Genomic DNA, 72,089 nt, shown 5'->3' with positions numbered 1-72,089 from the left:
ATACACAAATAATTTGTTTCAGCAGTATGTAAAAGATTGTGGCATTTTGCATCAGTTCACGGTACCCTACACCCCGCAGCAGAATGGTGTAGCTGAACGCTATAACCGGACATTGGTAGAGATGGCACGGAGCATGCTAATTGGTGCGAATTTGAGTGATACATTATGGGCAGAAGCTGTAAATACTGCAGCCTACTTGCGAAATAGGTCACCAACAAAAGCAGTTGATGAAATGACGCCTTATGAGGCATGGTATAAAAGAAAACCAGTTGTGTCACATCTAAGAACATTTGGATCAGTGGCTTACGCCTTAGATAAAAAACCTAAAAGTAAATTTAATGCTAAGGGAAAAGCGTATGTAATGGTTGGTTACGGTAGTGCTACCAAGGGCTATCGCTTGTATGATTCTGCCACAAGAGGAATTATTTTAAGACGTGATGTATCATTTATAGAACCAACTATTCCGAAAGAAAATCTAAACGTTGATTTATATATTTTAAAGTCAAATCAAGATAAGCCAGAAGGTGAATGTGTAAGCACTGAAGACAAGCTAAAGAGTGAGTGGGTTAGCACTGAAGACAAGCCAGAGAGTGATTATAAATCTGCAAAAGAAGAAAGTGATGAAGAGCCTGCTACTAAACAAGTAGGACCTGGTCGGCCTAAGTTGGTGCGGTCAGGGAAACCAGGAAGGCCAAAGAAAGAATACCATTATGCAAATTTTCTCAATGATGTTGATATTCCGAATACAGTGGGTGAAGCCATGTCTAGTGACCATGCAAGTGAGTGGCGTAAAGCAATGTGTGCTGAATATCAAGCTCTTTTAGACAACGATACATGGGAGCTAGTAGATTTACCAAAAAATCAGAAAGCCATAAAGTGCAAATGGGTATTTTCGATCAAGAAAAACAAGAACGGTGAAATTGATCGATTTAAGGCAAGGCTAGTAGCCAAAGGGTGCAGCCAAGTATATGGGGTGAACTATACCGATACGTTTTCACCTGTGGTGCGGTATTCTACGATCCGTACAATTTTCGCGTTAGCTGCAGAGTACCAGCTATACCTACACCATGTTGACGTTTCATCTGCGTTTTTAAATGGTATCATAGATGACGAAATATATATGGTGCAGCCTGAAACATTTACAAACAGCGAGTATCCCAATAAAGTCTTAAAGTTAAAGAAAGCTTTATATGGTTTGAAACAGGCAGGACGTCAATGGAATATGAGGTTGCATGACATTTTAATTAATATTGGTTTTAAACAATGTGTAACAGAGCCTTGCGTATATACGAAGCATCACGACGGGCACATCAATTTGTTAGCAGTGTATGTAGATGATTTGCTAATAGCCAGCTCAAACAAGAAAGAGATGAGCTCTATTAAACACGAAATTTCGAAAAGACTGCAAGTGGTAGATAAGGGTCCTGTTCAATTATTTCTTAGTATGGAAGTCGAAAGGGAAGGTGAAAGGGGCGCAATAGCTATACGACAAAAAGGGCAAATCAAAGAATTGCTGCAACAACATGAAATGTTAGACTGTCGTCCTATAGCAACACCACTCGATCCTAAGCAACAAATATTATGCGCTGATTCTAGTTGCAAGCGCGTTGGCAAACAAGAGTACCAGTCGCTGATAGGCTCGTTGTTGTATCTGGCGTTGTGCACAAGGCCAGATATTATACATACAGTGTGCAAGCTTGCGCAGCATAATAATGAGCCACATAGCGAACACTTGGCAGCGGCAAAAAGGGTGTTAAGATATTTATGTTCTACGATTGATTTATCGCTCACGTACAGTAAGAAGGGAACGCCGATACAATGCTATGCTGATGCTGATTGGGGTGGAGAGTCACTCGAGCGCAAATCGTTCACTGGCTATGTATTTCTTTTAGCCGGTGGTGCGGTGTCTTGGGAGTCGAAGAAGCAATCAACAGTGGCCTTGAGCAGCACCGAAGCGGAATACATATCGTTGTCAACTGCCGCAAAAGAGGTTATGTTCATAAAACAATTTTTGGACGAAATAAATGTACATAGGCCTGACAAAATTGTTGTAAATGGTGATAATTTAAGCTCATTACATCTTATCAAAAATGCTGTATACCATACAAGATGTAAGCACATAGAAATTAAATATCATCATATAAGAGATATGTATCAGAAAAATTTAATTGAATTACAATATTGTTCAAGCTCAGATAATATTGCAGATGTATTTACAAAAAATCTAAGCAAGTTAAATCATAACAAGTTTGTAAAATTGTTAGGTTTAATCTAGTACATGTAAAATAACTTCAAAGTTTTTTTTTTGAGTTAAATTATTAATTTGTGACTGCAAATGAATACCAGATTTGAGGAGGAGTGTTGAAATTCTATTTCATGTGGCAACTCTGTTTTTCATTTGCAACTTGTAATCGCATTTTTGCTTTGCGAATTCTTTCTTTGTATTCGCCATTTTAACTTACGAATAATTTCTTTTCTCTGTGTGTATCTAACCGACGTTGAAGTAAGTCGAAATAAAACATTCTTTATTGTTCAGAAGAGCGGCTGTTTTTATTTTAAATTAGAGGACCTCCAACACAAATATTATTGGAAAGGAATGACGCGCGATATAGCGAAATTTGTTAAAAACTGCGAAAAATGTCTTTTGAATAAGGTTAAGCCAAAAACAAAAGAAAATTTAGTCCTAACCGAAACACCATGTAAGCCATTCGACATTGTTGTCATTGACACTATAGGACCTCTACCTCAATCCGATAATGGTAACAAGTTCGCTGTAACCATTATATGCGATCTCAGCAAATACTTAGTAACGATTGCGATACCTGACAAAAGTGCAAAAACGGTCGCATCAGCTATTTTTGAAAATTTCATACTAATATATGGCATTATGAAAACGATTAAAACTGATTTAGGTACCGAATACAAAAATGAAATTTTTTCAGAGTTAACAAAATTATTAAAAATAGAACATAAATTTTCCACAGCGTACCATCATGAAACTCTTGGCACAGTAGAGCGAAATCACAGAGTTTTCAATGAATATTTAAGATCTTTTCTAAATCCCAATTTTTCCGACTGGGATGTCTACTTGAAATATTTCACTTTTCTTCATAACACAACAACAAACACGGTATTCGATAATAAATTCTCACCATATGAATTAGTCTTTGGCAAAGCAGCTAATTTACCAAAAGAACTGCAAACCGATAAAATAGACCCGAGTTATAACATAGAAAACTATTCGAAAGAAGTTAAATTTCGTTTTCAAAAAACTCACGAATTAGCGAATAAAACAGTTACAGAACACAAATTAAAAAATCAAACCGGATATAACAAAAGTTCACAACCAATATCTGTCAAGGTATTTGACAAGGTATTGCTTGAAAAAGAACCCCGCGACAAGCATAGTAGCATATATATTGGTCCGTATACCGTAATAGGTATTGACGGCGTAAACGTCACGGTAATTGATGACGAAACGAAAAAGAAAAAAATAGTACATAAAAATAGAATAAGAAAAATTAATTAAATTAAATTTTTAAATTCAAGATTATTTAAAGTTAATCTCTATTGTTAAATTAGAAATAAAATGTTTTTCTTCCAAACCTGAAAAAAAAGACAATGAAACCAAATAAATTTAAGCAATCATTAAAAATTAAGAACTGAATGTATACAGTAGAATTAAAACACAAAAAAATTTTTGTTTTCTAATTATAAAAACTAAATTTAAGTTCTACTTTAGAACTAGACTTTACAATTTAATTCTTAATTTAGACCTAAACATAGATGTAGATTTAAACTTAGTTTAACAGTCTTAAACTTTTAAAGGTAATTACATCGCTTTTGGGACAGAAGAATTTGGCCAATTCTTCTTTTCCAAAGGGGAATGATGTAAGGTAACCCTACGGTAAGTGTTGCGTACCATAAGGTCAAGCAATGCGTATGGAACACAACAAGAATTCACAATAGGGGTTGCCTGTCAAAGCAACATTCACAGTGAGGGTTACCTCACAAAACGTCAAATTGAATGACGCCAGATATTGTGCGCGTTTGAAACTAGCCAGACACTTTTGTGAGAGCTCCGCTAAAACGTTTTAATAAAAAATATATAGATATAGTGTGACAATATAGTTTAAATAAATGAACATTAAAAATACAAAAGCGCGTTAGCCGTAATACATTCATTTCCGTGTTCGATAACCTTGCCGTGAGTATACAAGAATATTTAGCAAAGCTATAACGTGAGTGCGCAACAAGTGGAAGTACTCGCTCAATTGCGACAGCAGCACACCGTTTTGGTGAAGGTTCCCGTCCGACACAATGGACATACAGATGACCACGAGGGTCATCTTACATGGCGACCGTGGCCATGCCTGCGGCAAAAACTGGAAATTAAGCATCATAGATGTCTAAACATTTACATTTTTTTTTTGCAACAAATACAGTGCTATTCAAATAGTTAACAATTCCTTCGAAGCATCACACGAATACAGTGTATTCCAAATATTTCAACATATCTTACATTTGCGACTCTTTTCAAACTGTGTATTATATACAGTGTCTTTCAAATATTCCAACAGTTTCTTTTCTCTTGGCATTATTAAACGAATACAGTGCGGTTAAAATATTTCAACATTCACTTGCATTTACAAAATAAGTCTTAAATACAGTGCCTTTCGAATATGCGAATCTTTACCATTTACCAATTAACTCATCGATTTTGAATATTTCGAATATTCTCTGATTTTTAAACAAAAAAAAAATTTTTTTTAAATTACAAACCACAATTACTGAGCGAATGAATAGTTTCAAATTCATTCTTGTATAAACAGTGCCTACAGCTTTAATCTTAACATTTTTCCGAATTTTTTCATGAAACATTTTTTTCTGCCACGGAGGTAAACATTTTCAATAAATGTAATAAAGTTTTCAGATGTCAGTTGTCAAATGTCAGATTTTGATTCCAATTTCAAAAATTTACGCTCTGATTTCACTAAAGTTACTAAACGAGTTTTAAATAACCGATCTATCTCAGCGAAAAAATCAATAGAATATGAAGATGCTTTAATTAAAAGCTATAACCAAATCATAATACAAGTAAATTCATATTTTGAAAATCGAGATAAGCCTAGTTCAATACTCGAAAGGTTGTCAAAGTGCAGAGAACAACTCACTAAATGTTTTTCTAGAATTAACTGCAATATAAAAATACCCAAAGATCTTTCTGAATTAATACAAGAAAGCGAATCAAGTTCTGATTTTGACACTGAGGAAGAATTATCTGACGCATCGACAACTTCAGCATACAAAGCTAGTATTATTAAAAAAAGTCACGTATCTTTTCTTGAGGATTTCCCTGGATTTTCCAATTCACTCCACAATAATAATTTAGACACAATTAGCGAAGAACAACCAACAATGGCGACTTCAGAGCAAAAGAAAACTTTTATTACTATGTGTGCATCCATAATTAGAGAAAACTACAGCGGCGATCCGCTTTCACTTGCATCCTTTATAGATAAAATAGTTTTGATAGAAGATTTGATGGAAGAAAATTTGACAAATACTTTCATCTCGTTTATAAAATCCAAGTTAGAAGGGAAAGCGCGTGAGGCAATTCCAAATGAAGTAACAACAATTCAACAAATAAAAGATGCATTAAAAGGTAGAATAAAACCTGACAACTCAAAAGTTGTTGCAGGAAAAATTGCATCGTTAAAAGTTTTTAATAATAATCATACTGAATTCGCCAAACGTGTTGAGGAACTCTCCGATGCTTTAGAACGATCATTAGTTATAGAAGGAATGACTCAGGAAAAAGCGCACGAAATGGCAGTCGAACAAACCGTCAACGTTTGTCGGCTTAACACTCGCTCAGATCTTGTAAAATCAATTTTAGCGTCAACTACGTTTACTGATTCTAAGGATGTAGTTGCGAAAATGATCGTAGAACAAAATAACCAAACAAGGCAGGTACTAGCGTTTAGATCACGTTATAACAGGCAAAATAATAGTTTTCGAGGTAACTTCAGGTCAAATCAATATAATAGGAACAACTTTTCGAGGTACAACAACAATTTTAACAGAAACAACAATAGCAATTATAGGCATAATAACAACAATAATTATGGCTCGCGAAATAATGGTAATTTTCGAAATAACAATATCAGGCCCGTAAACAGAAACAACAGCAATAACAACAGTAACAACAACAATCGACGTTCAAATACTACAAATAACGCTAGTGTACGCACTTTAAACGCCAACGGCCCTCAGGAGCGAACACTGGGGGACCAGAATCTGAATTAAATAACGTTTTTCAAAATAAATCAATTTATTGTTTAAACCTGAACTACTCAGATTTTATCGAACTGAATTGCAATGACTCTTTTAAAACATGCACTTTCTTAGTAGATACACAGGCTGATATATCAATTATAAAACTTTCAAGTTTAAAACAAAATGTTTCTATAAATAACAACAATATTATAAATATAACGGGTGTTACGACAGATACAGTTTCAACATTGGGTACCATTAAAACAGAACTTTTTTATTCAAATTTTTCAATTCCACATACTCTAAATGTAGTAGATGACAAATTCAACATACAGTCAGATGGTATTTTAGGCAAAGACTTTTTGAAAAAATACAATTGCATCATAGACTATGCAAACGAGAGCATGACAATTGGCATTGGCAAAAATATTCATAAAATTTCAATTTTACATAATACAACCGATAATACATTGATAATTCCTCCTAGATGCGAAGTTTATCGCTTATTTAAGCTGAAAAAATCTAAACATCCAGTTTTTATAGACGCACAGGAAATTTGTAGTGGTGTGTTCACCGCAAAGTGTATTGTTGACACTAACAATCCGATAATAAAGGTATTAAACGTCACCGACGAGGTAAAATACGTAAGAAATTGTAACATACTTACGGATGAAATCACCAACTATAACGTGTATAAAATCAATGATCTTTCAAAAGATTCGAAAAGGTCAGAGGAATTAAAATCAATTTTAGAAAAACAAATGCCAAACTATGCCAAACCAAAACTTCTCGATTTATGTCTAAAATATGATGACGTGTTTGCACTAAAGACCGATCGAATGACGCTTAACAACTTTTATGAACAGAAATTACGATTGATAGATACAAATCCTGTTTACATAAAAAACTACCGTTTACCATATTGTCAGAGAGAGGAAATTAATAAACAAGTTGATAATTTATTGCAAAACGATCTTATAGAACACAGCTATTCCAACTATAATAGTCCATTGATACTTGTGCCAAAGAAAAATCCAAATGGACAGAAATCCTACAGGATGTGTGTTGACTTTAGAGCCGTAAACAAAAAATTGATAGCAGACAAATTCCCACTTGCACGAATAGACGATATTCTTGATAATCTAGGCAGAGCCAAATATTTTTCTACATTGGATCTGTATTCAGGTTTTCACCAAATCCCATTAAATAAAGATTCTAGAGACATCACTTCATTCAGCACTGATCGTGGTGCTTTTCGATGGAAAGTTTTACCATTCGGTTTAAACGTAGCTCCGAATTCATTCTCAAGAATGATGTCAATTGCCTTTTCAGGAATTTCTCCAAACCAAGCCTTTTTATATGTCGATGATCTTATAGTCATTGGGTGTAGCGAAGCTCACCATCTTAAAAATTTAGAACAAGTCTTTCAAACATGCAAAAAATTTAATTTGCGTCTCAATCCCGAAAAATGCAACTTCATGCGTTCAGAAGTCACTTTCCTAGGACACAAATGTTCGTCAAAAGGTCTACTTCCAGACGATTCCAAAATAATTGCAATAAAGAAATATCCGAAACCTTGCGATAAAGATGCAGTAAGACGATTCGTGGCATTCGCCAATTATTACAGAAGGTTTATACCAAATTTTGCTTCCATAGCAGCACCTTTAAATAAACTTAGCAGGAAAAGAGTAGAATTTAAATGGGATCAATCGTGTGATATAGCATTTGAAAAACTCCGAAAATCTTTAATTTCTCCTCAAATTCTCCAATACCCAGACTTCAAAAAGGAATTTATAATTACTGTCGACGCTTCAAAAATTGGTTGTGGTGCCATTTTAAGTCAAAATAAAGATGGCATTGACTTACCAATTTGTTTCGCGTCCAAATCATTTAATAATTCAGAACAAAAGAAATCAATAATTGAGTTAGAGCTTTTAGCTATATTTTTTGCAATAAAACAGTTCAGACCATACATATATGGCACACACTTTACAGTCAAGTCCGATCATCGTCCATTAGTTTACTTGTTTAATATGAAAGATCCCTCTTCAAAACTTTCACGTATCAGACTTGAACTGGCAGAGTACAACTTCACTATTGAATACATAAAAGGTAAAACGAACGTAGGAGCAGATGCACTCTCTCGCATCACAATAGAAGAAATAAAAAATTCAGGAACATCAATTTTAGCAGTACAGACAAGATCACAGACAAAACAAGAACAATTAATGCAACAAGAAATACTCAAAGAAGAAAAAGCAAAAGAAAACATAAAATTACAAGTTTATGATAATTTTTCAAACAAATTTTCAAAGAAAATACCCAGAGTAAAATCCCAAATACGTTATAATAAAAGTGGTAAAATTACGAATTTTGAATTAAATGCGCATCTAAAACACAAAAAGATTGAGTTAATTAAGGTTGCGTGTGCTAACAAAATAATACTATTAGATGAATTACTTTTGAAGCTACAAAAAGAAGCTGGCAAGCGCAATATTAATATAATTGAATTGCAAAAAAATGATAATCTTTTTAAATATTTTTCGATATCAGATCTGAAAACCACTGGGAATAAAATTTTAAAACATTTAGAAATCGTCCTAACCGAACCCGTAGAAACTGTGACAGACGAAGACAAAAAACAACAATTAATAACAATTTACCATACCGACCCAATTTTAGGAGGACATTTCGGTAGCAAAAAAGTTTATGCAAAACTCAGAACCAAATATTATTGGAAAGGCATGACGCGCGATATAGCGAAATTTGTTAAAAACTGCGAAAAATGTCTTTTGAATAAGGTTAAGCCAAAAACAAAAGAAAATTTAGTCCTAACCGAAACACCATGTAAGCCATTCGACATTGTTGTCATTGACACTATAGGACCTCTACCTCAATCCGATAATGGTAACAAGTTCGCTGTCACCATTATATGCGATCTCAGCAAATACTTAGTAACGATTGCGATACCTGACAAAAGTGCAAAAACGGTCGCATCAGCTATTTTCGAAAATTTCATACTAATATATGGCATTATGAAAACAATTAAAACTGATTTAGGTACCGAATACAAAAATGAAATTTTTTCAGAGTTAACAAAATTATTAAAAATAGAACATAAATTTTCCACAGCGTACCATCATGAAACTCTTGGCACAGTAGAGCGAAATCACAGAGTTTTCAATGAATATTTAAGATCTTTTCTAAATCCCAATTTTTCCGACTGGGATGTTTACTTGAAATATTTCACTTTTCTTCATAACACAACAACAAACACGGTATTCGATAATAAATTCTCACCATATGAATTAGTCTTTGGCAAAGCAGCTAATTTACCAAAAGAACTGGAAACCGATAAAATAGACCCGATTTATAACATAGAAAACTATTCGAAAGAAGTTAAATTTCGTTTTCAAAAAACTCACGAATTAGCGAATAAAACAGTTACAGAACACAAATTAAAAAATCAAACCGGTTGTCAAGGTATTTGACAAGGTATTGCTTGAAAAAGAACCCCGCGACAAGCATAGTAGTATCTATATTGGTCCGTATACCGTAATAGGTATTGACGGCGTAAACGTCACGTTAATTGATGACGAAACGAAAAAGAAAAAAATAGTACATAAAAATAGAATTAGAAAAATTAATTAAATTAAGTTTTTAAATTCAAGATTATTTAAAGTTAATCTCTATTGTTAAATTAGAAATAAAATGTTTTTCTTCCAAACCTGAAAAAAAAAACAATGAAATCAAATAAATTTAAGCAATCATTAAAAATTAAGAACTGAATGTATACAGTAGAATTAAAACACAAAAAAAATTTTGTTTTCTAATTATAAAAACTAAATTTAAGTTCTACTTTAGAACTAGACTTTACAATTTAATTCTTAATTTAGACCTAAACATAGATGTAGATTTAAACTTAGTTTAACAGTCTTAAACTTTTAAAGGTAATTACATCGCTTTTGGGACAGAAGAATTTGGCCAATTCTTCTTTTCCAAAGGGGAATGATGTAAGGTAACCCTACGGTAAGTGTTGCGTGACCATAAGGTCAAGCAATGCGTATGGAACACAACAAGAATTCACAATAGGGGTTGCCTGTCAAAGCAACATTCACAGTGAGGGTTACCTCACAAAACGTCAAATTGAATGACGCCAGATATTGTGCGCGTTTGAAACTAACCAGACACTTTTGTGAGAGCTCCGCTAAAACATTTTTATAATAAAATATATATATATAGTGTGACAATATAGTTTAAATAAATGAACATCAAAAATACAAAAGCGTGTTGGCCATAATACATTCATTTCCGTGTTCGATAACCTTGCCGTGAGTATACAAGAATATAGCAAAGCTATAACGTGAGTGCGCAACAAGTGGAAGTACTCGCTCAATTGCGACAGCAGCACACCGTTTGGGTGAAGGTTCCCGTCCGACACAATGGACATACAGATGACCACGAGGGTCATCTTACAAAAGTAGGAAATGGAAACAGCACCTTTTCGACCCACAAATATTTGACATTATCTGGAAGGACGCCATAGTACGAGAATCGCATGCGGAAGACCAGTCGGCTCAAATCACTAAGTTGCTCTGTATGGCATGTGATGCTGCCATGCCCAGAAGTCGCGGAAAAGCACAGCGCACTCCGGTATATTGGTGGACTGACGAAATTGCGGAAGAGCGTAGAAAATGCCACAAAGCACGAAGAATAGCGCAGAGGGCACGCTCATCACCACGATATGCACCCAGCACCTATGTCGCACAAAGAAAGGCGCTTAAAAATGCCATAAAAAAGAGCAAGAAGTTATGCTTTAGGAAACTGCTGGATAATGTCGACCTAGATCCTTGGGGATCAGCCTACAGAACTGTGATGGCCAAAGTTAAAGGACCGATATCACAGCAACCTACGTGCCCGATACTGATGAATATTATTGTTGAAACACTTTTCCCGGCGCAAGATCGCTGGACTTATCCAAGCGAGGATCTAGAAAGTACGGAAATTCCGCAAATTACAGAGCAAGAGGTGCTGGACGCTGCAAAAAGAGTTGCTGATAACAAATCCCCAGGACCCGACGAAGTACCAAACATAGCCCTTAAAGCCGCGATTACAACTAGGGCTACATTATTTACTGATCTTTTTAATGCCTGTATGCAAGAAGGCGTGTTCCCTCGCCCGTGGAAACTACAAAGACTTGTCCTATTGCTGAAACGTGGTAAACAGCCGGACCAACCATCCTCATATAGGCCACTTTGTATGCTGGATTCCCTAGGGAAGATTTTCGAGCGTATAATTAGTGAGCGCCTACAGCTGACTCTAGAAAGACCAGGTGGCTTATCGAATAGTCAATAGGGATTTCGCAAATCAAGATCCACCGTAGATGCAATACAAACAGTCGTCAATATAGCTAGAGAAGCTATCTCTGGAGGCCAAAATAAAAGGAAGTTATGTGCACTGATTATGTTCGACATCAAGAATGCTTTTAACACTGCGAACTGGATGCAGATAATGGCAGCGCTGCAAAGCTTCGGCACTCCAGCTTACTTACGCAGAATTATAGGTAGCTATCTTAAAGACAGAGTACTTCTTTTTGACACGGATCAAGGAGCAAAAGAGTACAAAATCACAGGAGGCGTCCCACAGGGATCTGTTCTCGGTCCAACGCTTTGGAATGTAATGTATGACGGGGTGCTAAAGATTGATCTACCAGAAAACACGCAAATTGTGGGATATGCTGATGATATTGCAGTGGTAGTAGTGGCCAAGAAACTGGACCTGCTTCAAGCATTATGTAATGACGCCGTAGCAAGAATAAAGGAATGGTTGACCAATACAGGACTGGAGTTGGCTAGCCAAAAGACGGAAGTGGTATTAGTAAGCTCCAAACGGTCGGCGAACGAGTTAGTCTTAACTGTCGGGGATCATCAAATCACCTCAAAGGATTCCTTAAAATACTTAGGAGTGCACATTGACTCTAAGTTAACTTTCAAAGAGCACTTCAGAGCGGTGGGGGAGAAAATTACCAAAGTTAATGGATCACTTATGCGAATAATGCCTAACATTGGTGGTCCGAGCGAAGCTATACGTCAGCTATTGTCCACAGTAAGCAGTTCAATAATACTATACGCAGCACCAGTGTGGTATGGATCTAAACAGACCCATCAAAAATATATATTAGCAGCGTACCGACTTGCTTCTTTAAGAATAGCAAGTGCTTATCGGACGGTGTCCGACGACGCGATCCTGGTTCTAACCCGGAAAATCCCAGTGGACTTACTGGCAAGCGAAATGGCCGATCTGTATGACACTAATATCGAGCGACCATCTGAAGAAGACAAGAAAAGAGCAAGAACACAAACAATAGCTAAGTGGCAAGAACGGTGGGAGGCCTCGAGTAAAGGGCGTTGGACTTTCACACTAGTTTGGAACGTAGCTCAATGGAATGAGCGGAAGCACGGCGAACCGAACTACCATCTCACGCAGATAATGAGTGGACATGGCGGTTTCAAAGAGTATTTATGAAAGCGTAGGATAGAGGAAGATCCTCATTGCCCAATGTGTACCACAGAGTTAGAAAACGCATAACACGTCATGTTCTACTGCCCCCGTTTCCACGAAGAAAGACTCACCTTGCATGGAGTCTTTGGGGAGGAACCTACCACGAGAAATTTAGTTTCACATATGTGCAACAGGAAAGAATGCTGGACTGCAGTGAGGAAAATGGCATTTATAGTAATGACACGCCTGATGGATGCTGAGAGGGAGCGCAGAGAAATGCGCATGCGAAGCAGTGGCGATTAAATGGACACTCAGAGCAAATAGCGGGAACCTGGACGCAGGGACAACAGTAGGCTCTTAAAAAATGAGAAATATGGAACGCCACCCTGAAGTAATGCGAAAGTGGTGCCGGGGTGGGCGACGGTTCCAGAACGGGGCTGTGTTTCAGTCGACGAACACACGGTTGCTGCGAAGGCAGCAATTATGGTGCATTAGGCATTTTTCAGCTTCCCCGCAAAAAAAAAAAAAAAAAAAGGTTACACTGGTTCACATTCTTATACTTTTTTTTGCCTATAACCATGGCGGGCTCAAGCAAAAACTACAACTACGTACAAAATTTCATTTAATGCGGTCCAGAAAAAAAAACGGCCTCCATCTTCGTGGAATTTATATACCAAATTTCAGGAATAGGACGTATGTAAATAGATATGTGGGTATTATAAATTCATGTCTCTATTTCGCCTTCGCATGCATATTTATCAGTTTTGCCAGGTTGATGCGACTAAATCGAATATCACAATGAAAATTACTTTAGAGCTCTCAGCAACAGCTTTCATTTGATATCTATTGTTACGAATATTAGCAAAACTAAGGAGTGCTGCCATATCCAGGCCGATGCTAAGCAGTGACGTGAATTCACATCAATAATTCAATCATTATGTATCTACATAAACGAATCAATAATTGCGTCTACACATATGTACACATTCCGACGAGCAACATTTACATACAAGGCAGCGAGAGATGAGATGTCACACACAGATGAATTTACTTATACGCTTATGTGTGTGCGGGAGACTGTAAACTACAAACTCACATATGTACATCTGAGAAGCGCTAAAAAGTAGACAATTGTAAACAAGTAGAAACTATATGAGAACTATACACACACGAATATAGTTGGTAAGTTCTGGAAATGGAAGAGCCCAGTAGTAAGCAGCGTAAACTATAAAAGCGGGGCAGGCGAGTAAGAAGTAATTCAGTTTGATTTGAGTTGTCAAGCAGTTTGATTAAGACGATATCTAGCGAGCAATAGCAGTGTTATTTTGAATAGTAGAGTTTCATTGAGCTATCAATCAGTGTGGTTATTAAGCAAGCTATTCGTTGCACAGTTTGTTATTGTGAAGTACTTTAATAAAGGCCATTTTGCATTATTACAAATTGGAGTTATTTATTCAACAGTTTAGTGATTCGAACTTAGCGGAGGATTGCAAATAAGAGGATTTGCAAGTAATATCGTTACAATTGGTGTCAGAAGAGGAATTGTTGAATAAATTCTAGAGGACAACAAGGACATGGCAAAGTTAAGTGAATTGAAGATCCCGCAACTGAGGAAGGAGTTGGAGAGCCGTGGATTGAATACAAGCGGCGTTAAACTCGAACTTCAGGCACGGCTACGAGAAGCAATGGAAGCAGAAGGAATTGATGTGGAAGAGCATGTCTTTCATCTTGATGGCGAGGAGACAACAAAAATTGAAGAGAAGAACGAAAAATCGCAGACGGTTACCAGTACAGATTTGAACATGACTTTAGCTGCAATATCTGCTCAAACATCGACAGTGTCATCTCAACTGGCAGAACAGCAGACATATATGGAATCGCAGGAGAACCGTATAACATCCAAGATGGAAGAACAGAAGACATATATGGCATCACAACTAGAATCGCAGGAGAACCGTATAACATCCAAGATGGAAGAACAGAAGACATATATGGCATCACAACTAGAATCGCAGGAGACACTTTTAACATCCAAGATGGAAGCACAAGAGGCACGTATAACAGAAATATCATCACAAATATCCACAAATATGTCATCACAGCTGGAAGAACAAAAGACATATATGGCAACCCAACTGAAAGAACAAGAGGCACGCATAACAGTACAACTAGAAGCACAAGAGGCGCGTATATCATCAAAACTCGAAGCGCGCATGGACGAAAAAATAATGCAGTTTGAAGAAAAATTCGAGGCAGAGGTGGATGCGTTGAGAGGTCGTATACAGGAATTGCAACTTAATCGGCCGGCTGCTTCAGCGAGTAATACAAAGGTAAAAACTCCATCTTTTGACGGTTCTGTTCCTTTCCAGGTCTTCAAGCTTCAGTTTGAGAAAACCGCAGCAGTGAACAACTGGAATGCGGAAGATAAAGTTGCTGCATTGTTCGTTGCATTGAAGGGGCCAGCAGCGGAAATCCTACAGACGATTCCCGAAGGAGAGCGGAACAATTATGAAGCATTGATGGCTGCTGTAGAACGACGTTATGGAAGCGAGCATAGAAAACAGATATTCCAAATTGAGTTGCAAAACCGCTACCGAAAAGCAAATGAGACATTGCAGGAGTTTGCTTCAGATGTTGAAAGGTTGGCTCATCTCGCAAATGCGGACGCACCCGTGGAATACACCGAGAGGGTAAAAATCCAGAGTTTTATAAATGGCATACGAGACGTGGAAACGAAGCGAGCTACATACGCGAACCCAAAACTGACATTTGCTGAAACGGTATCACATGCATTGACTCACGAAACTGCCTCCCTATTAAGTAAACCAGCATATAAGGCTCATCGTGTAGAAGTAGAAAGGCCAGAATGGGTAGACACAATTTTGGAAGCACTGAAGGGATCACAACAGAAAAATGCCGGAGTTATTAAATGTTTCAAGTGCGGCAACCCAGGTCATATTGCACGACATTGCAGCACCGGTCCCAATAGCTCCAACAATGTGGGTGGCCGTAAACGCAGAGCTGAAGGAGATGAGCAAATCTCCAAGTCCACTCAATCGTTAAACTAAAGCGAGTCAGCCGCAAGGGGCGACAGCTGGCTCCCTCAATTGAATGCCCCATAATCTCTATCTCACAAATTGGAAGAAGGTCAAACAATCTTACTGTCGGAGGACATGTGGATGGAAAGGAACGTTTACTAACTGTAGATACGGGTGCATCTCATTCCATCATTCGAGCGGATTTAGTCAACAAGAAGATAACACCATTGCATGGAGCAAGATTGCGTACAGCCACTGGAGAAGACAGCACGGTTCTAGGAGAAGTATCATGTGAAGTCCTAATTGGGAAGGTCATGGTTCTACACAAATTCGTTGTGGCAGAGATCGTTGATGAAGTTATATTGGGAGTGGATTTCTTGGTTGACCATGACATCAAGATCGATATGCAGAGAAGGGTGATGCATTATGAGAACCAAGATGTGCCACTTAACTTCAGTTTGGAAAAAGGGTTCAGCAGTAAGCGAGTGCTGGTGGAGGAGATTCGACAGAGACCACGAAAGTCAAGGAAAGTAGATCGAGCAAAGGTTGATGGATCGAATGTGCCAATAAAGCGAAATTAAAAGTACCTGCGAGGAAAAGACCGGCATAAACAAACCCTAACCACTTTTGTTGGGAAACGTCGGAACGATACTGAGTATGTGAAGCCAATCCGTCAAGAACAAGCTCTACAAAGTAGTTCTTCATTGGCCAAGCAACAGAGTGCGAGAGAACGATCCAGAATAATGAATAGTAAGATGGAACATAGGTACGACAGGGAAAATAATTCGGAAGGTTTCCGGAATGGAGATTTGGTACTGTTAAACAACCCTCACCGGCGGAAAGGTGTTCCAGCCCAATTTCGGTGCAGTTGGGAAGGCCCGTACAAAGTTGTGAAGAAGATCAGTGATACCATCTACCGCATACAAACCACTGGGAAGCCACGGATTAGAAGGGTGGTACATTTGGAGATGCTAGCGGCGTTTAGATTGGGAGATTTGTCTGATCGGGACGATCAGACTTAGGTGGAGGGCAGTGTTACGAATATTAGCAAAACTAAGGAGTGCTGCCATCTCCAGGCCGATGCTAAGCAGTGACGTGAATTCACATCAATAATTCAATCATTATGTATCTACATAAACGAATCAATAATTGCGTCTACACATATGTACACATTCCGACGAGCAACATTTACATACAAGGCAGCGAGAGATGAGATGTCACACACAGATGAATTTACTTATACGCTTATGTGTGTGCGGGAGACTGTAAACTACAAACTCACATATGTACATCTGAGAAGCGCTAAAAAGTAGACAATTGTAAACAAGTAGAAACTATATGAGAACTATACACACACGAATATAGTTGGTAAGTTCTGGAATGGAAGAGCCCAGAAGTAAGCAGCGTAAACTATAAAAGCGGGGCAGGCGAGTAAGAAGTAATTCAGTTTGATTTGAGTTGTCAAGCAGTTTGATTAAGACGATATCTAGCGAGCAATAGCAGTGTTATTTTGAATAGTAGAGTTTCATTGAGCTATCAATCAGTGTGGTTATTAAGCAAGCTATTCGTTGCACAGTTTGTTATTGTGAAGTACTTTAATAAAGGCCATTTTGCATTATTACAAATTGGAGTTATTTATTCAACAGTTTAGTGATTCGAACTTAGCGGAGGATTGCAAATAAGAGGATTTGCAAGCAAAATCGTTACGCTATATTACCAACACATTCTAGGGGTATCGGGCCCACGTTTTGGCATATATCTCGAGACCCTAGTCACCCAGCGGTATAATATTGTAACGAATTTAGGGCAATTCCTCTTACTTAAAACCCTCTACTAACGTTAGAATCACTAAACTGTTGAATAAATAACTCCACTATTCAATAATGCAAAATTTATTAGACTACTTTCAAAATAATACTTCTACTGCTCAACAGATAGCGTGCTTAAATCAAACCAGGGACGGAAAATAATAATTATTTTTTTTCTCGGAGTCGAAAAAGTCCTGGTAAAAAAATTGTCTTAGGTGAAAATGTTTGAGTTCCCAGGTATCCCTATAGCAATATCATGTCAAATCATGCATCCTTTTTATTTTTCAAACTTTTTCCATAAAAGTCCACATATAAAAGTAAAATCTGTATTTTTATTTTTTGAGTCCGATAGAACTAGTTAAACTCGGACTTTTAAAAATAAAAGTCCGGAAATAAAAGTTAAATCCGGACTTTTATTTTTTAAAGTCAAAATAAAAGTCCCGCTTGATTCCAAAGAAACGGCTTATCCGAATTAAAAATTACTTTTATTTTGGCCTTAAAAAATAAAAGTCCGGATCTAACTTTTATTTCCGGACTTTTTTTAAAGTAATTTTTAATTCGGATAAGCCGTTTCTTTGTTATTAAGCGGGACTTTTATTTTGGCCTTAAAAAATAAAAGTTCGGATTTAACTTTTATTTCCGGACTTTTATTTTTAAAAATCCGAATTTAACTAGCTCTCACGGACTCAAAAAATAAAAATCCGAAAATAATTTTTATCTTGATCCAAATATATTTAAAGTCCGAAATTAATAGTTTTGCTAGAGTACCTGGTGTTGATGAGTTGGTACTTGAGTTTTGGCAAACGCTCGTTCACAGCCGTGAACGGCAATATGTACTTGTACTACGCCTTTCCATTGAGCTACATAGTTTGCATTGAAACAGGATTTAAAATACATAATTGTTTACGAATGTAATTGTTACTATGCGCACGATTCACATTCACGCTTCATTTCACATACTACGATTACTTACTATTATTTAGATTTTTATTGTTATTACATTTTATATTGGTTATTACTTAGTTTATAGTTTCCCAGCGGTTGAATGGCAGCAAGATTTATAAAATTTCACAAATTTACTGAAATATTAAATCCAAAATACCAGCTTCTTTACTCCAACTTAGTCCTATAGAGGATTGTGACTGAGTTTCGAATAAAGCCCTACAGAGGATTATGACTGGGGGCATATAATATACCCGCGGCAGGTATGTCTGCCGTGGGAAGCGATCTAAATACCCAAATGGCGCAAGGGGTTGTGTAGCGCAACCCTTTCAAGGGGTTGCCAGCGCAATTTATAGCTCCTCCAACCCAATTGCCAACCTCACCTACCCGTGGGGAATACTGATCCTTTATCAGCCGAGGCTCAGGCGACCCCGAGTTCCAAGAAGGTTCAATCTGGTCATATTAAATCGTTTCCGAGATGGTCGGTCTTGTATCTGAATGGTGGTTGTTATCGGACCGTACCCTACCTATATCCGGCAAAGGACCATCAGCATCAATAACACTCCCCAAAACCTTCGAGAAGTGTCTTTATCGCTACAGCAACAACAACCACAAAAAACCTACTAAGTTAAGGATATTAACCTGCGCATAAGATAGCTTGTGGACAAACACAAGCCGGCGAAATGAGAGGAACTTCTAAAGAACTCTCTGTCTGTGTAGGTAAGCTATAAATAAAATAAATGTAAGGCGTGATAACCTACGAAAAGATTTTAGGTCGAGCTTCTCTTCCAATTCGCATCGTCCTCATTTTAATTTTTCCTATGAATTGCCGGGACGGGACTTATATGTTTTATGCCGTTCCGAACGGCATCTGCAAGGCAGATGCGTTTTGACAGCGAAACTTTTCATGGCAGAAATACACTCGGAGTCTTGCCAAATCACTGCCAAGGGGCGACCCCGCTTAGAAAAAATTTCTTCTAATCAAAAGTAAATGATCTTAACTAACATCTACATACATGTGTATATGGATGTGTACTCTAGGCGCATGGCGAAACCTCTCGTAACCATGGGCAGGTAAAATCCTTTACCATGAGGAAATGAAAAGATAATCCGTATTTTTCCAAAGTGCCATATCTGCCCATTGTACCACGAAAGATGAGCTTGCTATCGACCATATGGTGATGACAATCGGCTGACACGAGAGCTTTAGCATTGATTTCTAAAAAAAATTATATGCAACCCAAAAAAAATATCTCATATAGATTTCTTCTTTGTCCCAGGAATACCCGTGCGAAGTGTTTAAATAGAATTTCTAATCACCCTGTATATGCCCAAAATTGTTGAGATAACGGCTGCTCAACTCTCTTTCGGGACCTAGTCAAAGATTACCTCCTTCAGTTGCTGAAATCCAATGGATTTGACACACAAGGGTATGCGGAGGGCTTAGTAACGCACAAGGAAACAGTATGCAATTGCATGCAAATAGCACTGCGCATAATAGAAAGGTGGTGTGATACCAAAGGGCTGTCTATCAATATTAACAAACTGTTATAGTGCCCGGAGAAGAAAACTATTCATGTTAGAACCATCCCTGCGTGGCACCAACATCCCAATTTCATTGGAAGCACAATACTCAGGGGTTACGCTGGATAGAACCCTCACGTGGAATGTTCATCTTGATGCTGCCTTAAAAAAAGCAATAACAGCTTTCTTTTCCCGCACTCGACTAGATGGCAAAACATGGATCAGAAATATGACAGGGCATATGAAAGTTATAAAAAGTTCATCGGGAATCTCATATTGCAACTACGCGACGCAATGGCCCCCAAGCTCAGAATTTCACTTAACTTTGAGGTGTTTATTGTGGAAAGAAGTTTTTGGAAATCAGGGAATTCATATACCGACACTGATTTTAAGGTTTGGTTCATGGATGGATGGAAAAACGGGAGCTGGTATCTATGGGCCAAACTTCAAGAAATCGTTACTAATGGGAGCCTTGCATGCCTTGCAGTTCTACACAGTTACTTCCCAGCTAGATCTGGGAGCCGAAAACAAGGTTTTGTTAAGATAGGTTCACGGGCATTAGGGACATAAAGGTAATAAACAGGTAGACCATCTAGCCAATCAGGGTGCTATAGCAGCATCATATGGTCCAGAGCCATCCCAGCGGGTTAGGGGGCTTTGAATATACCCGTGGTAGGTATGCCTGTCGTAAGAGGCGACTAAGATACCAAATTGATTCAAGTTGTGTAGCGCAATCCTCTCAAGGGGATTGCCGGCGCAATATATAGCTTTTCCAACCCATCGCTTACTCGTGGCGAATCCTGTTTCATTAACAGCCGAGGCTCTGGCGACCCCGAACTTCTATTGGATCTAGGAGGTGAGAGGGCGGGATGGCCTATAAGGTTTCATGTGGTCATACCAAATCGTTCACGATATGGTTGGGCTAGTACCTTTCTACACGTACAGGATCTGCATCCGGCAAAGGACCAACAACATCGATAGCACTCCCCAAGGCCTTCATGGAGTGTCCTTATCGCTACAACAACACAACAACAACAACATGGTCCAGAGCCTTTCTGTGAACTCACAAAGGCATACACTGAGGAAGCCATAAGTACATGCGACACAATTTTCAACATCACCTATTCGTGGCGAATCCTGTTTCAGTAACAGACGAGGCTCTGGCGACCCCAAGCTCCTCATGGAATGAAATGTGAGTTGGGGGATGAAGAGGTGCTTAAATACATTAAAAGCCACCACATACAGTAATAAGCTGAAAGATCAAGCACAACAGATCTAAATAAAGGTCGCAGTTAGTGTTAACAAATGTCCCGTATTGGCCGGGACATCCCGTATTTTTCACAATTTTAAAGTGTCCCGCCGGGAAATGTTATGTTCCGCCATTTTCACAATATCAAAACTAATAAATTATAATCTGCTACGAAACATGGCCATATTTGCGGCTTCGTTTGTATTCAGGTCATTAGCATATTGCATGCAACTCTGTAAAGAAGAAAGATTCATCCCTACTGTGGTTCTGATTACACTGGACCACGAATTTCAACTTTTTCTCCTTACCAGAAACGCCGTTATGAAATTCGTATGTAAAATCACCCCCTGATTTCGAAAATTGAGTTCATTTTTGATTCTATGGTACGGTTTTTGAGATATTTGCAATTTACCGTTATTCGAAAAAACCAAAAAGATGGCTCCCTTTAATTACGTATATCTCACGAACGGGTAAAGCAATTGCAAAGAATCGGAAAGACGATAAAATTTTCTATGAATACATCATACATTGTTTTTTGCTCAACCAGACAGTTTTCGAGATATTAGCTTATCATTTCAGATTTTTGTTTTTTTTTATGAAAAAATATGAAAAAAATTACTTTTTGCGAGGGCAACATTCCAAAACCACAACTTTTTATCCAGATATTTTTCCTTTGCGTAAAGCTCTGTTTAATTAGAAAAAAGATAAGCTATCATCGAATAAAATCGATGCAAAACTACGTAAGTTATAAACGATCAAATAAAAATACCCAGGTTGCGCAACTTCAATGTATGTATACATACATATATTAAAGGTATAAAGTGCAAATGGGATATTATCCGGATAAACGAATAACACCATAACAATGATAATACTTTTTCTTTAAATAAATCAAATAGTACTTTTAATACTCGAATTGTTTTATATTAGGTAGAGAGGTTGCATCGAAAGGAAGAGTGGTTGGGTTCGAAACCTGCTGTAGGCATGTAGTTATAAACATGTATTTCCGTCACTTATGGGTAAGTATGCAGGTAGATTTTCAAAATTATAAGACACAAAAAATTTTTTAAAGCCTACATCTAAAGCAGGTAGTATTTTCTTTTCCCGGCTTCGTATAAAAAGGAACCTTTCTGTCTAGGTAAGATTTGATTTTTTCAATTTTATTCTTGTTCCGAGTATAAATATGAGTTAATGCGCCTTGAAACTTCATAACATCTGCAAAGCTCGCCGAAGATAGTTCAGTTCATAAGTCAAATTTCAAAACCGTGATTTATTAAAAAAAATAAAATGAGTAAAAGGAAGCGAGAATTTGTTTGTAATAACGATCCAGATATGTTCTGTTTCATGTGTGGCCAATATACTATCATAAGGCGACGACGAGTATTCTCAGATCATATGAAAACTTTATACTCCAAGTATTTTGGCATTGAGCCTAAAAATGCTGAAAAACCATGGACACCGAACACTTTGTGTACATCGTGTCGAGTAGAATTGATTCAGTCGGAATCAGGACAACAAATAAAATTTGATACACCAATGATATGGAGAGAACCTACTTGCCATTCAATAGAGTGTTATATTTGTCAAAAAAAGTAGTTGGCATTGGAAGATCAAGAAGAGTAACCTATGCCAGCGTACCTACAGTGACATTACCAGTACTATATTCAACGGCAGTTGCGAATCCAGTTCCATTGTCAACAGTAATATCTGAGTGCGGGGAATCAAGTTGTACTGAATTTCGCATGGGAAACGAGAGAAACGTTCTGTCACAAGCACAACTTAATGATTGGATAAGAGATTTGGAACTATCCAAGGAAAAGGCCGAGATCCACGCTTTTCGTATGCAACAATTTAAATTTGTGTCATCCGATGTTAAGGTGATATATTGTAGAACTCGTCACGAACAATTTTCCAAACACTATACCAAGAAAGACAGTATATGCTACTGCAACGACATTCCTGGTTTATTCAAAGAGTTTGGTCAAACATATGATTCAAAAGACTGGCGATTGTTCATAGACAGCAATAAACTGAGTTTGAAGGCTGTATTATTGCATATTTGTTACAAAAAGCCTTCTATCCCGATCGTACATGCAGTAAATACAAAGGAAACCTACGAGGAAACGCAAAAACTACTCAAATTTATCAAATATGAAGAGCATGATTGGAAAATATGTTCGGATCTCAAAGTCGTTGCAATGCTATGCGGTCTACAAAGTGGCTACACCAAGCACTGCTTCCTTTGCAAGTGGGATAGCCGAGCTCGTAGGGACCACAACGTCAGAAAGGATTGGCCGGAAAGAGTCGAGTTTACCGTTGGTGTGGATAACATCAAATACACCCCTCTTGTCAAGAAAGAGAAAATCATACTTCCACCCTTACACATCAAGCTCGGTCTCATTAAAAACTTGGTTAAGGCTTTGAACAAAGAAGGCGAAGCATTCGACTATATGAAAACAATTTTTCCAGATATTTCTCAAGCCAAGATAAAGAAAGGTATTTTTGTTGGAGCACAAATAAAAAAGTTGATCAACAGTAATCAATTCAAAAGACTACTCTCATCAGTTGAGGCAGCAGCGTTGGAATCCTTTGAAAAGGTCGTTGCTTCTTTTCTCGGTAGACACAAAAGCCCTAACTACGAGCAGATAGTGAACGACTTAATCAATAATTATGCGAAAATGGCTTAAAGGCTTATTAAAATTAGTTTCCCAAAATTCTATAACTTGTTTACCTAACTAATATTTTCTTTCCAGGCGTAAATATGTCCTTAAAAATTCACTTTCTGCACTCACATTTGAGCTTTTTTCCGGCAAATCTTGGCGACGAAATTGACGAACATGGCGAAAGGTTTCATCAGCAAATGAAATTAATTGAGAATCGATATCAAGAATTCTGGGACGTCGCAATGATGGGTGATTACTGCTGGTTTCTCATAAGAGAAACCGATCCTAAACTGAATAAGCGTCAAAGTAGAACACATAATTATTTCGACTACATAGTAAAATCAAATTAAGATAAAGATTGTTAGAATATAGTATAAACATAAATAAATTAAAAAAAAGTTAAAAATATGGGAAATTTCATTCATAAATTGAACTTTTAACTAAATAGAAACAGAGCATAGCTAGATATTTCACTCTTCTTTATACCATACATACGTTTTGAGGTATACGTTGAAATTGCCCAACCTGGGTATTTTTATTTGATCGCTTATAACTTACGTAGTTTTGCATCGATTTTCTTCGATGGTAGCTTATCTTTTTTTTAATTAGACAGAGCTTTACGTAAAGAAAAAACATCTGGAAAAAAAGTTGTGGTTTTGGAATGCTGCCCTCGCAAAGAATAATTTTTTTCATATTTTTTCATAAAAAAAACAAAAATTCTGAAATTATAAGATAATATCTCGAAAACTATCTAATTGAGCAAAAAACAATGTATTATGCATTTATAGAAAATTTTATTGTCTTTCTGATTCTGTAAACTTTTTTGCAATTGCTTTACCCGTTCGTGAGATATACGTAATTAAAATGAGCCACCTTTTTGGTTTTTTCGAATAACGGTAAATTGCAAATATCTCAAAAACGGTACCATAGAATCAAAAATGAACTCGATTTTCGAAATCAGGGGGTGGTTTTACATACGAATTTCATAACGGCGTCTCTGGTAAATTTTGGCCGTCGACCAGTGTTATTGTTAATGTTTGACAAGTCGCACACATAAATATTCATTTTGCATGGCGAAGTGTTGTGTTTTAAAATAACGTTTGCAAAATGAATCCATAGAATATTGAATTTGCATTAAACACAGTAAACGTATTAATTGTTAGCCTGTTTCATAAAAATATTTGTTATAAATAAATGAGTTTAAAAAGTTTAATTCTATCTAAAAATTATTTCGCCGAAATTAGCAACCCATACAAATATATAGGTGTTTCTTATTTTTCAAATGTCCCGGGAAATTTTTAAAAATCCCGAGTATTTGGCTCAAATTTGAGGTTTGTCCCGGGAACCCGACATAAAAGTCTGGCAACCCTAGTTGCAGTGCATCGACACCCAAAAATAATAATGTGTATTTCACTGTCACAGAGTTTAATTAGAGCTTACGTCATCTGCTGATTTCTATGCGCTTCTTCACTAAATATAAGAATAAATAACTTTTATAAAAAAAACCAAATCGGTTTTTGTGTTTTCTGCTTTTTTATTTTTTATTTAAAAATGTCAGTCTATATAAAAATCGTACAAATACATTTTTTATATGTTGCATGTATGGTATATAGTAAGGTGGTGTGTTGGTATTATGTAATCATTGTAATTTATTTGTTTTCTTATACATTACTTATATCTACGCACATTGCCACATTGAGAGCGGAGCGACTCAACAACATTTCAATTACCAAAGAGTGTAAATTTTTTTTATTTTTTGTATCGAAATGCAATTAAAAGTCGACAACTGTCATAAATGCGCACAGACAAAAGAAGTAAAGTAATAATAAAAAAATAAAAGACCTAAAAACAAACTTGAATTGCAAGTGCCAGCAGGGTTTGATTCATTTTTATAAACATTATTTTTTGTTTAATCATACTACATATAATTTATAAAATTAAACGTAATTGAACCATCATAATACAATAAAGTAGTTATTATTTAACGTAGGATTTTGTTTTTTTGTTTGTTTGTTTGTAGCTGGTATATACGGAATACAAAAAAAAACATTTTCTTTCATCTGGTAGATAATGCGGACTTAAAACGTGTTCATGCTGTGTGCTGTTCATATTGGTAAATTATCTGTAATTCATTTACACCTTTTACCGAGTGATGCAAGTACCTAATCAATATATGTATGATGATTGCTTGTGTTGTTGTATTTAAATTTTTTTTTTTATTCAGCAAAGAATAACTCGCAAAATGTAATACTAAATCTAAATATGCCCCCAATATTAATTCAACTGCATTTTTTTGTTTGTTTTAAACTTAATTAAACTTAAATTTATTTATTTTTTTGTTAATAATTTATGATTTAACATAATTACTTTTGTATAAGTATTATTGCTTATAACGCCATCTTCTTGGTTTGTCCTTTATTTTTTTTTTTTAATTTTTAGTGCTTTTTGAGTAATGAAGATCTCCCAGATGGCCGAAGCTTGATCCGAGCTGTCATGTTTTGACTATTTGTATATAATTTTTTTCTCCTGATCGAGATCGCTATCTTGCTGATCTTCATCGTGCTGCCTGCCTACGCTATATACTATCTATTTAGTAGTAAATGGATTGTTTATTTTTTTTAACTTGCAAGTAATTCATTCTTTGCTTTCGGTCCCTTGTTTTTCCGCTTTGCTGCTGATTTTTTTTGTTTGTTTCTTTCTAAATAGTTTTTTTTTACAACTAAAAATAACTAACTAAATATTATTAAGAGCTTACGAGTTTGTGTGTTGCAATAGTTTTTATTGTTGTAATTTTATAAATTTAATCTGTTTTTTTTTTGTTTTTAACTTGTCGCACGCTGATTCATACTTTCAGCGTTAATATGAAGCGTGGCCAAGTTCAAATATTTTCGAGTTGTTCATGTGCTGTTTTTGTTCTTATATTTGTAAACTCGTCTATGGAAAGGAAGGAGGTAATTTGAACGCATACAATTAAGCTGTCTTAAGTTGATTTATCCTCATTTGATTCATTGCTTTCCTTCGATTCGGAGGAGTCTGATGAGTCTGTGTCTTTAGCGGCAATTGGTTTCTTGATCTCAGCCTCAGGTGCAACAGCGGGTTTCTTTTCCTCCGATATCTTAGCTGCTTCACTTTCTTTAAGCTCAGGTTTGATTTCTTTTTGTTGTGCTTTTGGCAGCTCAGGTAGTGCGGCGGATGCAGCTGCTGGAACAGAAGCAGCTAATTCTTCAGCTTTTTTAGCTTCTGGTGCTGCTGGTGTTTCTTCAGGCTTCAATGATTTTGCAACACTACTCTCATCGCTGGCTTGCTGTGAAATATCACCGGCTGGTGCTTGCGCTAAAGCTTCCGCTTTCGCTGGTGCGTGGTGGTGTTCAGGAATAGCTGATTTCAAATTATGTTCTTTTGCAGCTTCAACGAAAGGCGCGGCGACAGCAGCGGGTACACTCTCTTCAGTTGGTAGGCTTTTAACAAGCGGTACGACGACATCATCACCAGCAACAACAGCGCCACCAGCAATTGGGGCAGCTGACACAACATGACCAACTTTAGCATCAACTTCATTTACAGCTTCGCCGACGCGCTCCTGACGTGCTGGTGTTTCATCTTTCTTCAATGCATCAGTTGCGATAGGTGCAGGGGCGGCAGCGAGCGGTGCCGGTGCTGGTGCAGCATCAGCAGAGAGTTCAGTGGCAGGTTTAGTCTCAGTTTTCAAAATAGGCGTTTCCTCAGCAGCCGTAAGTTCCTCTCTCTTTTGTTCGGCGGGCGCAGCTTCAGCAATAATTGTTGATTTGCCGGCAATGCTGGCTGGTTCCTCAACAGCAACAGCAGCTGCGTCAATCAATAGTTTAGCTTCCTCGGCCGCAATTTGGGGTTCTTCAGCAATACCGGCAGCGCCAGCGGGAAAAACGGCACCAGCAGTCGCAACAGGCAAGGCTTTAGCTTCTTCTACTTTATTATCCTCAGCGCGCGTTTGTTTATCTTTCTTTTCTTCCTTCTTTTCGACGGCGGCTGCAGGCAATGGCAAACTCTGTGGCAATTCAGCATCTGGTGCATTCAGCGGCAGCTCAGCCGGGAGTTTCTCCTCTTTTATTTCTTTAGCGGGCGCGTTGGGCGTTTCGGCGGCACGTGGCTCTGCTGGTTTAATCGCATCAATAACTTTTTCTTCAGTTTTTTGCAATTCAGTATTTTTTTGTTGTATTTGTGGCGCCGCTTGCACTACCGGCGATACTTCTTCATCGGGGACGGGTAAAGTATATGCGCTGACAAGCAGTGCGGAGATAATGACTAATTGGATCTTCATACTGTATTGAAATTAAAGAAATGAAATCTAATTAGTTATGTAATTTAGTATGAAATGTGTAAATTGCTTAATTTAAGTAGAAACGTAAGTCATTATTTAATCGAGAGCCGAGTTTTTTTATGTGTGGGAATGTAGCGCCACCGAGGGATTGGTCAAATCTAAAGGTCAAATGAATGCAACGCCACACAAATTGAAAGTGTAAGAGCTGCAAGTATTTTTACATTGTGTTATGAATGGGGCTGTGTTTAGTTTTTTTGGAATCTTTTTTATTTTCTTTTTAAGTATAGTGTATATTTTTTATACTCAGCGTGCTTTGCACACAGTGTATATTAACTTTATTTGGATAACGGTTGGTTGTACAGGTATAAAGGAATCGAGATAGATATAGACTTCCATATATCAAAATCGTCAGTATCGAAAAAAAGGCATGTCCGTCCGTCTGTCCGTTAACACGATAACTTGAGTAAATATTGAGATATCATCACCAAATTTCGTATACGAGCTTATCTGGACCCAGAATAGACTGGCATTGGAAATGAGCGAATCGAAAACATAAAAAACCTGATTATTTATTAAATAATACACCTAAAATTTGACGTGTGGACTGATATTGGGACTCTTGATAAAAATTTGAAAAAAAGAATTTAAAATGGGCGTAGCACCGCCCACTTGTGATAAAACCAATTTTACAAATATTATTAATCATAAATCAAAAATCGTTAAACATATCGTACCAAAATTCGGCAGAGAGGTTGCCTTTACTATAAGGAATGCGTTGAAGAAAAATTAACGAAATCGGTTAAGGACCACGCCCACTTTTATATCAAAGACTTTTAAAAGGGTCGTGGACGAATAAAATAAGCTATATCTGTGAAAAAAGAGCTTTATATCAATGGTATTTCATTTCCCAAGCTTTAAATTTAAAAAAATGAGCTTGGCACCGCCCCTTTTATGGCTAAGCAATTTTCTATGTTTCGGGAGCCATAACTCGAAAAAAAATTAACATATCGTAATGAAATTGTGTACACAAATTTTTTCCCTATAGCAGGAAATTTTTCTAGTAAAAATGTACGGGATCGGTTAAAGACCACAGCAACTTAGATATAAAACAAGTTTAAAAGGGTCGTAGATTAGAATAATAAGCTATAACTTGGCAAAAAATAGTTTTGAATCAATGATATTTGACTTATCAAGTTTTATTGTAAGAGGAAATGGGGAGACATTTTTCTTTTAAAAGGGCGGTGCCACGTGTTATGTAGAAAAGTAATTTATCTCGAATGAAATGTTCAATTAAAGTTCACGCTGAGTATATAATGTTCGGTTACACCCGAACTTAGACACCTTTACTTGTTGTTATTGTTGTTAAATTTGGTCAGCGTAGCAAATATGTGCAAAGAATTCTTAATTTGATTGAATTGTCTCAATTTAAATGACGGAAGCTTACAATTTAATCAGCACAAGAGCAATTCAAAAAAGCCTGGCAAATAATAACTAGAATTATCCATTGTGTTTTACACTTAATGCCTGTTTAATGTACAATGTTGTTGGGGACAATTGTACTTACATACCTACTTGCGTAAGTATGGATGGGCGCGTGAACGCCATGACCACTAAATTTAGCAAGCAAGTTCAACGTATGGCGAATGATGGTAAAATCTTTATGATTTAATTTTGTATGCAAATCATACTTTTACATACATTAATACAGTGGCGGATTTAGAATAGAAGGGCACCAAAGCTCCTTTTTTGGTGCGCCCTCCCTAACTGGGTTTACCATGACATCGGATAGCCTAATGCTTGCTTTTCGCTAACTCCAATATGACCACAAACTTGTTTATGTCAACGAAAACGACTTGTCATACAACGTCAAATGCATTTGCCGTCCGTTTTGACTATAAAGTGAAAATTTAATTGATCAATAAGTAAACAAAAAAATAAGTAAATAAACGGCGATAGCCCACCGGTTTAGCAAAGTCGACATTATAATTTTATTTGCTAACATGTTGGCAATTTATTTTCATTTGTCAACTGGCGTTCCATACCTACAATGTCACAGCGTGTAAAACAACGGGAAATCATGAAACGGGTTGTGAAACAAATGAACACAAAATTTTAGCGTGGGTTTTGATCACGTGGTTTATTGACTTTGTGTAAGTAATGTTACATAATGGGCATTTCATACTTGAAATTAGGTATAAATATACATATGTGCATATGTACGCATCATCTGCAGATAAGAATAGCAAAATATTTTTGAAAACCGATTATGGTAATCAATTTCAATTGATTGATGCAATTTCATCAGAAGAATAATTATTTATTTATGGTTCATAGGTATATTTGGAATTTTTTTGTTGTTGTTGTTTATTAAAGCGCCGATTAGCGTTAATAATGCGCAATTATTTTGGCTTATTAAAGAAATATAAAGATTGCCAAGAAAACAAAAAATCTTCTGCTTAAAATTTGCATTTTACCTAAAATGTGTTTTATAAAATATCGTTGAACTCTGCATTACACAAAGACTTCGACTTAACGGCCAAAAAAATTCAGTAACTTCACAAATTCAGCAGTGGTTTTATACTTGTTTTTTTTTTTGTTCGCGAAGTCGACCCGCGATCAATCTTTTCCCACAGGGTGGGTAAATTATGTTCATTGGAACAATTTTCCGTCATCCCTTGTTAAATTTGGTTTGGAGATAAACCGGTTTCGCATTGTGCCATCATCAGTGTCGATTTTCGTTCTCTTGCATTTGAAAAGTGGACCTCCTTTCCTATTATTACTTTTTATGTAATCGAATAGGCAAACTTTTTCTCCTTTTTCTCTTTCTTGTTCTTGTCTTTTTCTTATTCCCTTTATCTCCACTCCCTTCTTATTCTACTTTTCTCCCCCACTCCCCAACCCATTTCCACTCCCAATCCCATTCGCACTCTCACTCCCACTTCTACGCCATCTACCTCTACAATCTAAATCCACTATATAGGGAATTTACATGTCATATATTGTATATTCCTTTTAGATAATAACCTAGATAAAGCGAATTAAAATTTTTGCTTCACTCCCATTCCACCGCCACTTACACTCTAAATCCTTCTCCCACCTTCACTTCCACTCCCTTTATCTTTACCTTTTTTTTAATATTTCATAGTTAAGGGCGGGACACCGCTCACTTTCCAAATTTCAAATAGCCAGGTGAGCGCGTGAAGCTACTGTGAAGTTTTTGTCAAGATCGGTTGAGTACTTTGGACGCGCACAAGTAACACACGCATTCATTTTTAATTACACTGTAAGAAAAAAGCTAGTAAAATCAACCGAATTACGGGTAAACTCAACCGATATTTTTGTCAATTTGCATCCATCGCAAATAGCTGTTGAATCAACTGCGCACAAATTGTTGAATCTGAATTGAACGTTCCAACAGCCAAATCAAGAAAAAAAAGAAATAATACAAATAACTTTTACTATTTACACGCCTTGAACCCAAGGTTTTCGATGTCTTCGCGTAGCACGTTACCATCACACCACGGCGGCCGCCCAGCTCGGCTCTGTTACCTAACGATTTATGTCAACCTAAAAATACCAATGAAAACTATTAAAATATAACATAAGAAAAAAAAAATTAAAAAAAAATGTTAAGCTCAACGGTTTTATTGAAAAGAATACTTATGTACCAGAGATCTGCTTTGAGTACTAATAAAATTAGTGCACTTTTTCATGAGCCAAAAAATTGTGTCTAAATGTGTACTTAGTCAAGTACAGACAAATACTATGAGTGATTAGCACATAAAATAGAAAATACATACATATGTCTCATACATATATGACATTGTTGAGTATAAACTGATGTCATAGTCGCTTTAATTCAGTAGCACGTTGATCTCGTGTGTAATACACTGTATACCTCGTTTATCATCGGTTTTACTTTGGCGCTGTATTCAGTTTACTTTCGTGTACATCGTTGTGTTACTAGCGTGAGAATACTGATATGATTTTATTCATTTTATTGCACTGTTAGTCTTACTTATTCCAGTTAGTGTTTTCGTGTATTGAGTACTGAACTGCTTAGTGGCTTATGAGCGGTTATTCATTTTACGAAGCATGACTATGTAAATGTGTGTTAGTGGATATAAGTGCTTGATATTCTTTGTTTGCATACGCACTAATACTAATTTTTTGGTTAGTCCACTAATAACTTTAAAAGATGAATAATTGCAGCTCACTGTTATGTACATTAAGTAATATTAATACTAAATCTAGGACGTTGATCAGATAACTAAATAAAAGCATTGGACGCAACAAATTTCTATTGGTTCTCATCAAGTAAGACCAACTGAACCTTAATGAAGTTATGCTACGCCTCACATTTTTAGAAAATTCACGCGCACAACGCTTTTATTTAATTCTCTGATCAACGCCATAGATTGATGAGGAGTGTGATGACTAGTACCTAGCTTTTAGTATTATTATTATTACTTAATGTAAGTATTGTTTAAACCGTTTAGCTTAAAAATTGTATTTATTTATTTTATTTTCAAGTTTTTAGTTTTTATTTAATTGCCTATTATTTCTCATTCTATTTAGTTCATTTAGTGACTCATTAACACAAGGACTCTTTCCTGACAATTTGTTAGAATCTAAGTCCTCAATACATAATCCTTCCAATGACTTTACTCAACTCAGCGCCACGTATGCTTGTCCCTCCTCCAACTCCAAAATATTTTGATGTCACTTCTACCGGACTGTATTTAATATTTGTTCCAAATATGAGCCAAATCGGACCACAAATACGTGTATTTTTAATATCTCGATCCTGGCCACACCTAGCGGGATTTTTTTCATAAAGCTATTTCTATTTCTGTATATAATAGGTGTTCCAGATATGAGACAAATCGGACCACAAATACGATTTTTTTTTAATATCTCGATCCTTGTGCCACCTAGCGGAGTTTTTTATTTTCATTGCATTTTCATCGGGTTCTGAACTATATTCCAAGTTTCAAGCTTCTAGCTTATCGGGATGTTACTTAAATTTCAATTACAAAATTCTGTTCGCTACATCGCTACACAGAGTCAAGCTAAATAAAAACGTTTAAAAAGTAGTGAGCGCCGTGAACGTAAGTTTCTTTTTAAAATTAGCTGATGCATTTGCATAATGTTGACATTTGTTCTCTGTTAAAATTACAAATCAAATCAACAGAAAAATTAGTTAGATTGATTGCCAATGTTATTCTCAACTTGAGACCAAAAGTTCTTCATCTGTTGAAATTACTAAACAAATTGTTTTCTTGACAACAAACTCGGTTGAATTAACCATAATGCGATAATTGAGTGAATGTCTGTTAATTCAACAACAACAAACCTAATTACTAGATTCATTTCTTTCGGTGTAAATGTATTTATTTAATTTAATTTTGTTCTTTCCAATAAATTTGTAAATAATCACGAATAAATATTTTCACACAATATAGATAATTTATTTAATAATTAAATATTTATACATAGCTCAAATAGCTAGCAATAATAAATGAATCGTTGCCAAATCGCTTGGCGTCTCTTAATATTTATATCGCATGATACTCAATTTACCGATTGTAATTTGATATGCAAACATAATTTTTCAAGTAAATGGTGAGTAATACGTGGATGGGCAAATATAAATTTGAGTAAGTTTGCTTAGTTTCATGAAAGGAGGCAAGTGCACTAACCGGGTTAGAGACGTCGGTACAAGTAGTAAGACCCTTCGCGCGTATACTGAAAGCTCGCACCTGAGGCCGCGTTTAGGATAACTTCGGATGTAAAAACGCGCCACGTGAAATCTATATAATCTCACGTTATGTTTCGGTTCTATCCACCCTCCACTGCACAGATGACAGTCCGAAAGTTCAAAATTTTCCTTTATATCGATAAATTAACAGAAGTAACAGTGTCCAGTGGAGAACAAGGTAATAGTTAAGTAGAAGTCATCCTTTCCTTGCAGTCGCATCGACCCTAGTCCAACTCAAGAATTGGTGATTCGCCCCATCCAATAGAAATTGCCATCTATGTCATCTTATGAGAGTCCGAGGAAACTTACTGTTTCAACAGGGTAGGACCAGAGAGATAAGGGTGTTGGTTCTACATTGCAATTGAAAAGATGGTTGGAGTCATGTGGAAATGCGCTATAAGCAGGACATATGTACATATATTGTGTGTGTTGGGGTTGATTCTGTATAAGTAGTAGATACAGTATCCAGATCGAAGTTGAGTTACAGTGACGCGTATCTACGTGGGGAGGTTGCTTCACTCAACTCTGGCATAGGGGGCCTACGCTTGTTTATGGATGTCTCTGAGTGCCTTTTTGTGTTCCTTTTCTTAAGTTTTGGATTTCTTCATCGTGCTTACGGAGATGACTTTTTAAGTTCTTGTTAGTCGGTTCCTATTCAATCAGATGTCTGTTAGGGTGGCCAGCATCTGGGTATTCAGCAGAAACTGTTTGTTCTTCAGTATTTCATTTCTGGGGAGTATTCTCGCCTCGCTGAGTAGATGATGTTTTGGAGGCATAAGAAGACATCACGTGGTAGTTCTTAGCCCGGTGTTTTGACAGGCCTGTAGTTTCTTCCAGTGTGTTTCTTTTAGGCTCGGCCGGCCAATTGCTTTATAAGTGGTTATGAGCGTTTCCTTATCTTTGCCCCAAGTGCTGCCGGCAAGAGACTTGAGGATTTTGTTACGGCTCTGAACTCTTGGTACAATTGAGGCTGCATGCTCGCCAGAATGTAGGTTCTGATCGAACATCACAACCAGTTTATTTAGATATAAAAATGGTATCGTAATGCCATCGACTTGTCCAAATCGACATCGGATGTCCAATATGGTCGACACTTGTCATGTCCACGTTGCAAATAATGTCAGTGTCACATTTAGCGAGGTGAAAGAAATACCATGGCGAAAGTCTTTGGTTTTGAGTATTTATCATGGTGGGGAAGGAGCTTCGATATGTAAAAGTTAAACAAAAGTCGGGATACGACAACATCATATGGCACACGGTGTTTAATTCTTCTGAGTTTTGATGTAATGTTCCTAAACCTACTCGATGCCTACTGTTTACATAAATAATTTGCCGTCCACCTTTTTAGATTGTGTGGAAGGGTGGATCCTTCCAAATCTTGCAGTAACGACCTTTTGACAAGTCTAGCGCTACGAGCACTATTCTATTGTGTGGTTTTTGATTCAGTTCGCCATTTATCCTAGTGTTAAGGGCATTTAGCGTTGTGGTTGTGCTATGCAATTTTCTGAATTTTTAAAGTAGCTTCGTGTTCAGATCTTGAGGCATAGACATCATAGCTAGATAACATATCTTGTACGCATCTATGACACCACGCCTCGTGTGCATATTTTTATACTTAAATTTTTTAAGTGGGTGAAACACATTTGCTCAAATCTGGTGAATCACGGATAACTAAAGTAAACAGTAAACAATAATAGATTGATTTACAGAAAGTGATTTTAAAGTTGACAGCAGAAAATTATGGTTTCAATTAAATTACCGTAATATAATGACGCTTTAACGTCACTTTTATTAGCGCTATTGTTATTACCTCTATTTTTATTAGCCCGGTTTACTTTACTGATTTGCATTTGGGCGCTTATTCATAGCAATTTGTGTGTCATAAAATTGATGGAAATTTTTTCACAAATCCTCTATTTACAATAATTATATAACTCGCATTTGCTTTCCTATTTCATATATTAAAAAAAAAAACCGAACAAGTACAATTACTCGTATTACACGCGTGATAAAAGCAACAGCCGCATTGAGTGATTGTTTAATTCTAAAAGCAACACTTAATAAATTTTATGGGCATGAGCTCACGAACACATTTTATTTGGAAAGGAATTGTAGTAGGTGGGCATCATTTTATATAGCTTTTAAAGTGAAACAAATCATCTTTAAACAAAAGGCATTCGGATGTGATCCAAGGCGAATCCAGTACCAGGTGGTGTTATCCTATCAGCTGATTGCTTCTAAGTAACGCCTTGACACTTCAAGATGTAAAGTAATCGAAACCAAAACTAAATTTCTTCTAAGTTGGCACAGCGATTTGGGTTGAATTCGGGTTTCCATTGTCTTGCATACATTCGTGTGATCAGAGGCAAACAGCTTTCAGCTGGGACCAATTTGGAAAAATACATTTTTCCCTTGTGAGAGAATTTTTCAAAATTGATTAGAGCCAAAGCGTCAACAGAGGGATATTAACTGAGACCATATGAAGAAAATGAGCAGAAAAGGCCTTCTGACACATCCACAAAAAATCGTCAAATTACTATGCCAACAATACAGTAATATTTTTTTATCCAGAATCAACCTAGACATACCCAATGTATGTATGTCTTGCTTGTAACATGCCCCTATATGACACCAACCAACTTTTCAATTCCAATGTGTAACCAACGCCTCTAACACCCCTATCTCTTTTGTTCAACCCTGTTGAAACACCAAGTTTTCTCGGATTCCCGTTAAAGGATATTTATGACAATTTGTGAGTGATCGCACTATTAGATGGGGCCATGCACTGCTACAAAAACAACAACAAAAGTGGGAAATTAATACTGTATACAAAATGGGGCACCCTAATGTCGTTGTAAGCAAAATAGTCACAAAAGGGCACACGTTTATAACCAAATAAATATTTATTTCCATATGTATTTAAAATTATCGACCCAGTAGCACATAAAAAAGCGCATTGCCTTTACAAACCGTTACCAGTAAAACTTAAAAAAAAACATATTAAAATTACATGTAATAGTAAAAAAAATTGTCTGCAGTGCCTACACCTTCAAAATAAATCCACCTACGAAATAATATCGGATTACGTTATATCGAATATGTAAGGCCATGTACATTACAGTGTCTGATTTTTAGGTGAAATGTTTTTCTTTGCAATAGTTTAAAATCGGATTATAGAATGAAAATTTAAATGGATTGTCAGTTGTAATTTGGAAAGCTACATATAGAAATGAGAATAGTCAATTGTAAATACGAAATTGTCCTTTGAGTATGAGAAAGCTTCAAATAAAAACAAGTAAGGAAGGCTAAGTTCGGGTGTAACCGAACATTACATACTCAGCTGAGAGCTTTGGAGACAAAATAAGGGAAAATCACCATGTAGGAAAATGAACCTAGGGTAACCCTAGAATGTGTTTGTATGACATGGGTATCAAATGGAAGGTATTAAAGAGTATTTTAAAAGGTAGTGGGCCATAGTTCTATAGGTGGACGCCATTTCGGGATATCGCCATAAAGGTGGACCAGGGGTGACTCTAGAATGTGCTTGTACGATATGGGAATCAAATGAAAGGCGTTAATGAGTATTTTAAAAGGGAGTGGGCCTTAGTTCTATAGGTGGATGCCTTTTCGAGATATCACCATAAGGGTGGACCAGGGGTGACTCTAGAATATGTTTGTACGATATGGGTATCAAATTAATGGTACTAATGAGGGTTTTAAAACGGAGTGGCCCTTAGTTGTATATGTGAAGGCGTTTTCGAGATAGTGACCAAAATGTGGACCAGGGTGACCCTGAACATCTTCTGTCGGGTACCGCTAATTTATTTATATATGTCCTACCACGAACAGTATTCCTGCCAAGGTTCCAAGGGCTTTTGATTTCGACCTGCAGAACTTTTTCATTTTATTCTACTTAATATGGAAGGAAGGTGTCACACCCATTTTACATAGTTTTTTCTAAAGTTATATTTTGCGTCAATAAACCAATCCAATTACAATGTTTCACCCCTTTTTTCATATTTGGTATAGAGCTATGGCATTTTTTTTATTTTTGGTAATTTTCGATATCGAAAAAGTGGGCGTGGTCGTAGTCGGCTTTCGGCCACTTTTTATACCAAGATAAAGTGAGTTAAGATAAGTACGTGAACTAAGTTTAGTAAAGATATATCGATTTTTGCTCAAGTGATCGTGTTAAGGGCCGGACGGAAGGACAAACGGTCGACTGTGTATAAAAACTGTGTGTGGCTTCAACCGATTTCGCCCATTTTTACAGAAAACAGTTATCGTCATAGAATCTATGCCCCTACCAAATTTCACAAGCATTTGTAAATTTTTGTTCGACTTATGGCATTAAAAGTATTCTAGACGAATTAAATGAAAAAGGGCGGAGCCACTCATTTTCAAAATTTCTTTTATTTTTGTATTTTGTTGCACCATATCATTACTGGAGTTGAATGTTGACATAATTGACTTATATACTGTAAAGATATTAAATTTTTTGTTATAATTTGGCTTAAAAATTTTTTTTTTTTAAAGTGGGCGTATTCGTCATCCGAATTTGCTAATTTCTATTTAGCACACTTCTTCTATACTACTTCCTTATACTCGTTTTTTATATTTTTAGGTATATTTTGTTTCATATACAAATTTATAATTCAATTGTAATACCTGGTTGTTGTACTCTTAAAAGATTTCATTATCTTAATGTACTAATGTGATTAGATAAATACAATACAATACAATACATGACACCAACCATCTTTTCAATTACAATGTGGTACCAACACCTCTAACACCCTTATCTATCTAGTCCAACCCTGTTGAAACTCCAAATTTCCCCAGACTCCCGTTAGAGTATATTGGTTAGAGTTAGTGAGTAGTCGCACATATTGGATGGGGCGAAGCACTGCTACAACAACAACAAAATAGATAAAATTTGACAGAAATATGGGTTGAATTGACCCGTAATCGATTGATTTTGTCCGCTTTTTTCTTTCAGTGTCGGTATGTAGGTATGTGACAATAAACCAGAAATTACTTGAATTGATCTTAAAAATGCAAAATTTATATCCGTTAACTTTTTACTTGCGCCTCTTCGCAGAATACAAAAAGCATGTAGTAGTTGTGCCAGTTTTTTGGTAGGCCTCTTTTTATGATTCCACTCGAAAGGAGTAAGTAAGTATATGTGTAGATAAACAAGTTTTTAATGCCAATTCGTCTCATATTACGCACTCCTTCGACTATTCATTGACATGCATCACTGAGGTGTTTATATGTGGCACGCATATTAGACCGACCTGCTAAAAGTAAATCTCTTCTTTTTTAACACGCTTATATTAGGTTCACTTGTAGGTATGATTGTTTGTAACTCTCTAGGTTAGGCGAGTTGTGCTTAATAGCGAAGTCACGAACTTCTGTGCTATGGTGCTATCAACATCAAATATCTAAGTGAATTGTAGATACTAAAACGGCACCATATTTGCGTGTTTTTAAATGGTTTTATTTAGCTTGACTTGACAGGCCGGCCGTTGTGAACGAATTTTGTTATTAAAATTTAAGTAACTTCTCGATAAGCTACAAGCTTGAAACTTGGGATATAGTTCAGAACCTGATGACAATGCAGTAATAAGAAAAAAAACTCCAATAGGTTTTCGAAATGGATAGTAATATTCAAAAAAATTTTATTTGTGCTCCGATTTGGTCCATATTTGGAACACATACATACGTGAATAGAAAGCGACCTATGATGATGTATGAAGTGACATCAAAATATTTTGGAGTTCGAGAAGGAACAAGCATACGTGGCGCAGAGTCGAGTAAATTCTTTCGAAGGATTATGTATTGAGGACTTAGATCAAACAAATTGTCAGGAAAGAGTCCTTGTAATAATGAGTCACTAAATGAACTAAATAGAATGAGAAACAAAAGGCAATTAAATAAAGACTAAAAACTTGAAAATAAAATAATTAAAAAAAATTTTTTTAAGTTAACCCGTTTTATTGAAAACAATACTTACATGAAGTAATAATAATACTAAAAGTTAGTACAACTGTGCCAAAGGTCTTGGCTATTAAAGCCAATGCAGTGAAAAGGAGAAACTATTAACAAAAGATAAGCCCCAGATTTTTGGGTGGTGTAAACATGGTACTTTTTTTGATTTAATCATCCTTACTCCCGTCGTTGATCCCTACTATTAGTCTCAAGTGATCACAGGACCAATCCCACTCAAGAAGGTTCTAGAGCGCGTGAAAGTCGAAAGCATGTCTATGAAGTCTGCGGCAAAATCGCTGGCAAGATGAACGACTGATATTAACCGCAAAAAAAAATTACAAAACTTGGCCACGGCCATGGTACCAGGACATGTTTCTGAATTTAACTTAATTATCAGTTAGCTTTTCGGGTGCTGAGTTTTGAATTCGAAATCATCTGCATTTATACTGGTGTTATGTTATGCTATACCGATTTTTATAAAGTTTTTCTCTGTTATTTTCGATCTGTGGTTAGGTTAGGTTGAACTAGCCGGTCCATGAGGATCTCACATAGACTGAATGAGTCCGTAGTGTTACCAGAAGTTTGTTTTAACGACCAACTGAAAACCCCTTTTCGATCTAATTCAGTGAACTTTTGTGCCAACAATTTTTTTTAAAAAACCTCAATGAAAAATATTTTAGCTAAGATTAAAAACCGGTTTGACCGATTATAATAATTTTTTCTTTTCTTTATTCAGTCCGATTGAATAAATACATAAGTGTACTTTTATAGCAAAAAAAAATTTTTAAATCCCCAATTTATAAATATTTTAGTTTATAGAACTAATTTGGCTATTAGTATACCTGCTGTTATACCCCTTTCGTGTATGCAACATTTCTCCATTTCGTATATGCTAAGAAGTGATATAAATTTAAATTTTTCCTATGCAACCAGTGCTGCCGCTCACATATTTTTCTTCGTACCAAAAAACTGACTAAAACGCCTTTGAGAGTACCAAAATAATTGTTTCCCAGTGCTAATCTTAATATATATAAATTTCGTGTCACGTTGTTTTTCCGCGATGGACTAGTAAGCTACTTAACCGATTTCAATCAAATTTGGACATCGGATACAATTTGATCCAACTTGAAGCTTAGAGGATAGCTTTCCTGTGAAGTTTCTTTCCGGGAAGTGGACCAGGGACTGATCTATTCGAACAAATTCTATTCAAGGTTCGATTTGCCCGAAATTTGGTATATTGGTAGCCCTTTGCTTAGAATAGTATTTACGATACTTTTTGTTCGCGAAGAGGACCAGGGACCAATCTTTTCCAACAAATTCTGTTCTTGGTTCGAAATTGGGCATATAGGCGGCCTTTTGCTTAGTTTAGTATTTAGTACACTTTTTTTCGGGAAATGGATCAGGACTGGGACTGAGACTGGGACTGGGAGTGGCACTGAGACTGGGACTAAGACTGGGACTTGGACTTGGGGTGGGACTGGGACTTGGAAAAAGGGATGGAGAAGACCTAGAGAGCAGAGAAAAGAGGGAAGAAGAAAGAGATAGTTACGCGAGGATAGAGAGATATGGATGGATGGAGCGGAAAAGAAGTGAGGGAAAAGACAGAGAGGGAAAATGAGACACAGAAAAAAAGAAAGGCAGAGGGAAGGGTGAAAAAAAAGATAAGGAAAAAAGTGGAGAGAACTGAAGGGATAGTATGTGGTAAAAACATGCTTAAGTTATGTAGATAGATTAATAGTAGGGCAGAGCAACGTCTGCTGGTTTAGCTAGTTTATAATAAAAAGAAAACCCTTTCAATGCAAGAAAAAGTTAATGGTCCGTCTTCAATAAGATAGACTTATAGCAGCGAATGCACCGTTTGGAGGCAAAGCCTCTTCAAAAAAAAAAAAAAAAAAAAAGCCTCAGCTAAAAACGAGACTTCGTATTTTCCTCATCGGTCGTATATACAAGGATCCATAAAAGTGTGACACATACATATGTATGCACATATGCATGTGTGTATATATATAGTGCAATGCATAAGTTCGTCTCCTTATAACATGTATACAGGGCTGCCGGAATTGGTACTTTCGTGCCAAAACTCGTACTTTCAAAACGAAGCGATTATTTGCTTATTTTAATCTATTTTTTCATATACTGCTTTTGTTAGTCAATTAGAAGTACTGAGATGTAAACCGGAATGTTAACACATTTAAATCGACAACACTGCCAAAGTTATCGCAAAGCCACTGATGTTCGAAAACATCGACTCTCAGTGCGAACTGCGCATTACAATTGTTTTTCACTACACAATAAATAAGCATTTGTAGAAATCAGCCAGCATTTCATAGAAATATAGTGATGGATAAGTAGGAATGCTTAACTAATTTAAAGTGCAATAAGTTGATTAAATTTGTGGCTTGGTTGCAGGTTCGTGATTAAAAGACAAAAAGGAAGTTGCAATAATTCATTTCAAGATGCTTCAAATGAAGAAAGTTTGTCTGAGACGTAAATGTTTGTGCATTTTTGTATCTGAAATTTTTTATGTATGTAATGTCAAATATTTTTCAGTGCTGAAAACAAAAGAAAATGTAGACCAGATTAGCTCACCAATTTTGAATGGCCCTTCAACAAAGATGGTTCAGCCTTTTGTAAGGCATGCTATAAAGGCATAATCAATCACCTGACTCATTTAAAAAGGCATGAAACTGTTACTGCCCATATTCAAAGTATGGAAGCAAAAAAGAAGCAAATATCAATGTACTCCTTTTTAGATGCAAATAAGAGGCAAATAAGCAAAATGGTACAAAGCGCTGAGCTTACACTGGTAATGTTTCTGATAAGGCACAATTTACCATTCACATTGATGAATTACTTGCCTGAGTTGCTTGCGGAATGCTGTCCTGACTAAGAAGTGACAAAACATTTGAAAATTGCAAGAACTAAAGCTACGGGATTAACGGAAACAATTTTTTTTAGTACAATGAATGACTTAGTTTCGGAACTTTTTTTTTGGTACTTTCAAAAACCTTTTGGTACGAAAAAATGTGAGTGGCAGCCCTGCATGTATACATATACATTGGCAGAGCCATATATCCATAGATCTTTGGTTGCTAAATGTCTGCAAAGGACTGTCTGCTCATTTTAACAATTTACCTCACGCACATAAATATTGTGTTTTTATCAGATTATTTAATATTTAACATTGCCAAATACATACATACATATGTACATATATACTAAATAATGCAAACCTGGACTACCTGTTTGACATATCATGCCACCAACAAAACTATGCCATCTACCTACATAGCAACTCTTCCTTGGTAATAATGGTGGTTAGCATCTTTTCAAGCACTGGTTCATCTCGTCCATTGCAAGAAGTTAGGTCTGTGTGTGCGTGTGCTTAAGAGCAAGCATGCGTTCATTGACTTCTTGGAGACGACGGCCCAAGAAACTTGCTTATACTATAGAATAGAGAAGATACCGGCTTTTTCGCTCGCTACCTATCACCACCAGCCAGATAGCCAGGTAGTGGACATCTTATTCTTTTGCGAGTTCATCATCCACAAGAGACTAACAACATTTCATTTGGATATTTTGCAAAGTAAGCAATACACAGTATTATGCATTTATATGCACATATGTGTGTGTGCACAGGTTTTTGCAAATATTTTGCGCTGACCAGTAAACTCAGCTTTGAGCTTGAAGTTCAACCCAGCAGGCTGCCTTGCCATGCATCTTTTATATTTGATTGCCTCTAACTTTGTATACCTGACATACTTATGCAGGTAACTGCATTAGTGTGTTCTATTTTTGGGGGAAATTTGTTTATTAATTTAAAGTGAAATTCAAAATTTGCAGTTTGAAGGAAGCAAATTATTTCATAAATTTTATAAAGAACTTAAAAAAAGCCATAATTTTGTATATATATTCATTTTTCAAAAATTGTATTTCTTAAATAAATTACATGTTCTCCAGCTGCATTTCTTTGCAAGGTAGTGGAAATAAAATAGTTGGAAGATTGATGAATTGCATAGAGAGCAACAACACAAAATAAACTAAAGATAAGAAATAGGTTTAGAACAATCGAACAATAACCGGGCACTATTGTGAACGAGCGCATGAAATGCACAGAGCACTAGAAGTTGAAGTGTCAAAACTGTTAGAGAAAGTTGCAATTAGCTGATAGCCTTCCGCTACCTCTATGGTTCCTCCATGATGCTGTTTGAAGCGTTTTTTTCAAGCCCACTTGCTTAGAAATGCTACCTCTGTTTCAATTTAATATTTTTATTTTTTTACGTTAAGACAGAATAAAAAATATAATAGGGCCACTCTAATTTACACAATTTTAATGTAATTCCCATATTTTATTTTACAAGTTTTTCTTTTCGCTGTCATTATTATGAGTGCAATAATTTTTTTTTTGCACGTCACAGTATGACCCGACGTCAATGCTGCCGATGGTAGATTAATCACAACCACTTCAGTCAGTTAACCATGGCCTATAGAATTATGCTGAGTGCAGTTAATGCAACTAAGTATGTATGTAAGTACAACTTTGCTGTACATATTTGAAAATGTGCATCAAATATTAGCTCGCCGCTCAAAGGTTGCAGGTTCAATCACTTCAAAATTACCTAAGCTTGAACAGCTATTTTTCCGCAGAGATGATGTAGATACATAAATGAACTGCGAAGACGTAAAATTGCTTGCGACTGCACTATATCCCTAACTATTATCTTTTTGAGTATAAATATGCCAGCACTATCAAGAAATGGTTTTAATCTCGTAAGCAGGACGTTTGTCTTTTCATCCGTGCAAATGCCAATTGATGAGGGTTTCACACTTTCTGGTAAGTGCCACATTGTAAGGGCATTAGACCTCAAAAAATACGCGCCGGTGTCATATAAGTTGCCTACAATAGTGTACTCACTCTCTCCCCTTTTTGACAATCTTTTGTTTTTGTTGTTGTAGCGATAAGGACATTCCCCGAGGGCCTTGTGCAGTGTTATCGATGTTGATGGTGCTTCGCCGGATGCAGATCCGGTACGTTCCGGTAACAAGCACCATTAAGGTACTAACCCGACCATCTCGGAAACGATGAAACCTTCAAGGGCATCCCGCACTCCTCATCCATGAGGAATTTGGGGTCGCCACATCCTAGCCTGTTAAATAAACAGGATTCGCTTCGCCATGAGTAGGTGAGGTTGACAATTGGTGTATATTGGAACGATTTTCCGTCATCCCTTGTCAAATTTGGTTTTGAGAAAACCCGGCGTTGTGCCATCATCAGTGCCGATTTTCGTTCTGATCTGTTGTTGTCGTTTGTCGTGTATTTATAGTTCGTAGGTACACGAGCAGGTATTGTCCAAATTGATGCTTGTGTATATTTAGTTATGTGTATACGCAGTGTGTTCTTTCAGAACCGAGGGTGGTTTTTACTGGTTGATTTGTGTGGCTGACTGGGCAGGTAAGTTTTATTCGTTTGACCTTCTTTGTGGGTTTGTTGTTTTATTGATGGGGAACATTCATTCTCGACCATGTGATTCGCGAAGTTAGACTCGGGTATAATATTTGGATTCGGTATTTTTTTGTTGTAATCTCTAAATGTTCTCTGAACCTCGTTCTTATTTGCCGTCCTGTTTGGCCTATGTATCTATGTTGGCATCCAGATTGAACCTTCTTGGAACTTGGGGTCGCCTGAGCCACCACTGCTAAAGGATCAGTATTCCCCACGGGTAGGTGAGGTTGGCAATTGGGTTGGAGAAGCTATATATTGCATTGACAACCCCTTGAAAGGGTTGCGCTACACAACCCCTTTAAATCAATTTCGTATTTTAGTCGCCTCTTACGGCAGGCATACCTGCCGCGAGTATATCCTAAGCCCCCTAACCCGCTAGGGGCCGAATGAAGTTTATCTATCAGCAGCTTATCTGGAGAGCGATTGGTAGTCCCTAACTAGTGTTCATTATTTGTACTCCACAAGCAGGGGTCCGATTTCCGATACTTTGATTTGCAACCATTTACTAAATGTTTTGACGTATGGAGGGGTGGTTGAAGGCGCTTTGAAATGCAATATAGATATGCTTTTGCAATCAAAATGCCAATCTCACTTATGTGTTTGGTAGAGCCTGTAATGATATGGGGTAATGATGACCAATCTACTGATATGACGTCTTTCAACTTCCACTATCAATATCCTCTTCATCATTCACGCGTGGAAGTAAAATTAAACTAGCCGATCGTCTCTCCTCAGCGTCGTGAAATACAATGGCTCGCATGATATTCAGGAGAGTAACTGAAGTTGCTGCTACCCGAGAATACCTTATACAAAGATAGTCACCTCGGAAAAACTATATGAAACCACATTGTAATGGAAATTCTATGAAACTGTTGACAACAAATTAATGGAAAAAAGCGTTATCATTGACATACAAATAAGCTAGAAGTGCATGCAAGTTTCGAGGCTAACCCCGAAAAACCGAGCTTGTCCTCTTCATACAGAATTTGAGATATGGACGTGATCAGGCCAAGTATCGAGAAGTCGTCCCAGAACTGGAGGTTATTACCTTCCTGGAAGTGTGTGATAAATACTAACATCCTAATACTATGTGAAACAGAAGATACTAACAGAAATAGAAGGAAAGAGATGGGTGATGGAAACACCAATACATAGCAACATTACACCAAAAGAACGAATCGAAGGGTATGAACTGGCATAAAAGTACAGCGTCTAGCGAAAGTAAGGACTGTTCTGAGAAAGTAACTAGCGTAATCAATCCAAAAGGACGCGGGCTCTATAAGCTTCGCTGCTAATTCCACTTCAACAAATGCACTTACACATTTATGCGGTGCAGGAAAGAGTGCAAGTCACTTCCACTAAGGTGGCCCTGACAATTTCAAGAATCTTTTGGATGTCAAATATAACAAGGTGAATCGATCCAAAGTTAGAAGGGCTCAAATAGAATGTATCCATAGTAATCGGGCCAGTCAAGAAGGTGGTAGTATTGCAACGCACCATATTCATATTCAGGAAAGGTTTGCTCATATCCGTTCAGAGGTATAATAATCACTATTCCCCAGCTGTTAAGGGGCTTGAGGGGGTTTGGCCTGAGTTATGCTGTACCAATCCAGAAATAAGCATATCATTCAAGCTTATAATGTGTTTCGTAAGGTAAATAGTAAAAATATTTGGGAAGCACCCTACAGCAGCAGTCGCATCTATCGCGCCAGTGCATTATAAGGCAATAATATCTAAGATCAAGCGCAAGTCTTACGATATTAAGTTAGCTAAGTTGCTCCTATCTCTCAAGTTGGTTCTAGTTACCAACCCCGAGCCCACACACAAGTGGTCGGGTGTAGTAAGGGGATATTTTATATGCCTTCATTTTATTTTTATTCATATGTAACCAGTTGTCCACGTATCAACAGCGAAACATGTTGAGACAGCCATATCCATTTAACCCAACCAAATCTGTCGTGCACTAAAGACCACTACGAAGTAATTTCAACGATTATAGAAAAGTTGCTCAATCGATTAGATGGAATCGTAGGATGAATTTCAGACCCGCATAGCATAACACGACTAGTATTGTATCCAGCGGCTTGATAGAGCCACAAGCTCTCTTCGGAATCTGTGAGCTCCTTTGACAAGAAACGAATTTCATTTGCTAAATAACGCTAAATCAAGGCAGTCTTACTCAAGCACGCGATATATGTGATGCAAAGAGAACACGATCAACCACAACTGTAAATGGTTCTTCAAGATTTTTTTTTGTTGCCCGCACTAACCATATATTATTTAAATACAGCGTTATAACACCGAGATAACTGGAAGCCACTTGTCATCGTTGCAACGTCGTTATTTCCAAATTGAATGTGAATGCTGCAACGATAGACATTACACCACAACAACAACATTCGACTCAAAGTGGCAAAAGACCTGTTGTATTTAGCTGATTAACCGTATAACTTGTGTGAGCGAACGGTTGAAGGCAATTCATAAAAGTGTAAATAATGAATAACTTGCGGTAAACTAAAAAAAAAAAAACAAAAAAATAACGGTGACTGGACAATGCAGTACTTTGTTGTTGTTGTGATTTTTTCTTTTGAGGTACACAGAAAGAAAAAAAGCTGATAAAATCAACCGAATTACGTGTCAATTTAACCGATATTTCTGTCAATTTGCATCCAACGCAAATAGCTGTTGAGTCAACTACGCACATTCTGAATTGAATCTTTCAACAGTCAAATCAACAAAAAAAATTTTATAAAATGTAAGCCCTGTTAAAATAATAAAATAATAAAAAAAAATTTTTGAGTTAAACGGTTTTTTGAAAACAATACTGACATGAAGTAATAATAATACTAAAAGCTAGAAAATAAAATACTAAAGGCTAGAAGTTAAACAGTTTTATTGAAAACAATACTTACATGAAGTAATAATAATACTAAAAGCTAGAAAATAATTAGGTTGGCCCTAGGTACTAGTCAATCTAGGGCGTTGATCAGACAATTAAATAAAAGCGTTGGACGCGTCAAATTTCTATTGATAGTCATAAGTAAGACCAACTGAACCTTAATGAGGTTATGGTACGCCTCACATTTTTAGAAATTTCTCGCGCCCAAGCGCTTTTCATCACTTTAGTTAGACCGATACTAGAATACGGATCAATAGTCTGGAATCCACAATATCGAGTTCATGCAGATAGACTTGAATCAATACAAAAGCAATTTCTACTTTTCTCTTTAAGGAATTTTCAGTGGGACTCTGCGTATAATCTTCCCCCTTATACTAGTCGGTTGAAGCTTATCAATCTTCTAACTCTTCCAAGTCGTAGAGAAATGCTAGGCGTTATATTTATGACTAAGCTCCTGAATGGATTGATTTCTAGTCCAATTCTTTTAAACGAAGTAAACTTTAACGTCCCATCAAGAGTGTGAAGAGATTTCAAACCTCTTCTTTTGAGGCAGTGTAGAACTAACTTCGACCTGAGTGAACCTTTTCGGTGTTTGTGTCATGATTTTAACACTCATTCTAATTCATTTGATATAACGGATTCACTTTTTACCATAAAGAAAACTGTCTTATCCTATCTTAAATCGTAACAAAAAAAAAAAAAAAAAACAATCGAATAAACTAAAAATGTTCTGTAATTTAACAATGTAGTATGTATAAGTATAATTTCTAACTGTTATGTATAGTACTCAGCTGATGATTTTTATTCTGTAGCTGAGCAGTTTTAGATCTCTACGCTTAACAAACCTCCACCTATCAACAACTCGGCAAAAACAAAAACAAATCCGTGCGTCATGCGGATGCGCCCCTCGCGCCGGTCGGGCGGGCTTTGTAGGGTATTAATCCGTTGGGTATTATTATTATTATTATTTTGATGTTGCTTTTTACAGCCATTAAAACCAGGATCTTCGGTGTGGTCACACCACGGTGGCCGCCTAGATCTGCTATGTTAAGTAACAATTATTAATATCATCCAAACAATACCAATGAAAACTGTTAAAATAACAGATTTCCGTCGACATTAGAAATTTCTGTAGCACGACAGTCATAACAACAAGTTTCTCCTTAAAATTAGCTGATGCATTTGCATATTATTGACAGTTGTACGCTGTTGAAATGACCAGTAAATTTTTTTTCAGAAAATTCAGATTGGTTGAGACTCGGCCATTTTAACAATATTGTTACTTGAGACCAACAGTTTTTCTTCTGTTAAAATAACTAAACCAACTTGTTGTCTTGATAAAAAACCCAGTTGTACTAACCATAATGCGATCAATTACAATTAATGCCTGTTCATGTTCAAGAACAACAAATCTGATTTGTTGATTTTACTAGCTTAATTTTTTGCGGTGTAAGCTTGCATTTGCTTCGATCGTTAGTAAATAATTTATCGCAATGCAATAGAAAAAGCATTTTCCATAAAGAAATCCAGTTTGAAAAGAATGCCAGTTTTTTTTATTTTATTTATTTCTTTATTTACGTTATGCGGTAAATGTCTGTTTCTAGTTTTTTCTTTTACATATGTACATATATATATATATATATATATATGTCTGTTATTCTATATTAAATTATGGTGTCATGGTACAGAGTCACTGCTGCAAATTATTGTCTGCAATTATAAATCTGTTTAACGCTCTGCAAGTAAGTAATAATTTCTGTCTTTACAAATGGGATGAAACGAGGCTTCGGTTTTGATTACAAAATGTAGAAAATACAACTGTTTGTTTACTCTGTCAAGATGCAGGCTCCGAGAACAAACGAAAACTCTTTTTTGAGTCACTATGTGCAGACATCAAGTGGACTGCTGAGTGAAATATCAATCCATCTCGACTGTTGTTTCGGAAACGTCTTATCTCAGGCATCCTTCCATTGGATCTAGCTGGTTATCGAGCGTCAGCCCTGCGTGAGTTGTCGTGTTGGAACAACAAGACCACAGGACACTCAAGCATACTAAACAAGTACAGTTTTCTTCCTCCTAGCACAGATCGCTGTGCGACCACAACAGTTTAACAGCCATAAGGGAAGCCGCAGCTAGGATAGGTACACACACCGTCGGCAAAATTTTTTTATTTTTAACGACAGCCAAGCTGCCATTAAATCTCTTGGCTCCTACTCGTTCAAACTGTCGCCGATCTCTTCAAGAGATGGCTCAACAGAACCGTGTACACCTCACGTGGGTCCCTGGACATAGGGACATCGAGGGAAACTGCATTGCTGATGAACTCACTAGGCAGGGTATAACCAGGCAGGTTCTTCCTGGCCAAGAACGCTTAGGTATGCCCCTGTCAACATGCAAGCTAATGCCAAAAGAGCACATCCACCGTCAAGCCGACGAAAGATGGTTACAAACACCGTGGTGTCGAACATCGGAAGAAACCTGGCCTAAATGGAATCCTAAAAGGTCCCGTCACGTGTACAACCTAAGAAGGGATACAATTTCCACACTTGTGGGGACACTAACTGGTCATTGCCTCATAGATAGGCATGCAGAAAGGTTAGGAGCGCCTTATCATCGATTCTGTAGGAGTTGTAAAGAGGATGATGCGGAGAAAACGGTGGTTCACCTCATTTGCAACTGCCAAGCACTAAGCGGAGCACGGCAACGCTCTCTGGGTGCTCCATTTCTTGATAATATGAGCCAGGTTGTGGAGCATGACATCAAGGACCTGGTACCTTCCATCAGGTCCTCAAAATGTTTCGAAGAGGAAAGGTAACGGTGTATTTTCGTGGTATCACAACGGGCCTAATACTACTAGCCTCAGTGTGCCCTCGGGCAGCCACCTCAACTTAACCTATCTCAGAAAAGGTTTTAAAACTGTCTTATCTAAAAATTCGGTTGGCGAACGCCCTTTTTCGAAATTTGTTTCGAAAATGTTCTATTTGAGCTTAAATTCAATACATTTTGACAGTAGCTGGCGCATTTATGAAATAAATTCTGAGATAATGCTTTTTTGAAAATATTCTCAGAAAGAGCGTACTCTAACTGGCAGAGGGCGATTCTCCACGCATCCATCAAAATGCTCTAGCGTAGCAACTATATAAGAAAAATAGTACATATAGAAGAGGAAATAGCTCAGGGGCTGATATAAAGAGATGGGAAATGGGACTAGACATGTAGCAATGAAGATACTCTTAAGCTGCTCATCGATGCCTTTTCCTTTCCTGGGACAATGCGGAATATTCGATAGACAAACGAATGAAGTGGTGTTAGAGTTTCCATTTGTTCGATTTTAAAATGGCTGGGTCCAGATGAAATTTTCCTGTCAATGCTATGAATGTCCATGAGTAGACTTGGGATTTGGGATTTCACCGCCAAGGCTATTTCGACCCTGGCATACCAACTTACTTTAGCTATCCCTGTTTCACGTCAAGTTTATTATCTTATTCTATTATCGGGGATTCTTGAGTGCAGGCCATATCGCACGGACAAACAGACTTCATAATCCCGTTCCTGCCATTAGAACGAGGTCTGTGTACCACAAAAGGGAAGTTACAGTCAATAACTCACACAGCATTTCATACCGAAGAATCCTACGAACAAGTGTTACCGAAAATTCACTTAGGGCGCAGCGTACTTCTTTCATGGATTCCCCGGCACAAGAGATATAAAGTAATGAAAAGGCCTTCATTGCTTAATTTGCTCAGCCTAGCTCAACCGTGCTTATCTCGGATCATATATCACTCAAAACTTTGCTTTTTGCCATGGATATTCTCATGCCCTCGCAAACAGATAATTTTTTATCATAGAGTAATTAGATGCCACCGCAAGTGGGGTGACGGTGGCAGAGCTCAACGCTTTGACAGCCAACTAACCATTTCAGTAAATGCACAATGAATACAGCGGCGGATAGCATCCCATCGATTGCATCTTTTATAGCAGCGACATCCGCCATGAATATGCTGCAGTGATCGGGCAGCCAAATTTCCGGCTGACACTCATAGTAGTATATTCCACCTCCAACCTTATACGTACCACACTGTCATCCCATATTATTTCTCCATCCCATTCCTGCCTTGAGATGTTATGAGTGGGGAAGTGTGGTTAATTATTTTTTTTTCTTAGTCTGGCTCTTTTTGCCCTCCCTTCGTCTCTTATTTCTCTGTTACTCTTCTTCGCCATCTTCTCTTTCATCCCCCTACATACATGTACATTTTCCTCTTACACATGCACAAGTTTTAGGTTTGAGTCAAACGTTGAATACAGTGCACAGTGATCAACTATGATTAAAATGCCTTGAATTTAATTAAAAACAAGTAAGGACGGGACTGTCTTCGGCTGTGTCGAAGACTTCATACCTTTCATGAATGGGGCTGAACAATAATCTTATCCCGTGCGTAGTCTCCAAATAATCGGATGTATAAGATAAGAAATATATAGTGAACAGATGTACATACCTAAACGATTTTTAAGATAAATATAAAATAAAAAATGGCAAAAAACCCCCTTATATGAACGATCGATTGTATGGGATATATATTATATATAGCTCCGATCGAAATGATTTTTTCATGAAATCTTCTATGATATATTAAAATATATACCACCGAGTTTCACGTTTATACTTTCTAAATTAAGGGAGAAATGGCCAAAAATCTTTCTATCTGTTCGATCGGTTGTATGGGATATAACTATATATAGCTCCGATCAAAGTGATTTTTTCAGGATATTTTCTATGATATATTAGAATATATATCACCGAGTTTCACGTTTATACGTTTAAATACGTATAAATTGGGGCAGGAATGACCAAAATCGTCTTATCTGAACGATCGCTTGTATGGGAGATATATGTTATAGTGGTCCGATTCTACCGTATCCGACAAATGTCTAATATAATACAAAAAATACATCCTTGTGCCAAATTTCATTGAGATATCTCAAAATTTGGGACAATTTCTGTTCAAACAGACATACGGACGGAGAGACGGACATGGCTATATCAACTCAGTTCGTCGCCCTGATCAATTCGGTATACTTAATGGTGAGTCTATCTTCTATATTTCTCAACGTTACAAACAGCGGACCAAAGTTAATATACCATTTCATACTCATGAAAGGTATAAAAAAAGTTGTTTGCATTGCATATGAATGCGCATTTATCTTTAGTTTGTCAATCTTAATAAAAATTTACATATTTTCATTTAGTCAACCACATTATTTGGGCATTTGATCAATGTTTGATGTCACGCTTAATTAACTTCTAAAATTGTATTGTTCTGCAAATTTTGTTCTAGCCGAACAACATATCGCTCATTTGCTGCAACGTCATAACTCAAAAAACACTATTTTTCAGGAGAGCCATTCAAAGATTTTAACTGCCATATGTTGCGCATATAAAGGCATCTTTTCATTTTTATACCACGTGCTAAATTTTTAACTGATCACGAAGATTTTGTTATACAACATATGTAGATCATGATATTGGGTACGTTTATATGTTATTAACTCAAAAGTCATGTTTTTTGAGTTATGACGACGTTGCAGCAAATGAGCGATATGTGTCTATGTAATACATATTTCATAAATATATGTACATATGTATTTTGACCAATATTTACATATGTATATGTAAATAGTATGAACAGTAGGGTGGGTCGATTTGTATTTGACCGATATCGCGCCATCGATTTTTCGATAGGATTTGGGCTCAGGGAAAAAAAGTTCCAATACGCATACCCAAAAAAATAATTTTCTAGCCTGCGAAATTTTATTTTTTTTTTGACTTTTTTTCGACTTTAATTTTTAAGGTTTTTTTCATGACCTACTAAAAAAAAATTTTTCATATGTATACCCTGTCCGACCCAAAAATGTGCGCTAAAAACGTTGTCGATAACAGTTTTTTGAAAAAAAAAAAATTTTATATTTATACATGAAAATTTTACAATCAAATGAAAATTTGTTTAGTAGGTCATGAAAAAAAGCTTCAAAATCAAAGTCGAAAAAAGTAAAAAAAAAATGAATTTTCGCAGGCTCGAAAATTACTTTTTTTGGCAATGCGTAGTGGAACTTTTTTTCCTGAGCCCAAATCCTAGCGAAAAATCGATGGCGCGATATTGGTTAATAAATCGACCCAGTCTAATGAACAGGTTCATATCCATAGCGTATACGCTTATTTGGTTTATCAGTTCAATGTCAAGTTGAATTTTCTATGTTGAAATTATGCCTTTTTCATTAAAAATTTCAATGTTTTTGCCAAGTTGTGATAGATTGACAGCCGCTGAAATGTTGACATGTGCAATAATTATTTTTAAAAGTTTTATTATTACTTCCTTTATATTATTTTCGTTTCATGTCTTGTATATAAATTAAAGTTAAATGATCACATGATTGATTCTCGAGTTGGTGATATCAACAATTAAAAAGGCACATCTGACTACAGAAAATAATTGCGAATCTCGAAAATGTCAGAGCATCCGCGTACGACGAAAATCACATGAGAAGCAGCACAGGGATCAATTCTTGGTTCTGAACTGTGGAACTCCAATTACGATAAGATATTCAATCTTAAAACACGCGACTCATAATCAGTTGGATACGCAGATGACATTGCTGCAGTCTGTTACAGACCGAAAAACAGAACGAGCACGCATCCATCTAGTTATGATACGAACAAAGGAGTCGCTCGCGCGAACTCCAGTTGGCAGCATAAACAAAAACAAAGCTGCTACTCCTAACAGAAAAGCATATACCGCTAGAAGTTGGCTTTGAAACCTTCTCCGGGCATATAACATCAAAGAAGGTAATCAACTATTAAGGAGTAAAGTTGGACTCCCAACTAACAAACTAGGCACAAATTCGACATGCGACCGAGAAGGCATCTAAACAGGTATCGTTGCTAAGCTGGATGACGGTAAACATGAGAAAGCAAATTAAAGCTGCTGTTAGACATCATCCTATCCACGTTACTGTACAGCTCGAGGCTGTGGCTAAAGCTTCCAACAGCTGTACCGTGAAATACAGCTCTGAGAGAAGCCTCCGCTTATCGAACTATATGAGGACAAGCCGTGCAAGTTATAAGCGGAACAATTCCAATCCACCATTAGCGCTGGAAAGAGGAAGGTTATAGAAAACAAAACAGCAGACGTGTTCAGAGCGCATGGAAATTGCTAGCATAGAGAGCAGGGGAGAACTGTTTAGGTTGTGGCAAGAACTGTGGGAAAATGAATAACGCGGCAAATGAACAGCGAAACTTATAACAGATGTTGAAGCATGAAGCATCAGAAACCTTGGCGAGGTAAAGTACTATGTTCTCAAAATGCTCTCCGGGTACGGTTACTTCAAAAAAAATTTGCATATGATAAAAAAGCCCGAAGATCCTAAGTTCGTTTACGGCGATAAAGATGATGGCGATGTTCAATACACATTTTACAGATGATCGCGATGAAGCCAGAATCGACAACAGTTCGTGGAAAGAGTCGGTAATGTCACAGCGAAAATACTGAGCAGCCCAGAAGACTGGCAATAGGAACAAGAGTGGACGCAAGGAGCAACAGAAGGCTTTTAAAAAACGAAAAATATTGAACGTCACCCTGCATGTGTGCGAAAGTTATGATTCAAAATAGGGTGGTTGTTAGTCCATTGGAAGATAGTTATGATGATCGTGGATAATGATTTCGAAACTTAAAAGTGCTTGATCGTGGTAAATGTAATATGTGCAAATTAATTTAGCTTTCATGACAAGCCAACATAAAGTGTCAATCTACAAATGATGGCTCCCGCTTGAGGAGGGTGCTCTCTCGAGCGCAAACACCTTTAAGTTGCGTACAGAATTTGAATGGTACCTGCACCGTTCTTAGTACAATATTAGATACACATTTTTCAGCATGTGACGATGTGCCTGCTACCAAAATCAGCGGTGTGGCACCCTCACCACAGTTAATAGAAGAAATCACAGATGTGAGGAAGCTAGACTGGGTCTTATCTAATTTTGGGCACAATAATTCAGCCGGTCCGGACAGTATTCCCGTCCCAACTGCATCACAGTTCCGAACTAGATTAAGGGTTATATTTGTAAGCTGCTTAAGGCATTATGGAGGGAGGTTAAGGTAGTTTTTATACCAAAGAATGCAAATGTAAAAAAATAATAATCCCCATCGGGTTAGGAGGCTTAGAATATACCCGCGCAGGTATGCTTGTAGTAAGAGGCGACTAAAATACCTATGGCCTAGAAGGTTCAATGCGGTCATATTATATTGTTCCCGAGATAGCCGGGCTTCTACATTTTTGGTATTTGTTACCGGAACGTACCGGATCTATACCCGGCAAAGGACCACCAACACCTTCGGGGAGTATATTTATCGCTACAACAACAACAAAAACTATGTATTTGTTTTGAACTGATTGCAAACAAATAAAATTAAATCGATAAAAAAAATTTAAAACTATTAATTATTTCTTACAAAGTTTTTTTTTTAATATTTTCGGTTCTTCAGTTTTATTTTCTTAAGAATCGAAATTTTATGATTGACATTTTTTTATTTATGAGGAAAAAGCTCCAATTTTTCATTTCCATATAAAATTTCAATAGAAACATGCTATAATTAGTAAAAAAAACACTATTTGTGTTTTATAAAACAAGCAAAAAATGTTTCACTGCATTTTCTTTCATGATTATTGGCTTCAATATATCGAAAATCGGATAATTTCGTTTCGTTAATTCCATAAAAGAAGATTCAAACAATTTCGTTTCGATAATATTTATATTTTGTTACTTAATATATGACTATATTCTATATAAACAGTGGAATTTGGAATTTTGGTAATTTTCAAAATTAAATTCAACAATATAGATTTTTGCAAACATGATGCTGAGGACCAAATTACGTTTAACGCAGTGAGTTACTTTGTTTCCGTGAACCAAAACTCCTATTATATAACAACATTCTTTCACTTCAGTAATTGATAGTAAGTCTGAGTATATCTAAGAATTATTTGGTGTTATTTGGCGGCCACCGTGGTGTGATGGTAGCGTGCTCCGCCTATCACACCGTATGCCATGGGTTCAACTCCCGGGCAGAACAACATCAAAATTTTAGAAATAAGATTTTTCAATTAGAAGAAAATTTTTCTAAGCGGGGTCGCCCCTCGGCAGTGTTTGGCAAGTACTCCGGGTGTATTTCTGCCATGAAAAGCTCTCAGTGAAAACTCATCTGCTTTGCAGATGCCGTTCGGAGTCGGCATAAAACATGTAGGTCCCGTCCGGCCAATTTGTAGGGAAAATCAAGAGGAGCACGACGCAAATTGGAAGAGAAGCTCGGCCTTAGATCTCTTCGGAGGTTATCGCGCCTTACATTTATTTTTTTTTTTATTTATTTGCTGTTATTTAGCGATATTATGTGAAGTGCCACGGCTCCATATAAAAACAGGCCCTAAACTTCTCATATACATAAGTTGTATTTCTCAATATACCAAGTTTTGCAAGCACATGCAAAATACAACCAAATCTTGTTCATCATTTATGTTCGGTTAATCAAAATTTTAAATTTGATCAATGTAGAATTAAGAAGTCGATATTTCAGATATTGAATTAAAATTTTATTTTCTGTCGAGGATTTAAAAAGTATTTATTTGCAGTTTACATGCAACAAACAATTTAATCAAGGCAAAAACACAAAAGAGCAAGAAGGACTCTTTGTTTTTAGAAATATTTTTTTTCTTCAAATAATGCAAATATTTTTATAAATTCAATAAAAATTTCCAAAATACGAAAATTTACAATAAAAAATGCTGAATTGGGTCAAAATATTTCTATGTCGTAAAAACATCAAACATTTTTGTGTGTACAGGAAATTCTTTTTCGGGGATATATTTTTTTTTTTAGATTTACATTAGGGTGTGCATTTTTTTGGCACACACGACACTTTTTTTTGCTATCATCCCAAATTATCAGAGAATATGTCAAAAAAAAAAAAAAAAAATGTGTGAAGAGGCGGAACGTGGAAATTGAATAAAAAAATTAAAAAAATACTTATCAAGTCACTTCAAATCGAAATTGAAGTTTCTGCAGTTCTAAACGCAAAAACTCTTAAAAATAGTGCTTTGCACTGTAAAATTGTTGTTTGTGATGATACGAAAAATTTGTACATAACTTTTTTTTGTCAACCGTCAGACAAAAAACAAAATTGCAATTTAACTGTCTTTCATTCTTCAATCGCTTAGCTGAAAATGCAAAAAAAAAAGCATGAAATTTTCAGTTTTGGAGATCTCGTGGAAATTCAATATCAACGATGAACATTTGGCTCGATTAATTTTTTTGTTCACAATTTATTGCTGAATCCATATATTCATTTTATAAAAAAAAGCTTCATACTTTGTAGAAAAAATAATGTTCAAAACCCTAGTTCCCATGTAATTTTAATGGCAAAACTTCGAGTTCCGTGGAGGACCTTTTAAAATTTAAATTAATAACCCCACCTATGACAAAATTTTTGTTTAGACATATTTGATATTTTGGGGTGAGAGTGAGCTAAAAATATCGTATTTTTTTGCACAGCCCAATGTGCATAGTTTGATTTTACATTTAAAAAGAGTTCAAACTACAAAAAAAAGCCTTTAGAATTGGCAACCACAATTAAATAATTTCATTTTTTTCACAAATTAGTTCTATTTCCATACACAATTTATTTTTCTAGTGTTGTAGAAATTTTACATTTCACATACTTTTTGCGTCAATTCAATTCATTAAGTACACACAAAAAATGTTCATCTTAATTTATTTTTTCAATTTGCAGTTTATTAACTTCTGCATGTGTAAATCACAGTAATCGCCAACTATTTTGTTGATTTTTATTGTTATTATCAATTGTAATTTTTTTCTTTAAATCTATCTAACAACTCACCTGATATTTTTGTACTAAAATATGCAAAAATTTTCGTAATCGTTGTACACAGAAGGTTTTGAACAAAAAAATTATTTTCGTTATCACAAAAATCAATACAATGCCCAAACACCAGTGATTTTCCACTCTTCAGCAAAGAAAAAAATCCAAAGCAATAAAATCTTGCTGAGATAGATTTTTAAAATAAATTTATACAGTATATTCTGCGCGCTTAATTAAAATTTTTTTTTATTATTATTGCTTTACCTTCTGGTATTATTATATGCGCAGCGGACAGTTCCGAAAAGCACTTTGATTAGCTGCGGACGTGGGCCGGCGTTTATATATCCCCGGTAAATGGCTGTCGGGTAGATATGAGCAGGAAAATTTGTTATGATAATGTTTGTTGTTTGTATGTGAATGCAACACTTTAGTTTGTGTGTGTATGTGATGTTAAAATAGGCATGTGTTCGTTGTGTCCAGTAGCTCGTTTTTCCTCGGCTTTGATTTTATTTCGTTCAAAAAGTCAAGCGCAGCTCAACTCATGTCAGCCACATTAACCATGAATGGTTGAGCCCGTGAAACACGGTTGCCACCTTGTTTCATTTTGAACAAAAATGATCCCTTCCAACCCGATTTGCTCCGTTGTTCTACTTTTTACAATTTTGGCCCTTTTTAGGCAGTAGCCACGACTTTCGTATTTTTCTTTCTTTTCACTTGCCTCACTTCCATTAGCCCATATATAATTTTCAATTTCCTTTAATGGGACTCTTACAAAAAAAAAAAAAAACAAGTAAGGACGGGACTATCTTCGGCTATGCCGATGACTTCATACCTTTCTTGAATGGGGCTGAACAATAATCTTATCCCATTCGTAATATCCAAATAATCGCCTGTATAAGATATGAAATATTTATATTAGACTGGGTCGATTTGTTAACCGATATCGCGCCATCGATTTTTGATTGGATTTGGGCTGAGAAAAAAAAAGTTCTACTACGCATACCCAAAAAAATAATTTTCGAGCCTGCGAAATTTAATTTTTTTTACTTTTTTTCGAATTTGACTTTTAAGGTTTTTTTCATGACCTACTAAAAAAAATTTCATTTTATTGTAAAATTTTCATGTATACCCTGTCCGACCCAAAAATGTCCGCTAAAAACGTTGGCGATAACATTTTTTTCAACAGGGTATACATATGAAAATTTTTTTAGAAGGTCATAAAAAAAACCTTAAAAATCAAAGTCGAAAAAGTCAAAAAAATGAAATTTCGCAGTCCCGAAAATTGTTTATTTTGGGTATACGTAGTGGAACTTTTTTTCCTAAGCCCAAATCCTATCGAAAAATCGATGGCGCCATATCGGTTAACTTTCGTCCATACTAATCGACTCACCCTAATGTATGTAGTGAATAAATGTACATACCTAAGCGATTTTTAAGATAAATATAAAATAAAAAAATAGGTAGGTAGTTTGTGTGAGGATGCAAAGTTTCACGTTTTTTGTGGTCTGCATGAAATATCTATGACAATGAATCACTCATCTTAACAATATATAACGTAAACGTAAGTATTTGATGAAATTTGGAGCTTCTAGCTGTTAACAAGGAGGCAAAAATTACAGTTTATATAGGGTATATAATATATATACCACCGATGTCTATAATTTTTTGAGACAAAAATATATGTTATATACATAGACATTTGTTGAAATTTTAAGCTTCTAAAATTACGAAAAGTTTGTTATCTGAACAATAGGTTGTATAAAATATATACTATATATACGACCTATCTATAAAATTTTTTCAGACAACAATGAATGATCTATACGTAAGCATTCGGTGAAATTTGAAGGCTCTAGCTGTTAAAATGGGGCAAAAATTACGAAAAGTTTCTTATCTGAACAATCAGTTGTGGGGGATATATGCTATATATACGACCGATCTCATCCATTTTTTCAGACAACAATATGTGCAATATAAGAAAGCATATGGTGAAGTTTGAAGATTCAATCTGATAAATTGAGGAAGATATGACAAAAATCCTCTTTTCTGAAAAATCGGTTGTATGGGGGTGTATGCTATAGTAGTCAGAGCCGGCCGGTTCCGACTAATGTCTAATGGGAGACCTAACTATACCCACTCACCAAATTTTATCAAGATATCTCACAAATTGAGGGACTAGTTTGCATACAAACAGACAGACGGACATGGCTAAATCAACTCAGCTCAGGTATACAAAATGGTGCAACCAATAAAATGTGGCAGAACAATGGCATTTCACCTAGGAGATAAGCTAGGCGAGGCATCAAAAAGAAAAGTTGTGGATCTTAGGCCAAACATATTGTCGTTAATTGTTGATGAAACAACCGACTTATCAGAAAGAAATCTTGTTTTGGTAGCTAGTTATTTCGATCGGTTATCAAACACTTTTCGTGATAGACTTTTGCCAGTAGTAGAGCTCAAAGATTGTTTCAAACAAATTTTGGTAGGGCCTGCCACTGATGGAGCCATAACGATGGCCGGCAAGTTAAATGAATTTAAGGGTCAAATTATGTATAACCCAATGTGTCATTCACTTACTTCAGTGAGTGATAGTAAACCTGAGTGCCTTTTGTGAAATTTTTGGCATTATATAGTGGTAAATGTGAATTTGAGTGACTTAGACGCAAAGTTTTATGGCGTCGTACATAATCTGGCCATAAAACTAAGAAACTAACTAAAGAATGAAACTAATTTGTTTTTGTTTTAAGTGTACTTTCTACTCACTCAATTTAGGCTTAAGCGTACCAATAAATTTGAGTTTGTGAAGGACACTTTCAAAATTGTTTACAAAGAAACCCTATATAAAAACTTGAAAAGGGTTACTACTCGTTTAAAATGCCGATATTTAAAATTTTTTTCAAACTGCTCAAAGAATCCCAATGATTTCAAAGTGTTTCAGGGCTATTGTGGTGTTAAGCCGCACAAGATACCTGAAAACTAAGAATTTTGGCACATGAAATATTTTTATAGGAAGTAAGGCAGAAATATTTCCTGCAAGCGACAATTTTACAAAATTTACGAGTTGCGATTAAAATAAATTTATCTTTACATTGAGCTTTTGAGCTTTGTTAATAGCCTTATAAGTGTATTTTAACTTTCTGGTTAATTATTGAGCTTAAGGCCGCAAAGATAAATAAAACACCATGTATTTTGTGGTATTATAATTTATATAATTGGTCGATATTTCGGTTTCAATCTGAAACCATCATCAGGAACAAATGAATGAGCTTTTGAAGCAAAGTTAAAAGAGATTTGATTTCGGAGGAAATGTTTTGTATAAAATCGTTCCCCTAGGTGCTAGCGGAAGCCCATAAACGTCAAAAATAACACTATTAACTAATTTCTCGTACCTAATAAAATATTATCAAAACTGCAATAGTACACAGTGGACACTTTTAAGACCTTTGATTTTTTATCTGAGGCCTGGGGCTAGATCCGGTAAATGTGAGTTTTGAAATGTGCAATTTCTTTCATCACATTATATACAGCGAAATTTCAAACTCACACTTCTGAATCTGGGCACTGGTACGCAAGTTTTTGAACCATTCCCCACTAAAACCTAACTGCGCTATACATTTTAGTTAATTGCAAACAATAATTTGATGCTGGAACTAAGAGCTAAGAGAGGAAAAGACCTAGACTAATCCTAGAAATGTGAAAATGTAATACCTTAATTATTCGTCGTATGTGCTATACTTAATAAAAATTTGTATAGAAAGCGTGCAAACATTTTACAACGAACACGATACTTTTGAATATTTTTGTATACCAATAAAATAAAACAAGCATTTTGTCTTTTTTTTTTTGAGATTTGGTCCCTTTTTCGATGAAATTTGGTCCTAAATGAAAGCATGGTGTGGCAACCGTGCCCGTGATTCCTGATTCTCTCGTTTTTATGCACTCTCTATTTTGTACTTACATATACTAAGTTTGTTTGTGTGTTGGATCTGTGCATAGATTTTCATTTGTATTGGTATATACACATACTTTGATCTGCATTCAGGTTGGTGTATATAAAAAAACTTGCATGCGATTCTTTTTGTTTGAGAACTTAGCCGATGTAGGATGATATTTGTTTTTGTTGCAGGGCTCGAAACTGTTATGAGTGCTTGCATGCACGCAACGTAAGGAAATTCATGACAAAGTTCGTTGCTTAAGTCTTTCGTTTTAAGAAATACTAAATAAAAAATAACTAATAATATAAATTACCTATAAAATATGTAAAATTCATAAATTTTTCTCACTATTAAGCATTCATTTTATTCTAGATGAATTCTAATATAATTATCATAGCTAAAGCATTGTTTTTAGTACATAGCAAATGTTTAAATCTTTATAATTAATGAATACAATTAAACTAAATAAAAATTAATATTAAAATAAAACGGTGAAAGTGTAAATTCATAGTTCCTTTCAAATATTTTTCCCCTCAAAACTGAGATAGATTTCACAAAATCATGATGCCCCGGCATTAGCCTCAATTATTGATAATTTAATTCATATCGTCGTCAACGTATGTAGCTACTGTGCTCTCATACCGAAGATCCTCGGTTCAAGTACCAAAAAAAGCAATATCGATATAATATCGTTTTTCTATCAAAAGCGGGGAATATCAGTCACATGCATGTATTCCAGACAATATAGACCCATTAGCTTAACATAATTTCTGCTCATTACCTTGTATAGGCTGACAGATGAGTATACAAAGTCCAACATGGATGAAAAACGGTTCCCCAAAATACAACATGAGTACACCAAAGGCAAGCCGGTAGAGATAGCACTGCATAGGGTTATTATAAATATAGATAATGCCTTGGTATATAAGGATTACGCCTTAACAATTTTCTTAGACACTGCCGGAGCTTTCAGCGCAATCATGGAGAGTCTTAAGTACATTAAAGTATATCCAACCCTTAGGAAGATACCTTCGCAGTGATGGCTGTATAAATCGGTGGATAGGGACAAGTCACAAGGCGGAGTACAATCAATTATTACTACTGCCGTGGACGCTGATCATCAAAAGTGGAAAGTGCCTCCCAACAATAAGCTCCTTGATTGATCGGGCGCTTCGGATTATACATACCTTGGCATTTAATGTCGTATTAAGCGCCAAAGCGGAGAAGACGGATATGGTCTTGTTTACTAGGAGGTATAAGGTCCTGAGCTGGACTGGGCCTAAGCTAGGAGGCGTGACTTTGCAGCAGAAACCGTGTACAAAATATCTAGAAGTCATCCTAAAAAGTATGTTGTCGAGAAAGTTCAATGTAAAGGAGAGAGTGAAGAAGGTCTCGAAGGCACTTTATGTATTTAAAGAAATGCTGGGGTGCACGTGGGGTTTAACGCCCTCCCTCTCTCATTAGATATTTATAGCGATTGTAAAGCTAATCTTATACTATGGAGTCCTTGTTTGGTCGACGTTCACACAAAAGCATACGTTTCTCAAAAAGTTAGGGGTATGCAAGCTGCACTCTATGCCATTTCGTACATTCCACCTGTAGACCTGATGGCGAAGAAAATAGCGTTACCCACTGCAACCTCAATGCCTCGTAGCAGCTTTAGCGCAGAAAAGTCGGCCACATTAAAATAGATTTATGAAATATTGGATGAAAGGACTACCTAGTTGCCTACCAGCGCTTCGATGGGTCTCTTAGAGCCACAATATAGGTAGAAGGTTGGCGCAAGTGCGCTCAAATGCAAACGAAGCGATACACGTGTACACCCATGGTTCCAAAGTAATGTAAGGATTAGGGGGTGTGGTATAGTGGGAAAATGGCTTAAACTGCAGCCTCGTCAATTGTTACATTGGCAGGCAATCAGCAATTAAGGAAATAATCTCTCATAAGTCTGTTACAGTGCAAGCAATCCCTGCAAAGAGCTGGGATAGGGGAAAGTAGACGTCATGGAGGATTCATTCAGTCTATCCAAGGTCCTCACGGACCGGCCAGTTCAACCTTACCTAACACATTCTGTCAGAAACATCAACATAAAATGATATTGTTATTCACGTTCCCGGTGAGTTAAAAAACATAGAATTCGCACAAACTATGGTGATTAGTTACTTTTAAAGCAAAACGTTTGATAGGTGACCGAACTTAGAAAGTAAGGCCCCCCTAATGTATGTATATCCTCGAACTTACCACTCCATAATATATGCCCATAAGCCCAGAATTCAAATAGTATTCTTAAACGCTGCATTACGCTCCTAAAGGTACGTACTTGTGCTATGAGCAGCTCGACCATTATTGTAGCTCTGTTTGCCCATCTCCTTAAATTTTTTGTAACTTGTTGTTGTCACATTGTATTTATTATACAAAAATGTTTCATAGATCGCTGACTTAATGCTTTGCGGCAACTATCTTGCTTTTGCTCACAAACATACATACAAACCTACATTCACACCATAATCCCGGTGTACCACAAAAGGGTTCGATGCACACATATGGCAATAATCAGATAGATGCCACATAGTTAAAAATAGTTCTGCGGCATATCAAGCTTGGTAAGAATAGCAATATCAGCGTGAAACGAGTTCTGTTGTTGTGGTAAGATGTACAACATGCGCATGCTATGAAGCCTTAAAAGCTTATAAAAACGACAAAAGAAAATAATCGACATAAATATTTGTGAGCTTAATTTGAAAAATTGTTGCAATAGTGCAGACTAGAACAGCTTGCAGGGGTTTTTTGTATAGAAAACTTAAAGGCCGATATTTGATAGGCCCGAGATATCTAGTTTTTAGGGTTCCACAATACTTACTAACTTTATTGGCGGTTAACCGTTTAAACAGTTATGGGCATCCAACAAGGATCGTCGTTTGTTGTTGTTGTTTGTTAGTGTGTGTTAGCGATAAAGATATTCTCCGAAGATTTTGGGAATGTTATGTTTTTTTAAAGTGGGCGTGTTCCTCAACTGATTTTGCTAATTTTTATTTAGAACACACATAGTAATAGGACTAAAGTTCCTGCCAAATTTCATCATGATATCTTCAACGACTGCCAAATTACAGTTTGCAAAACTTCTAAATTACTTTCTTTTAAAAGTGGGCGGTGCCACACCCATTGTCCAAAATTTTACTAGTTTTCTATTCTGCGTCATAAGGTCACCTACAAAGGTTCATCGCTTTATCCGTCTTTGGTAATGAATTATCACACTTTTTCGGGTTTTCGAAATTTTCGATATCGAAAAGGTGGGCGTGGTTATAGTCCGATTTCGTTCATGTTAAATAGCTATCTGAGATGAGTGCCCAGGAACGTACATACTATATTTCATTAAGATACCTCAAAGTTACTCAAGTTATTGTGTTCACAGACAGACGGACGGACACGGCTAAATGAATTTCTTTTTTCGCCCAGATCATTTTGATATATAGAAGTCTATATCTATCTCGATTAGCTTATCCGTTACGGGGTACCGTTGTGCGAACAAAATGGAGGATAAAGTAGTCGAGAATGGTAAAGGGAGCGAAGAGGGAAGCGAGGCTCAGTGTTTGAATGTAGGCAAACCAATTTCTGGTAGGACAAAGTATGCCGACACTAGTAGGGTAAAACATTCTTGAGTAGGATATGATTTATGTATAGAACGACACCAGTACAGAATATTGTAGGATATTGGCGCTGTAACTGATTTGTTTTGCTGTACTCCGCAGTAGGATAACTGAAACAGCATCACTGACCCCGCCAGAAGGTACATATAGTCTTCCCCTTGCAAATGCGTATAGTTACCGCCCTGCTATGAGCGAAATTTATCCAAATGTAGACCGCCAGAGAACTAACTCACACATCTTATTAGCCGCACTTTCCTATTCTGGAAGTCAAGACGTCGATTGGCTTCACTGCTGAGTATAAATTATAACGTAAATAAATAGAAAATGTTTAATTGCTCTTTAGGCAAGAATAACCAGAAATTATTCTATTTTTATACAAGCTAACCTTGGAAGATATTACAAACCTCAAGGGCCTACACATAAATATATAGAAAAATGTTATTGCGTTGAGCAAAATTACAACAAATGCATACAAGACAACAAACACACACAATGATCCCACCTGTCTGTATACATATGTACCTACATATTTTTGCAGAGTTGGGCATGCGTTGGCACTTTTCCATAGTCTCCACATATGGTAAGGAAATCAAAGTCATAGCCATAAACTAGTGCCAAATTTCCTCTGCTCCACATCACCCCCAGGAGCACAAATGTTGTATATTCGCATGCGCACATTTAAGCTTTGATTTTTATTTTGTGATATCTGTTTTTATTGAAGCACCATGAATAGAACAAGCGACACAGAACGTGTCGGAAATCAAAGTTTGTCTTATATGTGCATATGCGTGAATGTACATTAGACTGTTTCAGATTAGTATGTTTCTATTTCTTACGGCAAATTTTGTTTGGGTCCAAAAAAGTAGCTGTATACATAAGTATCAGTTCACCTTTTATAAACGAACAATACCAAAGGTGATTCCTTCCATGTTTTCGATATTCTGGCTGTAATATCAAAGTAATACCAAACATTTTAACTGGAATTTTGGAAGATCATAGAAGGTTTTAACTTTGCAAAAAGCGGAAGAAGATTGTGGGCGGAATACCTCAGTAGAAAGCGGCTAAGACATAAATTTTACCACTTAACTTAGTACAGATAGCTAAGTCATAACTCAGAAGCAATACCCCACCGAAAAGTGTTGAGACACTAACTGGCCAGATTCTAGACTAAAAGGTTCTCCAAAAACTGTTGCCTAAAATTCGCCAGCAAATTTTTATCTCACCCAAGGCGAATCTATACAAGATGGCAAAGCGGATTCAACCCAATTCGCCGTGCAGAAGAATGCCAAGTCAAACGAAAATTAGCTTTGATTTCGATTAATTGACTTAATGTTGTACCAAGGTGTTATATGAAAAATATTAAGAAGATGCAATCAGCTGATGCTATAACACCAGCTTGTACTAAATTCGCCTTGATCTCACCAAAAATTTGTCACGAATTCGGTTAAGTTCTGCAGCTTGTTGTATAATTTTGTGCAGGGGTCATTTTAAGAAAATCGCACAGTAAGGGGTCATCCTGTCTGAAATCTCCTTGGAAAGGACCTTCTCAATTCTTACTAAGGTGATGGTGTTGCCCAGCGCAATTTTGCACAGCCATATAAGTTTTTCGGCAGCGGCAGCTTCTTTTCGTACTGTCATGTCTGTGTGTGTCAACTCGTTTTTTTGTGGTTTTACTTTCAAGATTCACGCATAGTGAAAATCTGGTCGATTGTAGATTTACCAGGTCTGAAGGCCCACTGATAAGGTCCAATCATCCGATTCACGGCGGGCTTCAATCTTTCTCACAGTACGTTTGATAGGACCTTATATGCGATACTAAGAAGGCTGATTCCGCGATTGTTGGCGTAGTCTGCAGGATCTCCTTTCTTGTGGAGTGGGCAAAGAAGCTGATGCATGCACTCTAGCATGCACTCGAGCTTGCCATTGAAGAGCACAGAGAAGTGTCCCATCCATAATATTTGCACCATATAGATATCTTTTACCGGGTCGCCGTTTTCGTTCTGTTACTACTACAGGCGTTTTTCCTGGTGGCTAACAGCTCAAGCTCTTACTCACGCCTTTCTACGTGCGCCCAGAAATCTGCATCATCGTGTTTGCTGTCCTGTACATTGGCAGAAAAAACGATAATCAACTTCTCTCCGTCCTCATACTGACAGCTTTTGTAAAGGAAACTTGGTGTTATGCGCCTCCCTCGGAGCATTAATGCAATAGCGCAATGTCCTGTGATGACACTCGTAAGTACTCTCAAGACAGATTTGTATAGCTTGAAAAGGAAGATAGTTCCTTTCCTATCGAAACATGCCCATAACAACTTTGACACATCGCAATCATCCCGGTGGATCCACAGCCAGTCCGTTGCCCTTATCTCATATAGTTCGTGTTTTCCTCAGGAGATAACCCATGCGTCGTTGTAAGGAGCTCTCCGCCTCACTTATATCCATTTTGGAAGCTTTCCTGGCCATCTCATCTGCAAATTTATTCCCTTCAATATTTGCTGTGCTCAGGGTCACAACAAAGGAAGACATTGAGATGCTTTATGAGCGCCAGCTAGGCTCGACACCTCCGCACGATATTCGACTTTATAACGTTGAATTCCAACGGATTTAAGGCAGCCTGGTTGTCGACAAAGATCGTTACATTGATTTGTGGCACCGTATTATCCTGTAAGATTGATCTACCTGCTGAGCCGTTTGTGAAGATTGTAATGCCCCTTCTCCTGTCTATGCCTTCCTCCCGTTCCTCCCTTGAAGGATAATCTTATTTTCTGTACCTGGAAGTCAAAAACTATCGTAATATGATCGATTTAAGACGTTAGGTCAGTTTAGGTTCCGTCTAATCGTTCCCTTGTCATGTCATTATTTAAGTCGTAGAGCTCCTTTCGCGGTACATCCCTTCACGAAAACTTGTAGAAGCATCAAGTGAAAAATTCGTCTAATCCTTCCTGAGATGCGCTGCTAACTCCTGGCATACCCAGGAATGCCAGCCATTGCACCTTTCCAACCGTATGTTGATTGCTCTTTTGTCTAGCGCCTCCACCCGAATGACTGTGTTGTACATGCCATGGATGATATGCGGTGACAGTCCCCAGTTCGTCCCGAAAGCCCTTTTTCAAATGTAGTATGTCGCCAGAGCTTTCCTTGACCTCAGCTAAAGGTTACTTTTCCAGCGTTATTTGATGTCGAGTATAATGCCAAAATATTTGGCTTCAAACGAGAAATTTATCGTTATGCTGTTAAGCATCGGTAAGCAAAATTAGATGATTTTTGTTTTTCTTGTGAACAGGACAAGTTCCGTTTTTTTTTGGTTTACCCCACCCTGTTTTGCCCTGCCCATAGCGAAATGCCACGCAAAGTGCCGGATCCATGTGCCCGCTAATCGTTGGCAGGAATCTTCTTGTGATCGGAATCACTAAGTCATCGGCGTATGCGTCTACCCTCGTTCCTTTCGCCCTAAAGATTTCTAGAGTTTCATTAGCCACCAGTATCCAAAGAAAAATCGATAGCACGCTGCCCTGAGGTGTGCTTGTGGTAGCCATTATACAAGCAGAGCCAGCTCTTAAACTTGCTTTGACGGCCCTACTCCTGAGCATACAATGGATCCATGTGGGTCTAAATTTAGGCTCAAGTTTTTAACCGTGTCGTCTTGACAATTTTTGGTTATAAATGAACACGAGCTCCCGCGAAACCAGCTTTCTTGCGAAAGGCGTGTTACCCAATTCGATAGAATGAAATTTTGGAGCCCAATTGGCAGAAAAAAAGTGAAACGGTCTATTGTACTTACCTCCTTAGGCTATCCAGACCAAGATCAGCTCGAGCTCGAGTTGACCGACCATCATCAAACCAAAGCATGAACAGAATTATAAATGAACAAGATAAATCTAGAATAAATCAAACACAAACAAGTAAGGAAGGCTAAGTTCGGGTGTAACCGAACATTACATACTCAGTTGAGAGCTATGGAGACAAAATAAGGGAAAGTCACCTCGTAGTAAAATGAACCTAGGGTAACCCTGGAATGTGTTTGTATGACATGTGTAGCAAATGGAAGGTATTAAAGAGTATTTTAAGAGGGAGTGGGCCATAGTTCTATAGATGGACGCCATTTAGGGATACCGCCATAACGGTGGACCAGGGCTGACTCTAGAATTTGTTTGTACGATATGGGTATAAAATGAAAGGTGTTAATGAGTATTTTAAAAGGGCGTGGGCCTTAGTTCTATAGGTGGACGCCTTTTAGAGATATCGCCATAAAGGTGGACCAGGGGTGACTCCAGAATTTGTTTGTACGATATGGGTATAAAATGAAAAGTGTTAATGAGTATTTTAAAAGGGAGTGGGCCTTAGTTCTATAGGTGGACGCCTTTTCGGAATATCGTTATAAAGGTGGACCAGGGTTGACTCTAGAATGCTTTTGTACAATATGGGTATCAAACGAAAGGTGTTAATAAGTATTTTAAAAGGGAATGGGCCATAGTTCTATGGGTGGACGCCTTTTCGGGATATCGCCATAAACGTGGACCAGGGGTGACTCTAGAATGCGTTTGTACAATATGGGTATCAAATGAAAGGTGTTGATGAGTATTTTAAAAGGGAGTGGGCCTTAGTTCTATAGGTGGACGCCTTTTCGAGATATTGCCATAAAGGTGAACCAGGGGTGACTCTAGAATGCTTTTGTACAATATGGGTATCAACCGAAAGGTGCTAATAAGTATTTTAAAAGGGAATGGGCCTTAGTTCTATGGGTGGACGCCTTTTCGGGATATCAACATAAACGTGGACCAGGGGTGACTCTAGAATCCGTTTGTACAATATTGGTATCAAACGAAAGGTGTTGATGAGTATTTTAAAAGGGAGTGGGCCTAAGTTCTATAGGTGGACGCCTTTTCGGGAAATCAACATAAACGTGGACCAGGGGTGACTCTAGAATTTGTTTGTACGATATGGGTATCAAACGAAAGGTGTTGATGAGTATTTTAAAACGGAGTTGGCCTTAGTTCTATGGGTGGACGCCTTTTCGAGATATCGCCATAAAGGTGGACCAGGGCTGACTCTAGAATTTGTTTGTACGATATGGGTATCAAACGAAAGGTGTTAATAATTATTTTAAAAGGGAGTGCGCCTTAGTTCTATA

The 72,089-nt window shown here is 36.8% G+C and overlaps 1 protein-coding gene across 2 annotated transcripts; it reads right to left on the bottom strand.

Annotated features, from left to right (window-relative positions):
* Positions 1-25,518: 25,518 nt before the first annotated feature.
* Positions 25,519-59,705, bottom strand: bnb (bangles and beads). Of its 2 annotated transcripts, none has more exons than XM_067784487.1 (2): positions 59,642-59,705; positions 25,519-28,302 (listed from the first exon to the last, which is right to left on the bottom strand). In XM_067784487.1, exon 2 carries the CDS (start codon positions 28,299-28,301, stop codon positions 26,985-26,987), a length of 1,317 nt encoding a protein of 438 aa, XP_067640588.1. In that variant the 5' UTR covers position 28,302; positions 59,642-59,705; the 3' UTR covers positions 25,519-26,984. The 2 variants fall into 2 exon arrangements, with proteins under 2 accessions (XP_067640588.1, XP_067640587.1); XM_067784486.1 differs by having other exon boundaries at positions 59,396-59,699.
* Positions 59,706-72,089: the final 12,384 nt, after the last annotated feature.

The sequence above is a fragment of the Eurosta solidaginis genome, chromosome 4 (assembly GCF_040869045.1).
Source record: "Eurosta solidaginis isolate ZX-2024a chromosome 4, ASM4086904v1, whole genome shotgun sequence".
Lineage (NCBI taxonomy): Eukaryota > Metazoa > Arthropoda > Insecta > Diptera > Tephritidae > Eurosta > Eurosta solidaginis.
The sequence above is the reverse complement of the archived record's forward strand: the minus strand, read 5'-3'. Positions and strand labels throughout refer to the sequence as shown.

What these genes read in the sequence shown, in the direction of transcription:
- bnb (XM_067784487.1), bottom strand. Translation starts at nt 28,301, where the DNA reads ATGAAGATCCAATTAGTCATTATCTCCGCACTGCTTGTCAGCGCATAT.